At 35.6% G+C, this 72,089-nt stretch overlaps 1 protein-coding gene across 1 annotated transcript; it reads right to left on the bottom strand.

Annotated features, from left to right (window-relative positions):
• Window positions 1–57,400: 57,400 nt before the first annotated feature.
• LOC111879401 (secretory carrier-associated membrane protein 3) lies at window positions 57,401–62,084 on the bottom strand. The gene is made up of 10 exons (XM_023875860.2): window positions 61,846–62,084; window positions 61,368–61,430; window positions 60,043–60,076; window positions 59,519–59,641; window positions 59,367–59,429; window positions 59,188–59,281; window positions 58,149–58,194; window positions 58,005–58,072; window positions 57,860–57,908; window positions 57,401–57,750 (listed from the first exon to the last, which is right to left on the bottom strand). The coding sequence occupies exons 1-10, from the start codon at window positions 61,903–61,905 to the stop codon at window positions 57,622–57,624; spliced, it is 729 nt and encodes a 242-aa protein (XP_023731628.1). The 5' UTR covers window positions 61,906–62,084; the 3' UTR covers window positions 57,401–57,621.
• Window positions 62,085–72,089: the final 10,005 nt, after the last annotated feature.

Genomic DNA, 72,089 nt, shown 5'->3' with positions numbered 1-72,089 from the left:
ATCCAACACGCATACATACACACCTACACGATTTCTTTTTTTTTTCTCAAAAGATCCAGCCGCCCTCCCTTGGTGGCTCATAGTGTCGACAGGAGCACTAGAAAAGCAACAGCAGCGGCACAGCGACGACAGTCACCATTCCCAATGGTGGTGGCGGTCCACATGAAATGACCCAAGAACCAAGCTCTAAACAGCCGATTAGGAGGCTGCTATCACCGGAGCAATCTGAAATGGTGGTTCACGACCCACCGGTGACCACATTCGCCATACATGGCGTCAACCCAACAAAAGGAACGAGAGGGAAAAAGAGAAGAATCGACTGAAGGTTTCTTGGCAGCCCATTACTTGCACAACGACGGAATAACGACAGCCAGCGCCTCCGGCAGCCAGCGTCGCAATGGCGACGTTCGCCTGAAATGACAACAGCGAGCACAACGACTGAAGGTTTCTTCTCAGTCTTCGACGGACTCTCGGCGACTCACATTGTTGCCGGAAGCTCGTCTTGATGGTGGTAGTTCCATGGCGTGGCAGCGACCTCATATGACCGGAGATGAGAGAGTAGGAGGGGTGGCGGCTAGAGGCATATCCCTTGGGGTTAGGGTTTTGAGTGATTTAGGATGCATATATACATGGATTAAGGGAGGGTGACGGGAGTTGTCCCGTGTCCATGCTCCAACTTTGCCCATTTAACCATTCTAGTCCATCCCCATGATATCTTTTTCAAAATAAAACACATGCTTACCTTTTTAACCCTATCTTCTGAAATTTTTTACAATTAAAGTCTGAAATTTACCAATCAACCCCTACTCTACAAAATTCTCTTTCATAATAGATCCCTAAATTACTGATAAGCTCTTAAGCCTTCAATCTTTTCAATTTAAGTCCCGAACATACACTTTTAACCCTCGACTTCTAATATTCTTCACAAATCATCACAGGACTTACATTTATTAATTTATTTAAACAAACGGGGCGTTACACATATAGCCATAACTAGAGAAATAACCCTTAAAATGATCACCTAAGCTCCAGACTCATAAAGGACTGCATAAAGCTAGGGAATAGGGACTCTCTGGACCTCTCAAGGTCCAGATCTGAAGATATAGACAAAAGGGGACATCACATACTCTAGATCTCTTACCAAAAGAAGACAAGAAGCCCTAGATTCATGAAATCTATCACACAAACAAAGATGGACATGAATCCTTACCTCTCACAGCAACTCTGAACGAAATGATGGAAGATTTGAGTCCCACAAGACAGCCTAACACGAAATCCATCCTTCCTTTTGCTAAATGTGACATCCCCATTTCCACGGCCAGAAAAGACCGATTTTGTTTAAGCTTTATAAAAATCAGAGTATCTCTTTTAATAAAAATGTTGCGGAATTTGTTCCCAGAAAAACATGATAATCGCGTTATCAAAGCATTTCTAAAGAAATATATTTTTATTCACTTTTAAAACATTTGGGATGTCATCGTCAATACAGAAACATAAGCATAAACAGAACTTACATTCATTTACACTAGTGATCTACATCTCTTTTAAATCTCTCAGTATAATGTGACTTCATATCAATACCTATGGTATAAATAAACTTAGTGGGTCAGGTTGGGAAACCTGGTGAGTACATAGGGTTTTCAACCCACAATAATATAATTATTATATTTAAATAATCAAACAATCAACCCAATTACCCATCCCCATTATCTTCTTTATTCTTAAGGATCTACCCTAAGAATCAGCTATTTCTCATTCATTCATTCCTAAGGAAACAACATGAAGTCCATTGTTGCCAATGACACATTGGTCAAGCGCAGCTGCTAATATTATCACTTAGGCGCAGGTGCCAGAATTGGGACATTTTCTATGAGGCGATTCTGTTGGTATTGACCTTTAAACGCTACTGTCATGGTCATAAGGCTCCCTATTAGGCGCAGCTGCCGATACTGTCCTTAGAGCGCAACTGCTAGGACATTTACCGTAGATCTAAATCATTTACGAGTTGTGGCGCAGCTGCCAGTGCTCATCTATAGGGTACTAGGTCCACTGCTGCCAATGTATACCTATAGGGCACTAGGTCCGTACTACTAATGTTCCTCTATTTCAGCTTTTATCCCTCATCATTCATCTACCCATGTTTTACCCAACATATTTTGTAGATATAAAATACTTTATACAACTTACATCATTTAAAACATGTATAAAAATCTTTCATCAGCATAGACAGCAAGTATTCAGACAATATGTACACATAGCACGCAATTTATATTAAAATACTTCATATCTATGTGTAAGATGAAAGGGACTATGCACTCACCTGAAAGGTGGTAACTCAACACTCGGACAACGCTTTGATACTCTCAAAACATTTTTCCTTCGATAAAACCTAGTACCGATACCACTAGGGTTTAGTTTAACGATAACCGCGAAAAATTAATAGTCTAGCTATTATTATTATTATATAAGCGTTAATAACACTCAATATAACTCATAATAATATCCCAAATACTCATTATAAGTTCCTAATAACGTTACTATATTAAAACATAAGCTATACTAAAGATAGGGTAGGCATAGCTCGCTTACAACGGGTTTTCTCGAAAACCGAGCTTCGCTGGAGCAGCGTTCCTAAGCCGAAAGGCTCTTTTCTCAGGAATCCGAGAGCCTCAAGGCTTCCTTCAGGGTGCTAGGGGGTTTACCTAGGCTTTAGGGGGGGGGGGTTTGGGAGGCTAGAGAGAGAAACTAGAGAGAGAAAGTGAGTTTGGGAGGTGTGAAGAAGAGGCTAGACCCGACACCTCTATTTATACTGAAAATACCTAATGGACTCACCAAGTAAGGGGACCTACTCACCGAGTTGGTGCATGTGGTGGCCTTCTGGTGGTGCCACGTGTCCAATTCTGGTGGTGCCACGTCACCCCCTATCGCGTATCAGCCTTCAAACTTAGAAAAATCTTAACTCTCGCATACAAGCTCCGTTTTTGACGTTCTTTTTTTCAATGCGTAGGTAAAATCAAGATCTACAACTTTCATTTAGACTCCATCGGCTAATTCTCGACCAATATCAAATTTAACAGTAGGAGGCGTTTAGGCTGTTAAATGACCGCGAAGAATTCGTAACTCCTTCATACGGACTCCGTTTTCGTCTATCTCTTTACTATTGAGTTCCTATTAATGATATCTTCAACTCTCATTTAGGTCGCGTAAGCCAAAAACCGCTCGAACTAAAATTCAAGTTTCTGGGACGAGAAGAAGAAGCAGCGTGCTTCAAAGAAAGAACGTCAAAAACACGGTGGTTTCCGAGACTTGGTCATGACCGAGGCTCACAACACTCGGTATTCCGTCCACCCAGGTTCAGATAAGATGTATCTGGATCTTAAAAAGCTATAATGGTGGCCTAATATGAAAGCAGAGGTTGCTACCTTTGTGAGTAAATGCCTTACTTGCGTGAAGGTTAAGGTCGAGTACCAGAAGCCCTCTGGTTTACTGCAACAACCAGAGATCCCGGAATGGAAGTGGGAGCGGATCACTATGGATTTCATAACCAAGTTGCCCAAGACGACGGGTGGACTTGACACCATATGGGTCATCGTTGATAGACTGACCAAGTCTGCACACTTCCTGCCTATCAAAGAAACCGACAAGATGGAGAAACTTACGAGAACATACATTAGGGAAATTGTACGGTTGCATGGTGTACCTATTTCCATTATCTCCGATAGAGATAGTAGGTTAACTTCCAGATTTTGGCAATCCCTACAACATTCCCTAGGAACGAGGCTGGATATGAGCACAGCCTACCATCCACAGACCGACAGACAGAGTGAGAGGACCATCCAAACATTGGAAGATATGTTGCGGGCCTGTGTGATTGATTTTGGGAAGGCATGGGATACTCATTTACCTCTTGTCGAATTTTCCTATAATAACAGTTATCACACCAGCATCAAGGCTGCTCCATTCGAAGCTCTCTACGGCCGTAAGTGCAGATCCCCTCTGTGCTGGGCTGAGGTTGGTGATACCCAATTAGCGAGAGGGCAAGCTTCCGACAGTACTCTCACTGGTCCGGAAATCATTCGGGAAACGACAGAGAAAATCGTTCAAATCCGTGAACGATTGAAAGCCTCTAGAGACCGACAGAAGAGCTACGCTGATAAACGAAGAAAACCTTTGGAATTTCAGGTGGGAGACCGAGTCCTTCTCAAAGTCTCACCCTGGAAAGGCTTGATACGCTTCGGAAAGCGTGGGAAGCTTAATCCGAGGTACATAGGGCCTTTCGAGATTCTTGCCAGAGTCGGCCCCGTAGCTTACAAACTTGATCTACCCGACACACTGCATAACGTACATTCTACATTCCACGTATCTAACTTGAAAAAGTGTCTGTCTGACGAGACTCTCGTAATCCCACTCGACGAGATCGAGATCAACGAGAGCCTCAACTTCGTGGAAGAACCTGTAGAGATCATGGACCGTGAGGTCAAACAGACGAAACAAAGCCGTATCCCTATCGTGAAGGTTCGCTGGGACGCCAAGCGAGGACCGGAATTCACATGGGAACGCGAGGATCAGATGAAGTTGAAATACCCTCATCTTTTCGCTTAATTGTTTGTAACTTTTATTTGCTTAAATTCTAATTTCGGGACGAAATTCCCTCTAACAGGGGGATGATGTGACAACCTGAAATTTCCAATTGTATAAACCTCATCTATTCAATAGAAGCTAGTTCAGTTTCAGTGATTTTCAAGCTTTTCCGAACAAATTTGTGTACATTAGGGTTTATGTTTTAGATGATATCAGGAGAGTGGATACTCCTGGTATTGTGAAACTTGGGCATTTCAAGTTTCATAATGTTACAGTCCAATATCAGGAATAAGAATATTTTCTGCCAAAATATTCCAGGACTATAAATAGTTTTCTGAATTAAATTAATTCATTATTCACAATTCCAAATAGAGAAAAGCCATATTCTCTCTGACGGATCTTCGGATTTTCATCCCATATTGTGAGTTTACTTTTCTAAGTGTGTTTCAATACTTGTTAGATGCTTGTTAACAACAATAACATGTTTAGATTCCAAGATCCGGGAGTTTACCGCCCAAGATCGTTCTTGGGGAGTAAACTCCAAAATGGAACATTATGGCTTCCTAGTCCCGATTCCTTGTTAGACAACTTGTTTAGGAGATAGGGTATGATCTTTATAGGCCAAAAAGCATCCAAGAAACACAAGTTCTAGGAGTTTACGGCCAAGGAACTCCCTTAGGCCGTAAACCCCTTTTCAAGGGCTTAAGTGCCCTAAAACTTTCCCCAAATGCTTAAGGACTTTAACTACTAGTACTTGTGCTTGTTTAGAACACCAAAAGCTCATCAAAATCACAAGTTAGTAGGAGTTTACGGCCAAGAACTCCTCTTGGGCCGTAAACCCCTTTTTGTGGGACAAAAATCATTCCAAGCAACCCTTAAGCCTTTAGACAATTTACCTTGAAACCTTGGGACTAGAATGGAGAGTATAACACATAAAAACCACTCCTTGAAAGGAGTTTACGGCCAAGGAACATGTCTTGGGCCGTAAACTCCAAGTGAAGGCACCAAAGTGTGCCTCTTGTCCCCATAAGCCTTAGATAAATTCATGAAAGCAATCCTTGTTGTTTAAGTGCTTCAAATCAATTAAAATCCAAGAGTTTACGGCCGTAAACTCTAGGATGAAGGACTTTAGGCCGTAAACTCCCTTATGGAGTGTTCTAAAGCCTTAAACTACTTCATGTGTTATTCCAACAAAGCTAGGAGTGTTCTAGATGCAAAATAACACCATAAAACACCCAAAAACACCATTTGAGGAGTTCACGGCCATAAACCTATGAGTTTACGGCTGTAAACTCCAAGGTGTGGGGTTTGTTGGTTGGTGAACTCCTATACAAGGCTATTTGATGTTTCAAACCCTTTTGCCTTGTCCCGTAGCAACTTAGATGCAACCATTTGAACCTTAAACACTCATAAGAGTGTTTAAATGTTTTCTAAGTGTCTTAACTTATTTATTTAAGTTATTATATGTCTAATTAGTTATATATATGTTATTATATGATAACTAGGCTCGTGCGTGTAAACCAGTCTCCGTTTGCCACCTAACACGGTAGCCGACACTGCAATTCAAACGACTCACCACAAGTGAGTTCATACCCCTTGAATCAACCTTTGAAATGATTTTAAGTGTTTTAAATACTTTATGGGGGGGGGGAATACAAGTCAAATACTTATAGTTGTTGCTTCAATCACATGTGATTGCATTTAATCACATGTGATTAATAACTAGGAAAACAACGATTTTTACCACTGTTCAAACTGTTTTTCAAACTGCTTTACTATTGAAATGTTTTACAAACTGTTTTACTATCCAAACTTATTTATAGACTGTGATTCAACAAATGCTTCTTATACTTAAACTGTGTTATCAACTTATGCCTTCAAAATGTTTTATAGATCGACATCAAGTCGATTTTCTCTTGAAATTATATTACTGCTTCTAATGTTTTATGAAAACTTATTTATGCTTTTATATATCCAATTGCATGCCCATATATGTATAGATATATAAATAATGTTTAAAGGGCTTAGGAAGGCCATCCGCCCTATTTCCTTTTCCTCGATTTGGATGTGGTCTGGTGGGATTTCGGGTGACCATCCGAAGGTCGTTTCCATATTACTTATATATCATATATACATGTATAGACATAAAGGTACTTCCATATTCATATTCATCGGTACATCATTAGCTGGTTACCATCGGGGTAACGCAGGACAATACATATACAGATATACTAGAAACAATACATATACAGATATACTAGAAACAATACATATACAGATATACTAGAAACAATACATATACAGAAATACTAGAAACAATACATATACAGATATACTAGAAACAATACATATACAGATATACTAGAAACAATACATATACAGATATACTAGAAACAATACATATACAGATATACTAGAAACAATACATATACATAAATACGAGAAACAATACATATACAGATATTCGAGAAACAATACATATACAGATATACGAGAAACAATACATATACATGAATACTTAACAATTGTGATCCACTGTATCGGGCATGCCTTAAATGTCATGGCCCGAGTTGTAGCCAGAATTCTCTTGGAGGGAGAGCGTGAGTTTGCGTATAGATCTATACTGGATTGACTATCCTACACCTTGCTGCTAGCTACAGCCGGACCTGCAGGTCTGCGGGTGCCAAACGTCATTTCTTATTACGACCGTTCCTTATGTCGTTGATTATCAGTCGATAGCATGGTGCAATTAATCACAATAAACCTTAATATAAATCCGGTTTAAGGTAGTAGTATTTAGTACAGCAGTAGTCTTATTATACAAAGCTACAGTACTACAATGATTTACCCATTACATATTTTAGTGATAACCTCACTTAAGCATTAATGAACAAACTATATTTTAACAAATGATAGTTATATTTGGGTAATCACACACTTTTACAACAGAAAAGTTTACAAAACAGCCTAGCCTTGGTAGAAGGTTACTTTTATAGAAAATATAGGATTTTCTGAGTGATTCAAACTTTTACAAACACTTTCAAACATTTACTTACATTTTTACAACTTATACATTGAGACAGGTTCAAACGTTTTTACAAGAAACATTGACACTAAAATACTTATGAACTCACCAGCTTAATGCTGATAAACTCTTTCAAAATAACTTGTATTCTCAGGTCATCAGTAGACAGGTACCGAGGCCAGCTTTTGAGAAGATGGAGTGCATTCAAGACTCATCTCATATTATTTTGTGTTTCATTATTTTTGGTGTCTATAACTGTACAGAACACAATTGTATTAAAATTATTTATTTAATGCAATGGATGATGTTGTTTGCTTATTTACATTTACTGTGTTGTGATACTATACATGATGTCCTCCGCCCCAGAACGTTTCCGCCGTTCTTGGTTTTGGGGTGTGACAGATTGGTATCAGAGCATTGTTTATAGTGAATCAAGTATATCAACCCATAAAAGATATACTAATCTATAAACCCAAAAGGGACTAAAACACTCTGACCAAGAGTCTATACTTTAAATAATAAAATATTTAACTAAGTATACTAGTCTACATTCATACTAAAATCAGTGTCACAATGACAAGAACAAAAGTATTACGATTGTTGAATATCACAGGTGAGCTCGGGGATGTATGGTCAGTCCTGGGAATGGCATAGCCTGATCAACTATGCTGGTCCTAGGAGTGATTAGCATATGCCCTAGAATGGTTGTGATATGTTAGCAAGTCTAAAAACTTACCAACTATACCACAAGAAGATCAGTAGAACTTAGAACTTAAAATACTGTAGGAGTATTTTGTGCTACTAGTTACACGTATACTATATTCTTATACCTCTCTTCTCGCGTAGATCTAAATGGCTGGATTCCATCATGGCGACCCGTACTTTCCCAATGAAGGCAATGTCGGGTGGATCGATGAAGAGCCCGAAGATGACCATCCAATCCCTTTGGATGATCACCTCGCAGAAGGCTTTTCGGATGAATCCGACTCCGAGCCTGAAGTCAACAACCTACCGATTGTAGGTCAAGCCCCGAACAACAACCCTCGACCAGCGTTTCCAGGTCCTACTCCCATGTGGGCAAACAATCTGAATCGCTGGAGTGATGAGCAGGGTCAGCCCTTGCCATACTTTGGGGACCGAACCTTTTACAACATTAGCGATGGTGGCTCTGCTGACAGAGCTTTGCTGGTAATCGTCCGCAGAATAGCTCGTAATGTCGAGCAAGGTCGAGCAGCCATCGACCGGGTCATGGAGATTGATGCCAATTCAGGCGTCAATACAGTCCGCATCCTCCGTCTTGAAGAAGACATGGAACGGACCCGGAGAACCAACGAAACTCTGCAGCAACAGCTGGCTGCCTCACGTGCTGAAGTCTTAGAACTTCAAGCTCGTCAAAGAGCTCAGGACCGACACCTTCAAGAGGTGTTTCGCCAAGTATCCGACCTCAGGGATCGCCCGAGGAATTCCCATCGCCATTAGATGATGCCTAGTACATCTCTGTCTTTTGATTTAGGGATAGCCTTGAACTTATGTGCTCTAAGTGGCACTTGTCTGTAAAATATTCCTAACTTTCGGCACTCTAATTAGGAATCTAGGACTGTCAGTATTGTCCTTATGGTATGATGTAAGACCTACTGTTAGGTCGGTTTTCCTTGAACTTATTACATCAGTAATACCTGTACTATTGAAATCTATCTAATATGTGGGAAAATTTTGTACACTTGTGTATTCCTACTAATATTTCTTATTGTGATTTCAAACACTCATTCAAACGGTTGGGCTATGGTTATTTAGTCCATGGGTCACTCTCACTTTGCTTACAAATTGATTCTTATTATCCTTCTTGTTTTTATAAACTTATAGCTGAAGGATGCCTCCTCGCAAATCTCCCCGAAATAGGAATAATCCTGTACCTCCGCCGCCTCCACCACTTGCAGTCATCGATACTGCAGCCCTGAATGTTGCCGTAGCTGCAGCAGTGGCAACTGCCATGGCTTAGTATCACTCATCGGATGCTAGCAGAGGTGGAACCCCTGTTGAATCTATCCCAGACTCCCTGCGCGCTCGAGGGAGTGCTCTTACAAGGATTTTACAAACTGCAAGCCCAAGCCTTTCTATGGCATCGGCGGAGTCATTGCTCTCTCGCAATGGTTCGAGAAGACTGAATCGGTCTTCGAAATCTGTTCGTGCCCTGCAGCATTCAAAGTAAAATATGCCGCGTGCACCTTCGAGGATAAAGCCCTAACGTGGTGGAACGGCCACGTCAAAGCCCTAACTCTCGTCGTGGCTAACGACATGGGCTGGGCAACGATGAAGGACCTCATGACTGAGGAGTACTGCCCTAGGGGCGAAGTCCAGAAGTTAGAACATGAACTCTGGAATCTGACTATGAAGGGCACCAACGTGATCGCTTACACTGCCCGCTTTAGCGAATTGGTGGCCCTATGCCCCAACATGGTTCCCACTGAAGGGAAAAAGATTGAACGGTATGTATGGGGGCTAGTGCCTCCGTACCAGGGGAACGTCTTAGCATCCAACCCTGCTACTTTCGACAGTGCCAAGCGATTGGCACAAAGACTTATTGACCATGGAGTCAAGACCCCTGCAACTACAACCACCCTAGCCATCCTAGAACCCTCTAAACCCGCTGGCAACAAGCGGAAGTTCTGGGACGAGAAGAAGAAGCAGCGTGCTTCAAAGAAACAGCAAATCGTAGCAGTACATGCTGCGGTAGCCCCTACTGCTGTTACTGCTCCGGGGAAACAGTATGCTGGAAGTTTGCCGAAGTGCAACAAATGCAACTTCCACCACAACGGTGCCTGCCGTGAAATGCAGTGTAACAACTGCCACAGAAAAGGACACACCGTCCGATTCTGTAAGTTCCCGGCGCAACCGATCTCCCAAGTTCCTGGCTCAGGCGCGAGCCCAACTTGTTATGGATGTGGCGAACCAGGCCACTTTAAAAGGGACTGCCCTAAAGCGAGGAATACTGGAGGAGCAGGGAGGGTACTAGCAATAGGCCATGGGGAAGCAGTTGCTGACCCGACAGTGGTGACCGGTACGTTCCTCCTTGATAACTCCTATGCATGCATTCTGTTCGATAGTGGAGCAGAGCGAAGCTTCGTAAACCACAAATTTGCTCGCATGCTTAAGCAACAACCACACACACTTAATGAACAATTCACAGTAGAAATGGCCAATGGGAAGACTGAAAGTACTAATAGCATATACTTAGGTTGTCTTCTAACCTTAGATAACCATTCATTCCCAATCGACCTTATGCCGGTCTCAATAAAAAGTTTTGACGTTATTATCGGCATGGATTGGTTAAGTCTTCATCGCGCCGACATCATGTGCTACGAGAAAGCAGTCCGTTTAAACCTCCCATCTAACGAAACCCTTATAGTCTACGGCGACAAACCTGGTGCGAGTCTTTGCATTATTTCTAGTATTCAGGCACATAAATATCTGCGCAAAGAATACCACGCATTCCTTGCTCACGTCGTCGACACGAACCTAGAAGCGAAAGAACTAAAGAACCTCCCAGTAGTGAGCGACTTTCCCGACATTTTCCCAGAAGAACTACCTGGGTTACCTCCGCAACGACAAGTCGAGTTCAGAATCGATTTGGTCCCAGGAGCTACCCCAGTAGCCAAGTCGCCCTACCGTTTAGCACCAGCCGAGATGCAAGAACTCTCTGGTCAACTTAACGAACTGCTCAACAAGGGCTTTATAAGACCAAGTTTCTCACCTTGGGGAGCACCGGTCTTGTTCGTTAAGAAGAAAGACGGATCATTCCGTATGTGTATTGACTACAGGGAACTCAACAAATTGACGATAAAGAATCGTTATCCACGCATAGATGATCTATTCGACCAACTGCAAGGGGCGAGCTATTTTTCCAAGATTGATCTGAGATCCGGATATCACCAGTTACGAGTGCTAGAAGAGGATGTCCCAAAGACAGCCTTCCGAACTCGTTACGGACACTACGAGTTCGTGGTGATGCCATTCGGATTGACCAATGCGCCCGCAGTCTTCATGGATCTGATGAATAGAGTATGCCGACCTTACTTAGATCAGTTCGTCATCGTTTTCATTGACGACATCCTGATCTACTCCAGAAGCAAGAAAGAGCATAGTGATCATCTGCGACAAGTTCTAGAGACACTACGGAAAGAGAAACTTTATGCGAAGTTCTCGAAATGTGAATTTTGGATCCGCAGGGTCGAATTCTTAGGACACGTGGTGAGCGAAGATGGAATCCACGTGGACCCATCCAAAATAAAAGCCATTGAGAACTGGTCAGCACCAAAGACACCTACAGAAATTCGCCAATTTCTAGGTCTCGCTGGCTACTACCGCAGGTTCATTCAGAACTTCTCCCGAATAGCAAAGCCTCTTACGACCCTGACCCAGAAAGGTGTGGCCTTTGACTGGGAAGAGAAGCAAGAAAGAGCGTTCCGAACGCTCAAACGAGCCTTGTGCACCGCACCAATACTATCCCTTCCGGAAGGAATAGAAGACTTTGTAGTCTATTGCGATGCATCCAATCAAGGACTCGGATGTGTTCTGATGCAGCGAGGTAAGGTCATCGCCTACGCCTCGAGACAGTTGAAGACACACGAGGTTAACTACACGACCCACGATCTTGAACTAGGAGCAGTAGTGTTTGCTCTGAAGATCTGGAGACATTACCTGTATGGAACGAAGAGCACTATCTTTACCGACCACAAGAGTTTACAGCACATTCTCGATCAGAAGGAACTCAACATGAGACAACGACGGTGGGTCGAACTACTCAGTGACTACGAATGCGATATTCGTTATCATCCGGGTAAAGCCAACGTAGTAGCAGACGCCCTAAGTCGGAAAGAATACTCTGGTCGCAAAGTCAAGTCATTATCAATAACCATCCATTCACACCTGACTAAACAAATTCAGGCGGCTCAACTTGAGGCCATGAAACTTGAAAATGTGTCGAGTGAATCCCTTAGGGGAATGGACAAGAACTTCGAAGCCAAGGGTGACGGAGCTTTATATTTCATGAACCGGATCTGGACACCGAAACACGGTGGTTTCCGAGACTTGGTCATGACCGAGGCTCACAACACTCGGTATTCCGTCCACCCAGGTTCAGATAAGATGTATCTGGATCTTAAAAAGCTATAATGGTGGCCTAATATGAAAGCAGAGGTTGCTACCTTTGTGAGTAAATGCCTTACTTGCGTGAAGGTTAAGGTCGAGTACCAGAAGCCCTCTGGTTTACTGCAACAACCAGAGATCCCGGAATGGAAGTGGGAGCGGATCACTATGGATTTCATAACCAAGTTGCCCAAGACGACGGGTGGACTTGACACCATATGGGTCATCGTTGATAGACTGACCAAGTCTGCACACTTCCTGCCTATCAAAGAAACCGACAAGATGGAGAAACTTACGAGAACATACATTAGGGAAATTGTACGGTTGCATGGTGTACCTATTTCCATTATCTCCGATAGAGATAGTAGGTTAACTTCCAGATTTTGGCAATCCCTACAACATTCCCTAGGAACGAGGCTGGATATGAGCACAGCCTACCATCCACAGACCGACGGACAGAGTGAGAGGACCATCCAAACATTGGAAGATATGTTGCGGGCCTGTGTGATTGATTTTGGGAAGGCATGGGATACTCATTTACCTCTTGTCGAATTTTCCTATAATAACAGTTATCACACCAGCATCAAGGCTGCTCCATTCGAAGCTCTCTACGGCCGCAAGTGCAGATCCCCTCTGTGCTGGGCTGAGGTTGGTGATACCCAATTAGCGAGAGGGCAAGCTTCCGACAGTACTCTCACTGGTCCGGAAATCATTCGGGAAACGACAGAGAAAATCGTTCAAATCCGTGAACGATTGAAAGCCTCTAGAGACCGACAGAAGAGCTACGCCGATAAACGAAGAAAACCTTTGGAATTTCAGGTGGGAGACCGAGTCCTTCTCAAAGTCTCACCCTGGAAAGGCTTGATACGCTTCGGCAAGCGTGGGAAGCTTAATCCGAGGTACATAGGGCCTTTCGAGATTCTTGCCAGAGTCGGCCCCGTAGCTTACAAACTTGATCTACCCGACACACTGCATAACGTACATTCTACATTCCACGTATCTAACTTGAAAAAGTGTCTGTCTGACGAGACTCTCGTAATCCCACTCGACGAGATCGAGATCAACGAGAGCCTCAACTTCGTGGAAGAACCTGTAGAGATCATGGACCGTGAGGTCAAACAGACGAAACAAAGCCGTATCCCTATCGTGAAGGTTCGCTGGGACGCCAAGCGAGGACCGGAATTCACATGGGAACGCGAGGATCAGATGAAGTTGAAATACCCTCATCTTTTCGCTTAATTGTTTGTAACTTTTATTTGCTTAAATTCTAATTTCGGGACGAAATTCCCTCTAACAGGGGGATGATGTGACAACCTGAAATTTCCAATTGTATAAACCTCATCTATTCAATAGAAGCTAGTTCAGTTTCAGTGATTTTCAAGCTTTTCCGAACAAATTTGTGTACATTAGGGTTTATGTTTTAGATGATATCAGGAGAGTGGATACTCCTGGTATTGTGAAACTTGGGCATTTCAAGTTTCATAATGTTACAGTCCAATATCAGGAATAAGAATATTTTCTGCCAAAATATTCCAGGACTATAAATAGTTTTCTGAATTAAATTAATTCATTATTCACAATTCCAAATAGAGAAAAGCCATATTCTCTCTGACGGATCTTCGGATTTTCATCCCATATTGTGAGTTTACTTTTCTAAGTGTGTTTCAATACTTGTTAGATGCTTGTTAACAACAATAACATGTTTAGATTCCAAGATCCGGGAGTTTACCGCCCAAGATCGTTCTTGGGGAGTAAACTCCAAAATGGAACATTATGGCTTCCTAGTCCCGATTCCTTGTTAGAAAACTTGTTTAGGAGATAGGGTATGATCTTTATAGGCCAAAAAGCATCCAAGAAACACAAGTTCTAGGAGTTTACGGCCAAGGAACTCCCTTAGGCCGTAAACCCCTTTTCAAGGGCTTAAGTGCCCTAAAACTTTCCCCAAATGCTTAAGGACTTTAACTACTAGTACTTGTGCTTGTTTAGAACACCAAAAGCTCATCAAAATCACAAGTTAGTAGGAGTTTACGGCCAAGAACTCCTCTTGGGCCGTAAACCCCTTTTTGTGGGACAAAAATCATTCCAAGCAACCCTTAAGCCTTTAGACAATTTACCTTGAAACCTTGGGACTAGAATGGAGAGTATAACACATAAAAACCACTCCTTGAAAGGAGTTTACGGCCAAGGAACATGTCTTGGGCCGTAAACTCCAAGTGAAGGCACCAAAGTGTGCCTCTTGTCCCCATAAGCCTTAGATAAATTCATGAAAGCAATCCTTGTTGTTTAAGTGCTTCAAATCAATTAAAATCCAAGAGTTTACGGCCGTAAACTCTAGGATGAAGGACTTTAGGCCGTAAACTCCCTTATGGAGTGTTCTAAAGCCTTAAACTACTTCATGTGTTATTCCAACAAAGCTAGGAGTGTTCTAGATGCAAAATAACACCATAAAACACCCAAAAACACCATTTGAGGAGTTCACGGCCATAAACCTATGAGTTTACGGCTGTAAACTCCAAGGTGTGGGGTTTGTTGGTTGGTGAACTCCTATACAAGGCTATTTGATGTTTCAAACCCTTTTGCCTTGTCCCGTAGCAACTTAGATGCAACCATTTGAACCTTAAACACTCATAAGAGTGTTTAAATGTTTTCTAAGTGTCTTAACTTATTTATTTAAGTTATTATATGTCTAATTAGTTATATATATGTTATTATATGATAACTAGGCTCGTGCGTGTAAACCAGTCTCCGTTTGCCACCTAACACGGTAGCCGACACTGCAATTCAAACGACTCACCACAAGTGAGTTCATACCCCTTGAATCAACCTTTGAAATGATTTTAAGTGTTTTAAATACTTTATGGGGGGGGGGGGAATACAAGTCAAATACTTATAGTTGTTGCTTCAATCACATGTGATTGCATTTAATCACATGTGATTAATAACTAGGAAAACAACGATTTTTACCACTGTTCAAACTGTTTTTCAAACTGCTTTACTATTGAAATGTTTTACAAACTGTTTTACTATCCAAACTTATTTATAGACTGTGATTCAACAAATGCTTCTTATACTTAAACTGTGTTATCAACTTATGCCTTCAAAATGTTTTATAGATCGACATCAAGTCGATTTTCTCTTGAAATTATATTACTGCTTCTAATGTTTTATGAAAACTTATTTATGCTTTTATATATCCAATTGCATGCCCATATATGTATAGATATATAAATAATGTTTAAAGGGCTTAGGAAGGCCATCCGCCCTATTTCCTTTTCCTCGATTTGGATGTGGTCTGGTGGGATTTCGGGTGACCATCCGAAGGTCGTTTCCATATTACTTATATATCATATATACATGTATAGACATAAAGGTACTTCCATATTCATATTCATCAGTACATCATTAGCTGGTTACCATCGGGGTAACGCAGGACAATACATATACAGATATACTAGAAACAATACATATACAGATATACTAGAAACAATACATATACAGAAATACTAGAAACAATACATATACAGATATACTAGAAACAATACATATACAGATATACTAGAAACAATACATATACAGATATACTAGAAACAATACATATACAGATATACTAGAAACAATACATATACATAAATACGAGAAACAATACATATACAGATATTCGAGAAACAATACATATACAGATATACGAGAAACAATACATATACATGAATACTTAACAATTGTGATCCACTGTATCGGGCATGCCTTAAATGTCATGGCCCGAGTTGTAGCCAGAATTCTCTTGGAGGGAGAGCGTGAGTTTGCGTATAGATCTATACTGGATTGACTATCCTACACCTTGCTGCTAGCTACAGCCGGACCTGCACGTCTGCGGGTGCCAAACGTCATTTCTTATTATGACCGTTCCTTATGTCGTTGATTATCAGTCGATAGCATGGTGCAATTAATCACAATAAACCTTAATATAAATCCGGTTTAAGGTAGTAGTATTTAGTACAGCAGTAGTCTTATTATACAAAGCTACAGTACTACAATGATTTACCCATTACATATTTTAGTGATAACCTCACTTAAGCATTAATGAACAAACTATATTTTAACAAATGATAGTTATATTTGGGTAATCACACACTTTTACAACAGAAAAGTTTACAAAACAGCCTAGCCTTGGTAGAAGGTTACTTTTATAGAAAATATAGGATTTTCTGAGTGATTCAAACTTTTACAAACACTTTCAAACATTTACTTACATTTTTACAACTTATACATTGAGACAGGTTCAAACGTTTTTACAAGAAACATTGACACTAAAATACTTATGAACTCACCAGCTTAATGCTGATAAACTCTTTCAAAATAACTTGTATTCTCAGGTCATCAGTAGACAGGTACCGAGGCCAGCTTTTGAGAAGATGGAGTGCATTCAAGACTCATCTCATATTATTTTGTGTTTCATTATTTTTGGTGTCTATAACTGTACAGAACACAATTGTATTAAAATTATTTATTTAATGCAATGGATGATGTTGTTTGCTTATTTACATTTACTGTGTTGTGATACTATACATGACGTCCTCCGCCCCAGAACGTTTCCGCCGTTCTTGGTTTTGGGGTGTGACACTTTAGGCTCTAAAACTCTCTCGAATCGAGAAATCATATTTGATCTTGTTTGTAACTTTTTAAACCGTTATCTCAAGTATGTTGCTATTAAAAATATTAGTATGATATTGAATTTATTGTTAGTTTTTAAAACATTGGGGCAAGTATATTGTTGTTATTGGAAAGAAAATATGAATACATTGCTATTATGAGTCATAAATCCATCATTATGTTGATATAACAGTTTTGAAGTATATTGTTGTTATTGGAAAGAAAATATGAATACATTGCCATTATGAATCATAAAACGTCACTTAGCTAATATAACAGTTTTGATCCCAAATATTTTTTTCCTCGCAGATTTCGTCCCCGAGTGTAACTATCTTTTTCAATAATTGTTCGTTAATGTCACACCCCAAAACTGAGAACGGCGGAAACGTTCTGGGGCGGAGGACGTCATGTAATGTATCACAACAATGCAAAGTAGTAAACAAGCAACAACATCATCCATTGCATTAATCGTATAATTTTAATTACATTTGAGTTCTTTCATAGTATAATTCTACAAAAATGAATATTCAAAAATAAAATACGAGTCTTGATCGCTCCGTCTTCACAGAACCTGGTAGTCGTACCTGTCTATCTGTGTCCTGGGAATACAAGTTATTTTGAAAGCGAGTATCAGCAATAATGCTGGTGAATTCATGAGTATTTATGTGACTTTGATTTGTAAAGTTGTAAAGAAAGACCTATAAATGTTTGAAGGAAAGTTCGTACCAACGAGCACGTTTGTAAGTAATTGTAAACGTTTGAAAACCCTAGAAAATCCCATATTTTCTACTAGTATAAAATGTAGCCTTCTACCAAGACCCGACTGTTTTGAATGTTTGCTTCAGAAATCCAATATTTGTTTATAAGTGGGTAGTAGTTTAAAAGTCCCAAAAATGAACTACCATGATGTTTTTCATGTCTAAAATAGTAGATTTGTGTACATATATAATCACTAAGGTATATGATAACCCCGTAAATCAACGTGTTTTTAATACTCCATGTGAGTTTTATAACCATGCTAATGACCCAGACTGCCTGTAACAACGTTTTTCAGGCGTTGGAATGTTATGACATTTGTCACCCCAGACCTGCCGGTCTAACTGTAGCTAACAGTTTAGGTGCGGGATTGTCAATCTCGTATAGATCTATACACAAGTATCACGCTCCCCCTACAAGGGATTATGGAATATAATACATGACTTAATAATGCATACTCGAAAGTACGTGAAATGTCTCACAAAACATAGTATAAAACAGATTTACGTATGAAAATGTCCATTTGTTCTTGTATATGAAAATATCTCTTTGATATGGTACTTGTAGTATGTAAAATTTTATGTATATCTAGTACACTATCTGATGTAATCGTATCTCTTGTAATTGTATTGTCTTGAAATTTATATCCCTTGTAATTGTATATAATCGTATCTCTTCATATAGTATGTAATGTATTAGTATAGACTCATTAATAAACTGACTCTTGTGTAATTCATTGTACTTGGAATGGTAAGTAGTATATCCTAACTATACCTATTATAATTACTAGTATTGTGCATGTATAACCGAAGTATGCCTTTGCTACCCAAAGGTATTGAACCAACTGATGGAAACTTTTATTTATACATATGTATACATGATATATATATATATATATATATATATATATATATATATATATATACACGCGTGCATTTGACAATAAAAATAGAAAAGAAGTTTTGTAAAACCTTTGAAAAGTTTAATAAATAAGAGATGATGACTTGATGTCAGTTTATAAAACGATTTGAAAGTAGTTTGTTTGATAAGAACAATTTTAAGTATAAGAAGACTTCTGTTTGAAACACGATTCTAACAGCGTTTGAAAGGAAACATAAAGTATGTAAGACAATTTGATAAAGAGTTTTTAACATGTAAAAATGTTTGTCGTAAACTATTATAGTTTTTCCAAAAGTTTGTTTCGTTATATAATAAACCCTAGTGAAATGCTCACTTGTTATGTAAAGTGAAACTTTTGTAGTGACATAAATGAACACACATACTCAAAGTATAAATAAAGTGTTTGGTTCGTATATGTAAAACAACATATTTAATTTCAAGAGACAAGATGATATCGTGATAAGTTTCGCGTACGAAAGGTTCCATGTAGTGTTTATGAATCACATATGATTTACTTGATAAAAATGAGTATTTAGTGAAAATTTGGGTTGCACACGATAATAATCGTGTGTTTACTTGTATTCCCCCCTTAAAAGCGTATAGAAAAAGTATTGATAACACATTGAAAAATGTAGTTTATAGGGGTATGAAATCACCGAAGAAAGTGCGTGATTTGAAGAAAACGAGATTTTCCCGTGCCGCACCTCGACCAGAAAGCGACGAGATTCTCGAGAATCTCGGGGCTTCGGACCTTCGTCGGGGCTTAGATATGAAACCGGGAAGTCGGGATGTTGTCGGCACGAAAAACGAGGTGAAATTGTGAGAGAAATGAAGGATTTTAGCAAAAGCAGCCGACACCCTCGCAATCTATTTATAGGAGCTGGAGGTCCTCGGTACGCTGGGCGTACTTCGGACTTACGCGGGGCGTACCTCATACGCTGGGCGTACTCCGAGGTTACGCTGGGCGTTCGCTTGCATCACTGCTGACCGCATCCTCGGGCGAAGTGTCTGGTCGACGTGGACAATCCGGAGCCTAGTATCCGAGTACGCTGGGCGTAAATCGTTTCGGTGTGCGTGCCACGATCTTGTAAAATCCGTAACTTTCGCATACGGGCTCCGTTTTTGACGTTCTTTATATCCACGCAAAGGTGAGAAAATACTCTACAACTTTCATTTAGACTCCGTCGGCTAATTTTGAATTTATTTTTAATTATATTTTAATTAATAGGACGGGACACGATAACTTCGTTAAAAATCCATAACTCCTTCATCTGGTGTCCATTTTCGTCAGACTTTTTACTGTTGAACTCCTATTGTCGGGGTCTTCAAATTTCGTTTAGGTTGTGCCGACTAAAAATCGCTCGATCTTTATTTCGAGTTTTTAGCTGTCTACCGTTGTTATGAAACTTAGAAAATTTGTAACTTTTTCATACGAAGTCCGTTTTGGGCGTTCTTTTTATGCATGATCACGGTTTAACGTAATCTACGACTTTCATTTAGATACCTAAGGCTAAAAATCATTGTATTGAAACTTTGCGTTTTTCGCTTAATCGGTGTTGCCGGGTTTCGTCGCAAATCTTAGATTGGTCATAACTGCTTCGTTATAACCCGAATTTTTGTGTTCTTTATATGTACGAAAACCTTGATACAATTCCTACCACTTTATTTAACCCAAATAATATTTTAGGAAAGTTATATTTTGGCCTAAATTTGAGTGGTGTTACATTATGTTGTCTCGAAATGTCAGGTTGTCACATCATCCCCCTGTTAGAGGGAATTTCGTCCCGAAATTCGAGTTTAAGCAGTATTAATAATCATGCTATGGACATAAGTTTTATTTGCTACTCGTGTTCTTAAGTAATCATTCGTCTTCGCCTGGCATTCCAACGAACCTGTCACTATCGGGATACGACTTTTCTTCTTTCGTTTGACTTTGCTGGTATGATATCTTTTCCTTGTCGAATGTGTGTTGAGTGTTTATGTGGTATGTGAGAGTATTACACCTTGTACCCTACAAGTAGTGTCTGCAAATCTTTAGAGCAATTACCGCTGCTCATGATTCAAGATCACGTGTTGAATAGTTAATTTCCTGTGTCTTAGGCTGTCTTGAGGTATGGGCAGTGACTTTTCCTCTTGATTACAACCAAGCCTTCGATTGAATGTATCGCATTACACTACTAAATATTCTATCCCCTTTTGGGAGGGATAATGTTGGTGCGATGTATCAGACTTACTTTAACATTTGGAATGCTCTTTCTTGTTTATAGACAGGTCCGGTGTTCTTCCAAGTGAGAAATTTGTCCTAAAGAATCCCCTTCTGAGGAGTTTGTTAAGCTTGCTAGGAAGTTTTCGCATCTCGGTTGGAGCTAGACAATAAGGTGATTTGGCTACTAGGGTAGCCCCTGGAACTAAGTCGATTCTGAATTCGACTTGACGCTGTGTTGGTACTCTTGGTAGTCCTTCTGGAAAGGTGTCGGGAAAACCGCTTACTTCTTGGATGTTTCTGAATGTTCTTCACTTCTCGACACGTCTCGGCGATGTGTGCAAGGAATGCATGATATTCCTTTCGTAAGAATTTTTGAGCTTGCATACAAGAAATGATGAGAGGGTTCATACTTGGTTCGTGGCTGTAATTAACTAGGGCTTCGTTGTTTAGGGAGGTTAGGACGAACTGCTTTATCAAAGCACCTGATGTTGGCTCGATGTAGACTGAATCAACTCCTACTGATTATGATGTTAAAACCTTGGGGTGGATCAGCTGTCGTGAAGGTCTAAAAGATAGTATGACTACTCATGAATTAGGGAAAAGGATAGGTATTTCTAAGTTTATTCTCACGGAAGCACGATGATTCGCAGTCTTGGGCAGTCTTCGTCCTGAAGTTCATAGTAGAACTCATACCTGGTTCATCTATCACAGTCTCGGGTATACGAGTTGTATATAATTAAGGTTGAGAAGGTAGTCGAATAAATGATTCTTCTTTTAAGCTCCTGGTTCAACCGTATGGACCTTTGGATTTGAACTTGACGTACTGTACAAGTGGTAGTTCGGGGATTTCTTTGGGAAGGAAAAGAACTATAAGGTACTCTATACATGGGTACTTTGGCATTCTGGAATGACGGCTTCGATTTCAAAGAAAGGGATGTACGTATGAAGTTGCTTTAGTAAGGATCAAATTGAATCAAGTCGTATGATAATGTCGGAATCATAGAGAAACTTAAAGACATTAGATTTGAATATAAAGCGTTTATAGACAAAGCACAACCATACAACCATCAACAGAGTTACAGCACTTTAGACTACTACAAGACTATTGCTGCGAATATGGTATACTACGAAAGGCAAATATACGCAGCACGAGCATCCCTATACCGACGGGATCCCGCAAAAGATAAGACTCTGATTTGCGCTAGTTTTGGATGGTTTATAAGTCTGTTACAACGAAACGCCTAAATTACATTAACGTGGGTTCGGAGTAGGTTCTCTCGTAGCTGCGATCCTGAGAATCCTACCTTCTGCGCCAGAGTTCTTGGTTATAGGGCAATCCTTCTTGAGGTGCCCTATCTCCCCGCATTGGTGACATGACTGGCTAGTACTAGCCTTGGTGGCGGGAGTGAGGTGTTTAGCCAGTGTTATGTGGACACAAGTGCCTTCCTCATTACACCACCTTGGAAATTGCTTCCTAAAGCGTTCTGCAGGAGTTGCCATTTGATTCTAGATGTACTTCGATTGCTTTAAGTAAAGAGTAAGAGTATGTTCTCGAAAGTTTGACCTACATCCCTATGATGCAGTCCTAGTACAGTGTAGAAGTATGTTTGTAGAATGATCTTAAGACGTTTGTTGTTCAAGCCGAGGTATCGTTAGTTGGTGAATAACATGATCTTACCACTAACAGAGACTTGGAAATGTTTTCGGAGTTAAATTACTATAGTCTGATGACTTGACTAAAGCATGTTTTCGGATAGGTTCTAACGAAGGTATGATGGGGGTTTTTGAACAAAGAGCGACACGGGAGTTAGCTGACTATCAATATCATCGATGTTTAAGATGGGATAAGTTTAGGAAAATTTTATCTTGAAGAAGGTCTTACATCATATCATGAGTAGAAAGGTTTTGGCCGCATACAGGCCTAACTAATCAGTACTTACAGTACAGGATAGTTAAAAAAAAATGCTACATAGGACATACACAGGAAAACGATTCCTTTAAACAAGGAAGGGAAATAAAGCATTTCTTACTGGCGGCGATCATCCTTCTGGTGAACTCTTAGTTCAGCCAATTGATGTTCCATTATCAAGAAGGTGTCTTTCGTACATTCTCTGGCGTACTTGTATCTCTATGACTTCGGCTTGTGTTTTAGCTAATGCTTGCAGCAGGGTCTCATGGTCTCTCTCAGATCTCTCACGAGTGTTTTCAAGATGATTGGTGTAGATGGTGTGCATTCTTGCATTGGTATTTAACCTCTTTGATACAATGGAGAGTCGTCTTGCCCTGAATTTCATTTCGAGCAACTCTACGGATTAGGATTTGTAGAACTTTGTCTGCTGAGCTCCCCTTACGTTGTAGCAGCTTCGGTCTCCTTTAAACGACATAGGTTGATCTTTCTATTCACTCCATGTTTCCAGGTATTCTACCCAAGGAAGCGTCGAGCTATGAAGAGCTAGACGAGGGTTAGGATTTGAATTGGGAGTTACCGGGGGTAGGTTCTCCTCCTCAGGTTCGGAGTTATCATCATCTGAAAGGTCTTCAGTATGGTGATCATTCAAAAGGGATTGGATGATCATTCTCTGGTTCTTCTCTGAACCATCCAACATTGCCTTTGTTCGGGAAGTACGGGTCGTCGTGGGGATGGGGTCCAGCTATGTTATCTACACGGTAATTGGGGTAGAAGAATCTAACACATAAGTAGTTTATAGTAATACACAAAATACTCCTATAGTATTTTAGGTTTAAGTTCTATTGTTCTCATTGTGGTATTGTGGGTAAGTTTTTAGACTTGTTGCAACTCACAACCACACTTAGGCACATGCTAGTCAACCCTCAGATAATATAGTTGATCAGGCTATATCATCCCAGTTTTGACTATATGTCTCTAAGTCTACTTGTGCTGCCCAACAATCGTAATTCTTTTGTTCTGTCTTAGTGACACTGATTTTAGTAGATATGTATACTCAATTAAATATTTTATTATATTAAAATCAGACTCTTTATCAGAGTATTTTAATCCCTATTGTATTTATAGTTTGTATATCTTTTATGGGTTGATATACTCAATTCACTATAAACAATGCTCTGATACCAATCTGTCACACCCCAAAACCGAGAACGGCGGAAACGTTTTGGGGCGGAGGACGTCATGTAATGTATCACAACAATGCAAAGTAGTAAACAAGCAACAACATCACCCATTGCATAAATCGTATAATTTTAATTACATTTGAGTTTTTTCATAGTATAATTCTACAAAAATAAAAGACGAGTCTTGATCGCTCCGTCTTCACAGAACCTGGTAGTCGTACCTGTCTACCCGTGTCCTGGGAATACAAGTTATTTTGAAAGCGAGTATCATCAATAATGCTGGTGAATTCATGAGTATTTATGTGACTTTGATTTGTAAAGTTGTAAAGAAAGACCTATAAATGTTTGAAGGAAAGTTCGTACCAACGAGAACGTTTGTAAGTAATTGTAAACGTTTGAAAACCCTAGAAAATCCCATATTTTCTACTAGTATAAAATGTAGCCTTCTACCAAGACCCGACTGTTTTGAATGTTTGCTTCAGAAATCCAATATTTGTTTATAAGTGGGTAGTAGTTTAAAAGTCCCAAAAATGAACTACCATGATGTTTTTCATGTCTAAAATAGTAGATTTGTGTACATATATAATCACTAAGGTATATGATAACCCCGTAAATCAACGTGTTTTTAATACTCCATGTGAGTTTTATAACCATGCTAATGACCCAGACTGCCTGTAACAACGTTTTTCAGGCGTTGGAATGTTATGACATTTGTCACCCCAGACCTGCCGGTCTAACTGTAGCTAACAGTTTAGGTGCGGGATTGTCAATCTCGTATAGATCTATACACAAGTATCACGCTCCCCCTACAAGGGATTATGGAATATAATACATGACTTAATAATGCATACTCGAAAGTACGTGAAATGTCTCACAAAACATAGTATAAAACAGATTTACGTATGAAAATGTCCATTTGTTCTTGTATATGAAAATATCTCTTTGATATGGTACTTGTAGTATGTAAAATTTTATGTATATCTAGTACACTATCTGATGTAATCGTATCTCTTGTAATTGTATTGTCTTGAAATTTATATGCCTTGTAATTGTATATAATCGTATCTCTTCATATAGTATGTAATGTATTAGTATAGACTCATTAATAAACTGACTCTTGTGTAATTCATTGTACTTGGAATGGTAAGTAGTATATCCTAACTATACCTATTATAATTACTAGTATTGTGCATGTATAACCGAAGTATGCCTTTGCTACCCAAAGGTATTGAACCAACTGATGGAAACTTTTATTTATACATATGTATACATGATATATATATATATATATATATATATATACACGCGTGCATTTGACAATAAAAATATAAAAGAAGTTTTGTAAAACCTTTGAAAAGTTTAATAAATAAGAGATGATGACTTGATGTCAGTTTATAAAACGATTTGAAAGTAGTTTGTTTGATAAGAACAATTTTAAGTATAAGAAGACTTCTGTTTGAAACACGATTCTAACAGCGTTTGAAAGGAAACATAAAGTATGTAAGACAATTTGATAAAGAGTTTTTAACATGTAAAAATGTTTGTCGTAAACTATTATAGTTTTTCCAAAAGTTTGTTTCGTTATATAATAAACCCTAGTGAAATGCTCACTTGTTATGTAAAGTGAAACTTTTGTAGTGACATAAATGAACACACATACTCAAAGTATAAATAAAGTGTTTGGTTCGTATATGTAAAACAACATATTTAATTTCAAGAGACAAGATGATATCGTGATAAGTTTCGCGTACGAAAGGTTCCATGTAGTGTTTATGAATCACATATGATTTACTTGATAAAAATGAGTATTTAGTGAAAATTTGGGTTGCACACGATAATAATCGTGTGTTTACTTGTATTCCCCCCTTAAAAGCGTATAGAAAAAGTATTGGTAACACATTGAAAAATGTAGTTTATAGGGGTATGAAATCACCGAAGAAAGTGCGTGATTTGAAGAAAACGAGATTTTCCCGTGCCGCACCTCGACCAGAAAGCGACGAGATTCTCGAGAATCTCGGGGCTTCGGACCTTCGTCGGGGCTTAGATATGAAACCGGGAAGTCGGGATGTTGTCGGCACGAAAAACGAGGTGAAATTGTGAGAGAAATGAAGGATTTTAGCAAAAGCAGCCGGCACCCTCGCAATCTATTTATAGGAGCTGGAGGTCCTCGGTACGCTGGGCGTACTTCGGACTTACGCGGGGCGTACCTCATACGCTGGGCGTACTCCGAGGTTACGCTGGGCGTTCGCTTGCATCACTGCTGACCACATCCTCGGGCGAAGTGTCTGGTCAACGTGGACAATCCGGAGCCTAGTATCCGAGTACGCTGGGCGTACGAGGGTACGCTGGGCGTAAATCGTTTCGGTGTGCGTGCCACGATCTTGTAAAATCCGTAACTTTCGCATACAGGCTCCGTTTTTGACGTTCTTTATATCCACGCGAAGGTGAAAAAATACTCTACAACTTTTATTTAGACTCCGTCGGCTAATTTTGAATTTATTTTTAATTATATTTTAATTAATAGGACGGGACACGATAACTTCGTTAAAAATTCATAACTCCTTCATCTGGTGTCCATTTTCGTCAGACTTTTTACTATTGAACTCCTATTGTCGGGGTCTTCAACTTTCGTTTAGGTTGTGCCGGCTAAAAATCGCTCGATCTTTATTTCGAGTTTTTAGCTGTCTACCGCTGTTATGAAACTTAGAAAATTTGTAACTTTTTCATACGAAGTCCGTTTTGGGCGTTCTTTTTATGCATGATCACGGTTTAACGTAATCTACGACTTTCGTTTAGATACCTAAGGCTAAAAATTATTGTATTGAAACTTTGCGTTTTTCGCTTAATCGGTGTTGCCGGGTTTCGTCGCGAATCTTAGATTGGTCATAACTGCTTTGTTATAACCCGGATTTTTGTGTTCTTTATATGTACGAAAACCTTGATACAATTCCTACCACTTTATTTAACCCAAATAATATTTTAGGAAAGTTATGTTTTGGCATAAATTTGAGTGGTGTTACATTATATTGTCTCAAAATGTCGAGTTGTCACAGTTAATCCAAAAAAATATATAATTTTTGGTTAGTGTTATGAGTTTGCTAAAATATTTATGTTATTAAAAATTACATAAACAAAAATTGGTTTATACTCCAATCCATTCCATCAGAAACAAAACAAACTACTTTTTTTCATTCTAATATAATGAAGCATTTCGTTCCTTTCTCAATTCCATCATACTTTATACTACCTCATATTTTAAGAAGGAAATGAAAATGTCTAAAGCATACTTACCATATCAGGTGGATAACTGATTATTCCAAGTGGTAACTGTTGGATTAGTGTCTAAGTCCACAACTATTTTGGTATGTACTTGACCCGATTATGAGCATGGTCCTTTTGGGTTGCCTTCACCATAGCAATTTGTAGGATGAATTAAGAAGAGAAAGGTTTAATTATGATTTATTAATATATTATAAGAATAATATATTAAAGGAGAAATCATATTGTTTAATTAATATTAGTCAAGAATTAATTAAGAATTAATTCTGTGACTAAAAGAGATTAATTAAACTTAAGGGACTAGAGTTGTAATTATAAGATAATTACAATTGGGATATGGATCACCTAATAATATATAGGTTGGATGAATTCTATGGGAAGCCCATAAGGAATTCGTCCAAGGGATATGTTAAAGGAGTCCATGGGCTGCTTAGGGCCTAAGCAGTTAGATTAGGATTTCCTAATTGCAAACCCTAATAGCCTACATGTATATAAAGGATCCCTATGCCCCAAAAACATGGCTAAGTGTTCCTTTAGGCTTTCCAGCCCTTTTTGGTGCCTCCTCTCTCCTCCCTCTTCATCCAAGTTGCTTAGTGGTGTTTGTGACTCCATTAGAGGTGCAACACTTGAGGCACCAAGCTTTCTGAAGCCAATCAAAGCAAGGAATTGATTGTTACTGATATATAACAATCAAAGGTAATTACTAAACCCTTATTTCAGTTCTTATATGATACATCTAGGGTTTATAGATTTGTATATTCAATTGCATGTTCATTAGACAAACTAGATCCAAAAGCTATTAGGGTTTGCATGTACACCATAGGAATGATGTATTGCTCGAAACCCATCAGTAACTTCATGTTGCCAACTTTACAGGTCCCACAAATGAAACTGAGACTCAAAATTTGATGTAAAAAGAAAATTAAACAGTTAATGTCAGAATACATGCAAAAAAAGTAAGCAAAATGACATATACACGTTATAAAAATAAGATCATATAGTAGTCACGTTGTAACGGTCGGGATCCAGGTATTTACATTTCTTACCCTTATAATGAAATTTTAGTGCAAGATTGGTCCCTTCGTTGGCTGGGCGTACTTAAGGGTACGCTTAGCGTACTAGGGAGGGTTGATCGCGAAGGTTTGCCACATATGTTGGGCGTACCAAGGGGTACGCGGGGCATACGTGACTGGAGACCAAAACCCTAATATTCAGACTTGAGACCTATATAAACGACCTTAAGTCATTTTGTCACACCCCCAAACCAGGATGGCAGAAACGTCTGGGGTGGATGACTTTCATGAACAGTATCACAACATAATGTCTGCTATTTAGAACAACCACACCCGAATGTCTGGTAAAGCCAAAAGCACCCTCTGCTACGAATCATGGTACCCGAACCATGTTATCTCCCCTCAATCTGCTATTTAGAACTTCTAGAATTCTCCCTGTTTTGAGTATGGGTCCTCTGCTTTCAGTAGTACGGGCCCATACTACCTTCCACATCTACCCATACTTCCCTCACAGATCATCCCAGATTTCCTACGTAGCTGCTCAACCTTGTCGATCACCAATTCCCTTACACATGTCCGCTCTCCAGCGAATACTCACCTCTAAACAACGTACTCATCGAACTAAATTTACTCCCTAGGCTCTCCTAGGTTCTCACACTTTTCTGCCATCAGCTGTTGAAGAATTCCTCATGATGCCAGCCACCTACCTCCTGAATATCGTCATATTCACTTAGTAGCTAACTCCAATCATTCAAGATCTCCACAAAGCACAAAGAAAGTAGCACTCGGGCATCGAATAACCTCCACCAGCACATAAAACCACTCTACCATACAACTCCACTTGCTCTATCAACAACTCAAAAGCCATTATCGAACTCAGGCAATCCTACCTCTCGTGGGTATCTAACTACTCTCTTAGTAGATTCCTCAAATGCACATCCAGGTATCTCTCCTAGGTTACTCCACTACTCAAAGCTCTTCTCTAAAAGATTCCTGCTAGGTACTCCTACTCAGCACACACATAGAGTAATTAGCAGATAATATCAATCAAGAGCATCCCCTAGGCTAAGGCATCATGACTCAGGCAACTTTAGCTCTAAATTCTGAAATACCTAGCCTATCCTCTAGCATGTAGCTCTAATATCTCATAAGTATCTCATAATATAAACAAGTAATGGTATTTTGGGAAATCACCGTTCGGGCTCTGGGTGATTGTACACACTGCTCCATCTCGTTTTCTATTGAAAACAATTTTCTTTTTGAAAACTTTAGAGATCCTTAGTTTGAGTTCAGACATACCCGAAAGTATGTCCGAATCCCTCAAACCAAGGCTCTGATACCAACTTGTAACACTCTAAATTTTCAAACATATTTTTTTCATTTTCAAATCACATAAAACTCAATATTATATTTTCTCAAAACCACAATATATCAATGGACAAAACACAAATCAACAAAACAACTGATTATATCCCAGGATCCTCAAACATGATCTCGAACAGGTGTGTATAATCAAGACGGTGCCTTCCTGCGATCCTGAGGAGTACTTGAAACACATATCAAACAACACGGTAAGCACGAAGCTAAGTGAGTTTCCACAAATACCACACATAATTAATTAGCCTCTCATGGCTATATCTCGATAAGGACCCTATGGTCATGTGTCTCAGTGAAGACCCTACGGTCTCACAGCTCGGGTTTGGACCCTCTCGTCCGATCTAAAAAATGCACAAGATAATATACATCATAAATCATAAGGCAAAATGCATGGTATCACATTTCTCAGTGTAAGCACATAAGATCACATACACACAGAATAATATAACATCATAAGTCACAAAGACGGTATGCATGATAACACATATCACAGTATAACAAATAAGACCCTTCGGTCAATAATGTACTAAGACCCTCCGGTCAATAATGTAAATAAGACCTTCCGATCAATAACACGAATAAGACCCTCCGGTCAATGGTGTAAATGAGACCCTCTAGTCAATAACACAAATAATACCCTCCGGTCACACATAATTTACCACACATGTATGTATAATGAGAAGACTCACCTCAGATGGTGAATGCATCCTATAAATGTTGTTGTTGTACTCTCGCCTCTAACACTGAGCATAACCCACAATTAACCCCATTTGGATCTAAGACCAAACCTTCACATATTAGGTCTAAATATGGTTCACCAACCTGGCCCATAAATAACCTAAGCCCATTAGGCCCACCAAGGCCCAACACCAAATGGGTCCACAGAGGTCCAATAATGACCCAAGACCAAAAGGGTCCACAAAGATCCAATAATGGACCAACTATGGCCCAAATTTCCAAATTGGGCCCAAACCCTCATATTGGCCTTACTCTAAAGACCATCTAAATATTCTAGGCTACATGATTTTTCTTAGATGACCCATCAATAGCCCAATCACCAAAGCCCAATAGAAAGGCCCCACTTATGACCTAAGCAAGATTAGGGTTTTCACATAAAATGACGATTAGGGTTAAGTGTTTCTCACTTAACCCATTAAGGACTTAACTCCGCAAGGCCATTCATACAATGAAGTTGGACATAATTCACAATTTTAATCTAACAGTCCAACCGCGGGTCCCGGTAAATCCCAAACTAACGTTCCCAAAATTAGGGTTTTCTAAACCCTAATTAGGGTTCCCAACCCAAACAACATCCAACTAAGTCAAGATCAAGCATTTGGGCTGATTAGGGTTTAACTATGTTGAGCACCACCTACTGCCACCTCGGGTGGTGGTGGTTGATGGCGGCAGCCACCATTTCCAATGGTGGTGGTGGTGGTTCCAGACCAAAAATTGCATAAACAACTTCATATATAATACACACACACGGCCAACCCTCACAGTAGCTGGTGGCGACAACAAAAAGTGCCGCCACCTCATGGTGGTGGTGGTAGGCCTTCCTTGGTTTCCAGCCGAGCAAACCCACATACATACTCACAAATACAATCTGGACACATAAAAACCTCTAACTTAGCCACCTTGGGTGGCAAACGACGACCATAAGCATAGGAACGACAACCTAAGGCCACCGGCGACCACAGTTGACGTTCACGATGCCGTATTCATAGCAAAGAACGAAAGAGAGAGGAGGTGGGTGACGTTTCGACTTACCGGAAGCTTCCCGTTCGTTCACGCCCAACACAACGATGAATCACAACTTGTATACTCGGTCTCGGTGGTTCAATCGGCTATCCATGGCATCTCCGGCAGTAGGGTTGGTGGTGGCGCTCATCGGCGAAGTGGTGCGCGAACGGTAGAGTTTGACTGGAGTGGTAGTGGCGGCCTGCTCTCATGGTGGTGGCTGAAGGATTCCCCGACGATGGTGGCTGTGAATTGCATTAGCTTTAGGGTTGTGACAAAGAAACGAGGGGGGAAGGGTTATAGGGGTTAATCCCGTGTCTCATCCCAAACATTTTCCCATTATGCCAATATTAGTCCCTCCTTCCAAGTTCCTTTACAATTTAAATCCGGAATTTACCCCTTTAGCCCCTCTCTCCAAAAGTCCTTTCATAATAGGTCCTGAAATTACCAATCAGCCCCCCTAAGCCTTCAAATCCTTTCAATTTAAGTCCATTAATTACAAACACACCCTGACTTCTGAAATCCTTTTCAAATTAAATCCATAACTTACACTTTTAACCCCAAAATCCATAATTATATCATTTGGCTCCCCGAAACCAACACCCCGCTAAATATTATTGACTTTAGGGCTATTATTCATTTATAAATCTTTATCTATTTATTTATTTAATAAATGAGATGTTACATGTATGGTAGGGTAGCTATATTATGATGACCAATTGGGTCTAGCTGCTATGTTATGTTATGATATGATATTTATGATGGGTTTTAGCCAAAAGACATCCTATGTGCTCATGCAAACCCTAAAGCTTGGATCTAGGTTTCTCTATTGTACATGCTTTGAATCCAAGACTTAAAACCCTAATTCTAGCATACAAGTAATCATATTAGCGTAAGAAATAGGTTTAGATGTTACCTTGATTGTTATGTAGTAATAACAATCACAAATCCTTCTTCTATTGACTTTAGAAAGCTTAGAGTCACAAATGTCACTCCTCTAATGGCTCACAAACACCAAGAGCAAGAGGATGAAGAGGAGAAGAGAAGGAGCTGCCCAAAATCGTGTGGAAACCCTAGAGGATTAGTTCTCCACGTTTTTGAGGCTTAAGGGCACTATTTAAACATGTAGGCTATTAGGGTTTTAAACTAGGAAACCCTAATTTGGATGCTTAGGCCCTAAGCAACCCATGGATCCTTTCTTAAAGGCCCTTAGACGATTTCTAATGGGTTTCCCCATAGAATTCGTCCAACCTTAAATAATAAGGTAATCCATAGCCCAATTGTAATTATCTTATAATTACAATTCCAGTCCCTTAAGTTTAATTAATCTCTTTTAGCCACAAACTTAATTCTTATTAATTCTTGACTAATATTAATTAAACAATATGATTTCTCCTTTAATATATTATTCTCATAATATATTAATAAATCATATTTAATCCTTTCTCTCCATAATTCATCCTATCAAGTTGCTTTGGTGAAGGCAACCCAAAAGGACCATGCACCATCGGGTCAAGTACATACGAAAATAGTTATGGACTTAGACACTAATCCAACAGTCTCCCACTTGGATAAGTCTAATAACTATCCTGCGTATGACTTCAGATCCTGATCTGCAATCGTAGCTTTCCAAAGTCGCTGTCAACTCTGATCTTATCAGATACGCGTGTCCTTTAGATAAGGGATCATATATTCCTCCATTCTAGATATTATCATATAGACTGAGACATGGATCTAAATCATTCTCTCTGTCTATGTGCTGTTTCCCAAATTCATATTTATGAAGACTGACAACAGACTACAATTGAACACATCAATTTAGTCCCGGCTTGGCCAAGCGTTTAGGTGCCATCACTAAATCATCGAGGGGCCCACATATATCGCTTTTATCCTACTTTGGATAAAAGGAACGGATAAAGTTTGACTCAATGCTCGCTTGCACTCACTCATCAAATCACACACAACAATATGTTTTATAACACCAAGTTACTGGTGCGTTTACATATTATCAATGTGCAACCGACTCGCAAGATACAACTCACACATCTCGGTTTCAAGAATATAAGATGTTATCGTCTCACCAATCACTCGTGATGAAATCCATGAAGTGATCCAAGTGAGCGTGGGTTTAATCCAATGCTCAAACTCATATTCATAAGCACTCATGAACGTTGCAGCAAACAATTGCTTATGTCTAATACACTTTAGACAATCCACACACCAATTCACGACAGTCTTCATTCATATCTACTTCCAACATATGATCGACTGTGGCCCGTTTGAATAATTTGACTGTTCTTAACCAATTAAATTATTCAGGAAGTCAAAACATGCAAAGTGAAACACAAGAATAATACTAATCCCATATGGTCTCAAACCTTTGAGTATAAATAAAACACCTTTTATTTATCACCATATTGATTACTCATTATTTGTCGTTTCAGTTAATCAACCTTTTACTTGAATTATTACCACACTTGTCCCATGATCTTAGCATGCACACAATGTTTTCTTATGGTTCTTACTTTGTGAAATAGATCATACTCATTTCACAATTCCTAATTCCTATCACCAGTGTAAGAATATCAAATTCTTACCACTTATAGAATATGTTAGATTCTAACATTTTATGCAATGATCCTTTTATAATATCACTGCACTAAAGTCACAATGACTATTGCCAATGAATTACAAAGTCCTCGATCAGAAATTTTTACAAGACAATTCCACAGATGTGATGTCTCTCACTCAAAGTACATTCCTTTGAACATCCTTTTGCATAAAAGTTTCTAATCTTAGACATAGATTCTCAATATCTAACTCCCAATATGGAAACCTTTCCATACTTACCATATCACAACTCATTCTTAATAGAATCGTATCCATTCATAATAATGTCGATATGCTCCATTCAATATCATACTTCAACCTACTCACAAGTGACCAATCCTCGGCAAACCTTGGATTGTCCTTTGATAGTTGTTTAATTATCTTAGTCAAAACCAATTCTAGTCCTTTTTCCCTCTAAATGCGCTAGACATTTGGAAAATTTTAGAATGGTCAAATATTATAGCATTCGCAATCGATCCTATACCCGAGGCATATGGGATACGATGCATAATGTCTTACATAAAGAATTGATACTTTATCAATCTTCTGCCATAATATTTTACGTGCTACGTTCTCATAATTTGAAATATGAAGAGGAATGTCATAATCATAATCAAAATTTAAGAACGCACTATGTATCCTTTGACTAAATTTATTAAAATTTCTCAATCTAAACTTTAGATTTTTGAAACGAAGTACAATATTCTCTCCCTTAATTATAGCAAACAAATTTATACCCTTACTACTTTGCAAAGTATAACTCTTGTTTTCTATAATTAATATTGCTAAATTGCAATACTTGCCTTAATAATCATATAATCATAACATTTATGCTCCCACTATCATGATGATTATTATAAAAATAACACTTATGCTCCCACTAGCTTTGACATGTATTCAGAAAACAGCTTAACTTACAGAAAAACAATACCTATTGAATTTCTTAAGTTCATGTTTCTAATACTTAATGCTTTGATAATCCTTTATCAAGGCTTCTTAATCTCATACACCTTTATCCAAGATAGCTCATATGTGTCTTAAACAATTAAGACTAATTGCCAAAACTCACAATTCGAATCACGGAGAGGGATACCGTATCCATAATCAAATTTGAGAATGCAATTTTACAGTTGCTATCTTCTTAAAATCTCTCTTAGTGAAAGCATTTTCTCACAGTCATTTTCATGAAGGAGAAAATCTTATGACACTTAGATTTTAATGGTATATGTATTCCTATCCAAAGTTTACGACAAATTCAAACTCATATGGATCGAACTTTCTTAATCTTCATTTCTTGCCTTATGGTAACACGGTTGCCCATCATGTCTTCCAAGTAGTTAAGCAGCTCACCCTTTCCTATCAATGTATTTTTTTATTGATTAAGGTTCTTGCCTCTTATGTGTTCAAATGAGAACTCATAGGGCTCACATGCATAATTAACTTAATTGGAATTGCATAGAAACAAGATAATGTCAACACAATGGGTTGTAAACCTCAAGTCGTGTGCTAGTGATGATCGATAAGGTTTATTCTTGATTAGTTCTTGAAACTTTTCAAGATCATTAAGACTCCCACTGACTCCTTGACATATAAGATTCTCTTGTCAATGAAACATTTCTTGACAAACGAATATTCAAGAGTAAGTGCAGCTTTTATCAAGACAAAACACTTCATAAAATTTGGTCCTAGTTGGTCTTTGTCTTATCAAGACACCACAACTTTCCATATTTGATGAATGTTATAAACCTTCCTAATATTTGTCACTCAATGTCACAATCTTAACTCTAAGACTTGTTTTGGAACGAAGTATGATTGGCTTTTTGATTTAACCATTTCTTCGATTCTCGATTCCTCTTCTTAGACATACAATTGCACTAAGACTCACTTAGAGGATCAATGGAGATATGGTTATTAATCATTAAGACCTATCATAAAACTTAATAAAAGGTACTCTCCCTTCTTCTTAGAATAGAGAAACTTTTATCTTTCTGCCTACTTGATTCTTCTTATTCGTTCTGCTATTGATATAAACCTTTTCAATCAACTAAGAATTACACTTAATATCATAAGTGTAATCATATTTACTTAACCTTAGTAAATCATGACGAACATCTTTGTTACTCTTGCGGTGGAATTGATCAACACACAACCTTGTGTACTTGATCTCCTATTCCTTCACTTGACACTTTGTCAACGAATTAGTCTAATTTTCTCAAATGTGAAAATTTTTCATTCATCATACAATACTTGTTGTATGATTCCAAGTTTCTTTCCACTTGAAACTTGGTCGATGAGAAACTTTCCCTATTTGGTGAATTCTTGACATTTCCACAAATAACATAATTAAGAATCACATCCATTCGTTGTAGAAATATGCAAACATCAATTTTTCATAACGATTTCATTGCAAGGAAATAAATAAATAAATAAATAAATGAGTCAAATCAAAATTTTATTTTATTCATAAAGCAGCGGAAAATATTTTTGTCCTTACAATGCAAAATCAAATGAAAGACTATGTAATTGAATATTACTAACAACTCTATCATAACTTTCTAAGCTCAAAATCTAATCTTCGAATCCATGTGATCGAGATCCATTTCTTCATGATTAGACTCACTTTGCTCTTTCATCAAGCTTCCTCTTCTTTTCATTGATCCTGCAAAACATTCAAATGCAATCTTATAACATTATGTATCAATGAATAGGAACTTAATGGAGTTAGATAGTGGATTTTACCTGAAGCACAGCCATACTCTTTGACTCTCCCATCTTCTGGACTCTTCAGGCTCTTAGGGCAGACTCGTACCCAACACCCTTTCTCTTGGCAGCAAACGCAGGTGGGTTCTCCTAGAACATCCTCGGAAGCATGGTTGGTTGACTTTCCCAACAAATACGCTCCATTGGTTTGCCAAATCATTTCTGATTCAGCAGCAATGAGCATGTAAGTTAGGTCAATGAGGTTTTCGTCATGATCCATCATATAATACTTTCTTTTGAACTCATTATATGATTCGGGAAGTGACTGCAGAACCCAGTTCATAGCCAACTTATCCGGGAATGACGCACCCAACATTATCAACCTATCGATGTGTGATTTCATTCCTAGAACGTGGGCACACACGGGTTTACCATCTTCATGTTTCATTTCCAATAGGGCTTTAGTGACATTGAACCTTTCAATTCTTCGATCTTGTGGGTTAGGGAGAATAACGGGAGGAGGAGGAGGAAGTGAAGCATGATCTCTTGTTCCTCGATCGAATCATGGAATATCATCTTCATGTGGAATGCTTGTTCCACGGGATTTGGGAAGACCATAGTCGTCGAACTTTGACATCTACAAAACGGGAGAAAACAAATTCAAGTTAGTTGATCGATTGAGTCCTTAATAAATCACCCAAATGAGATATTAAGGCTAGGACCCAACACAGTATTCCACAACTCAGGAGAGGGATGCCGTAACCCTAATTGCAGAACATTTGAAGGTAAGTGAATGATGATTCACTAATTTCCCACCATGAAAAACGAAAAACAGATTAAGTCTTAAATGTATTGAAAACTCCTAGATTCTTTGAGACTCATTGAACCTTTTCAATGGCATGTTTAAATCTCGATATGCCCCTCTAGTTTGTGACTGGGATGCCGAGGATCACAAAGCGGGTGTGAATAACCATGCAAATCTACATGGTGCCCTCACATGTTACGGTCACGTATTCGATGTGCCGGTAAACCACACACGCTCCACCGAACTATGACAAACATTGAGACACCCTTTTCTACCTTTGCTTAGAACCATTTAGTGTGCCGGTTAACCATACACGCTCCACTAACGTCTTCGCAAGGGCACAAAGTGTAATTTCATGGGATTGCATCAATTCACTTTTGCCTAAAGTAACTAAGATTGGGAATTTTATGAAAGCATGTAGTTACTTTTATACTTCATTATACTTATAACGGAAGGTTTCTGTCCTATCCTACCCGTTCGGCTAACGACCCTCCACTAGTCAAGAGTGCGGTGGGTAAGAGTGGATACCCATTCAATCGCCATTTTATAGGCAATTTCCTTAAACACCCCTTATACACCAGCTTCGTGCACAACAAGAAAAAGACCCTTTTACGACGCGCAAACCACGACACTCATTGATCTATGTTACGCAAAAGAGAGTGACATTGAAAAAGTGTCATCTCTTCAAAAAATTTAAGGATTTAGGTCACGCATTATTGCGTGCCCTTACTTTAGTGTTATAAGAAAAAAAATAAAAACACGGAGGGCACCGTATCTTAAACGCGCGTCCTTTATGAGTGTCGCTTTATAATTTTAATGAACGCGCGTTTAGGAGATAGGTTTAGTAGATAGGGGGGAAATGAAATCCCCAAAATTTTGAAAATCCGCTTTGTTCTTTTCTACCTTTTTTCTATCTTTCATCTTCACAATCGATTCTCTCCTCTCCCTCCTCTCTGATCCGCTTCTCCCCTACTCCTGACCTTACTTGTTAATCGTCTCATCGGATCTCTGCTCTAGTGTCTCTCTGAAGATCAAGAAATTTCAAGCCCTAGTCTCCCTCTGAGGCAGAGACGAAAAGAGAAAGAAACATGAAGAATGCACCTATCGTTGTTACGACTTATGATGCTTCTCAAAGCTTTTGATAAGAACACTGACTCAGATACTTCTCAAAGCTTTTTATAAGCACCCCGTCGGCTTTGCATACCGGAAATCGACCCACATCCTCAAATTAGGGTTTTTTTTTCATCCCTCAAATTACGACCCACATCCTCCATAGATCGATCCTTATTGCTTCATTTCTCAAAAGAAATTGAACACTTTACATTAAAAGGGCAACAAAATCAACTATTTCTGGAACTTGGGTTTCGATTCCTATTGAAATTGAAGGGCTTCTGGTCACCATGATCAAAGGGTTACGGTCTCGTTTGTCAATGAATGCTCACAGGGCCACGAAAGCTAGGGTTTTTAGGCAAAGCTAGAATCGATCTTGTCTCGTTCCTTCGGAATCACGAGGACGCTGATTGCCATGGAGTATAGATGTGGTTAACAGAAGACGAGGAACCATGAGAGAAATCTGGAAATTAGGTAAAAACGATAACTAGTCTTCATTCACGCTCTTCTCCAAGCTAATCGAGTTCCATTTTTTTCTTATCTGACTCGCTTGACCATAGTAATGGTTAGTAGAGTTCCACTTTTTTCTTCTTTCTTGCTTCCACTTCATTTAGTGGTGTTTGGCACTATGGTTGATTTGTAATTTTTGCTTCTTGGATTATGAAATCGATACCTCATGGTTTAAGTTGCGGTATTCCCTATTAGTAATTAGATTGTTTTTTTGCTCATGTCAATTGATTAGTTTCAGTGAAAATATTAAGTAATCATAATCGAAATAATCCAACCCATCTAACTCTGGACTTTTCTTTTATTCATCTAACAGGGAGTTACATGAATTGTGAACCACTGTGAATTATTAGAATTGATATGTGAATCCTTCAATGGTGGATATAGGAACTCCAGCTGCTTTCCAGATCACATATTTGTCAAATATAACAAAGCTCCCAGTCCTATTGAAGCTAATAATGGCATGGAGGGTAGAGTTGGAAAGATGAAATTGAACAACATTGATTTGAACATGGTGTCCTAAGTTCGAGAAGATTTATGGCCTTGGAAATCAGTATGTGACAGCTACAAAAATGGTTCTCCAATTATGTGATCCTATTTGTGAAAAAAAAAATTTAACAAATTTTATATAAAAAACTAACTATTTTTGTATATTGACACTTGATAGAACAGTGAGGCTATGGTATACATTGACATGCCTGCAGGGCTATCTGAAGTTCTTGAGCTTGATGACAAATATGCTAGTCCAGTTCACATAGCTGCAGATCTGCTTTCTCAGGTTGCTTTTTCAGATAGCCGGTTATTCCTATAATCACTAGTATTATTTATGTAAAATGATGGTGTGATGTTATTTTAATCAAGAAATCACCAAGTAATGGTAGAGGTTAGTTTTTCTTTTTTCTATTCTATTTTTAGTTTATTTTTTTATAATATGTTTTTGACTTTTAACAACTTGAATCTTGTTGGTTTTCAATTCTCAGACGATTACTTGTTCTTATTAGTATTAGTTGTCAATTGCTAATGTGTTGAATTATTTTATGCAGCTGTCAACTGTCATGGTTGAATACGGAATGGAGCTGTCAACTGTCTTGTTTGTAGAAAAGACATCAATGCCCTTTTCATCCTCATCATCAGAAATAGCAAATTCTATATTAAAACAAATATCAAAATTAAGGATACAAACATCAAGATAATATGTAACAAATCTATATAAGCAAACTATTACATGTCTTGTTATACCAAATTAGGGTCCGTTTATGCTTTTTTTTCTTCCTTGTATTGTTATTTTTAGTAAGTTATTTACACAATCGTAATATTCCATATCATTAATGTCGTTATCATCATCATCATCATCATGAAATATCAACTACTTCAAGAAGTCAAATCCATATAGTAATTTCATTTTTTTTTCTATTTTATAAAACATCCAAAACAAAGCAACAAAAGTGAAGCAATTAATACAAATACAATTCCTGAAGAAGTAGATTGTCCTTCATTTGGATCATTGCCATATGGTGTTGTCAAGAGAAACAAGAAATTAAAAGCTTTTAAGCCTGGAAATCAAGAACCAAATGCTGGTAATACAAATATATCTTTTTTTTTTTGCAATTGTAAATGTTATATTTCTGTAATTTGAAAAATCGATTAAACTCTCTTTTTATTACAGATTCTGGAGAAAATCTAGTTGCTGCTTTTCGTTCTGATAGTTCTCTAAGCTTACTCGAATCAGTATTTTAAATGGAATTGGAATTCAAGATTCCATTCCATGATGTGTTTTGTTGTTAATTGGACAAAATTTAATTCCACCCGAATCCTTCTAATTCCATCATTCATGGAATTCACAATATCTTTCAAGTTTGGGAGGACTTCAATTCCCTTCCTTCTCTTATTTGTCAAAAGACCAAAATACCCCTACATATATGATTAAAAATATAATCTTTCAGAATTGGAATTCAAGATTCTGTTATATGACGTGTTTGGTTTCCAAATGGACAAAATTCAGTTACATCGGAATCACCATCCCTTACAGAGTTTTCATTCCTTCCATTTTTGTTAAAAGACCAAAATACCCCTGTATATAAAGATTCTAGAAATCAACTATACACGAAATTGAATTTCATTCATATTCTGTGAACCAAACATCATTAAATATGCATGTTATGATTTCCAATTATTTTTTTAATGAAAAAGTTTATTAAATTGGTTTCAGGACTCCTCACAAAGAAGTTTGTTAATTTGATACATGCTGACAAGGATGGAATTCTTGATCTAAACAAAGTTGCAGTTACATTAGAAGTATCATCTGAATCTGATATACATTCTCCTTCATTAATGGTTTATAAAGACTTATTTATAAATGTTTTCATCATTTTATTGATTTTCAGTAGTGATTAAACATTTAAACCATTGTCCTTTTATTGATTTAGCCACTAAGCTATTTTTTGTTATCAGTTTACTGAACTATTATTATTATAATAATCATAGATAAATAATAGTTTAGCGGCTTAATCAATAAAAAAGTGAAAGTACTTTGTGATTTTTTTATTTATTTCCAATTCTCAATACGAAGAAAAATGTTTTTTTAAACAGTTAAATTAAGTATAATGATTTAATCACATTACATATTTTAGTTAATGTACAAGTGTTTTTTGGTATTTGCAAAAAAAAAAAAATCAAATAAAAAAATAAATAAATGTTTCAAAAAATTGGATCATTTGGTCCTAAAATGTAACTTTATTGCATATTTAATATAAAAATCACTTTGTTGCATAAAAATTGATAAGAGGTGTATTCACCTGATTACATTAAGTAATCCTTTAATAGTGAAAAACTATTTACCAGTTGAAGTATCTGTCATGATTGAGAGTGGTGGAGTTTCATGTAGCATGTATTGTATACGATTGTGATGTTTTTATTTATTTATTTATTTTTAACTTTTTTCAGGCTCAACTAAGTGTTACACCTAGAAAAGAAGGCCGGCTAAAAGTAACTGGTGTGATTTGGAAGTTATCTGATTCAATGGTTGGATTTTACGCTTTTGAACCGGATTTAATATAAAAAAGAATTTCTAAAGGAAGAAGGAAAGCTAAATAGAATACAAATAAACTTGAATTTTTGGTTATCAAGGTTCACTCTCTCTCTCTCTCTCTCTCTCTCTCTCTTTTTAATTTATGCAAATTGAAACCACATTGCTATTTTTAATTTTTAATTTAAATTATTTTTTCTCTTTCCAGAGTCTACCCAGACTTGAGGGTATTATTAATAACCTCCCAAGTTCAAACCAACATCTTGTGAAATCCAAGCACACAAAGGTGATAGAATGAAAGTTCATTACCGGGTGAGTTAGTATATACATCTACATAGCCACATAGGATTCCGGTTGACACGTCACCTAATTAGCAACTGCACATGAAGAAGCTGGGAATTCTAGAGTGGGAATTGGGACAAGTACTGATTTATCCCCTTCTACAAATGAGTTTACTTTCTTACCCTAGTACCCTTTTACCAATGAATTTACATTATTATTCTTTTTTTTTTTTACAACTGATTTTACCTTCTTACCCTTTACGATTATCCAGGAGCTGGATGCATTTTAGATCCCATCATCTCAATCTTAACTTGGTTGACTTTGTTTATCAGTTTGTAACTTGTGGTTTGATTTGGTTTCATAATATTCATAGTTAGTTAGACTTTGTTATGGAGCTACTTTCCTAACTCGAAAGTAAACAGGTGAGTTACTTGTGTTTGTAATTGTATGATATATATATATATATATATATATATATATATATATATATATATATATATATATATATATATATACACACACACACATTTATAGGAAATAAGATGGAATAAGTGGTCGTGGTTGTGTACAAATACTGGGCATATAAAATTTTATAAAATTGTAAATGTGGTGCAAGGGTAGTTCTAAATATTTGCATATGGTTTCAGGGGTTACTCAAGGAAAATGCAAATGACAGCAAATACTGGGCATATGGAGGTGACTTTGGAGATACACCAAATGACTTAAATTTCTGCTTAAATGGTATCATATGGCCTGATCGGACTCCTCATCCTGCTCTAAATGGTGATTACTATAATTTTTTTTGCTTAGTATTTAGGTTTTTGTTTAGTTATTTCCAACAAAAATGTTTCCATGATGAATCTTTTGGTAGAAACAATGTATAAGAATTACTTCATTGAGCTAATTATGATGCGATCTCTTTGTTTATTTGTTTTTAGAGGTCAAGTATTACTATGGCATAATTAAGGTATCAATATCATCACTCATACTTATTTGTCTATATCATTTTCATGAAAATGTTTATGTTGCGTATTATATATTCATATGTCCAGTTGTGCTTTCTATATAGAAAATGTTAACCTTGGTCTTTGCGTTTTTTGTTCATAGATTACAAACACCAATTTCTTTTGAACAACAGAAGATCTAGAGTTTAATTGGGTGATTGAAGGTGATGGATGTAAACTTGATTTTAGAACTCTCAGTCTACCAACATTAGAGTTTAATTGGGTGATTGAAGGTGATGGGTGTAAACTTGATTCTGGAACTCTTAGTCTACCAACATTAGGGTTTAATTGGGTGATTGAAGGTAATGTTGGTTCTTGAAATGAGACTCAAGATATCATATTTTGGCATGGCTAGAAGCTTTGGAGGAAACGAGACTCAAGCAAAAGTAAACACACAGAGAGTTGTTGGCACATAGTAAGCTAGATGATGCAATTGTATATAACTGAGTTCATTTTTTTGTAACATTTACTCACTATTGGAATAATTATTTGTATTTGACATATTAGTGAAATGAATTATCTTTTTTATTTATGGTATTTTATATTATATTATGAGATTTTCAATGTATTATTTAATTTGAAAATTAATAAATCTATAAATAATATTTTTTTAAACATTTAAAATTATGATACGCAAAAATGTGTGTCATCTTTCTTGATACGCATTGTGTGTCATTAACACGCGCGTCATAAGGTTACGACACGCGAATGCGTGTCGTCTTCCTTTATGACAGGGCCTTCCTTGATACGCATTGAATGTCGTAAACGCATGTCGTAATTGCACATCGTAAATGCGCGTCGTCTATAGATGACGCGCAAAAGCGCGTCGTCTCTCTTTATGACAGGGCCTTCCTTGACGCGCATTTGCGCGTCGTCTGAGCCTTTTACGACGCGCAATGAGCGTCGTAAAAGGCTGTTTTTCTAGTAGTGGTGAATGAGGCCTACTAACGGTAAAACTGACTTTTACTCATACATACATACATATATATATATATATATATATATATATATATATATATATATATATATATATATAATGTTAGACCTTTAATGTTATATATAGTATAGGGTGTATTTTACACTTTTAAAATACTAGGTGGTCAAAATTAACAATTATATTTTTAATTCAATTAAATTGTAAACCAAAACTTTATGGATTTATTAAACCTCTTTTAATTATACACCTTAATTAATTAATAAAACCATAAGGGTGCATGTGATTTGAACTTTTCAAAACAATACTAGGGTTTTAGAATTTAACATTCCTAAATTAAACTTTTAATCAACTTTTAAATTCCAAAACTTGAGGGCAAGTATTTGAAACATTTCAAAACATTTGGGTTTCAACTATTTAAATTTCAAAACAAAACTATTAAGTTCAAATTTAAACTATAAAACCTAAAGGGGAAAAATTGAAACTTTTCATAACATAAGGATCAAATAACAAATAATATAAATTAAACAATTAACTTCATCATTTATCTTTATTTGACCTAATCTCAATTTCTTGCATAATAAGTTACCCAATTATTACAAATAATCAAACTTAATCATATAAGGAAGTAATTATCTAATTAATTGGTAAATATCTTTTGTTTAATCAAGGATATATCCAAAATATGATTAAAATTCGAATTTTAATGATCCATAACAGGTAAGGTAAGTATCCAAGACCAAAACATCAAGAAATCCCGAACATGCCTCTTTCTGACGCTCGAACTCGCCGAGTACCACACTGTACTCGCCGAGTACACTGTGGTACTCGCCGAGTTTATCAGGCAGGGAGGCCAAAATTCGATTTTTGCAACATATAAAGCATCAATACAATAGAAACCAATCTAGGCTCTGATACCACTGATGGGTTTTAGCCAAAAGACATCCTATGTGCTCATGCAAACCCTAAAGCTTGGATCTAGGTTTCTCTATTGTACATGCTTTGAATCCAAGACTTAAAACCCTAATTCTAGCATACAAGTAATCATATTAGCATAAGAAATAGGTTTAGATGTTACCTTGATTGTTATGTAGTAATAACAATCACAAATCCTTCTTCTATTGACTTTAGAAAGCTTAGAGTCACAAATGTCACTCCTCTAATGGCTCACAAACACCAAGAGCAAGAGGATGAAGAGGAGAAGAGAAGGAGCTGCCCAAAACCGTGTGGAAACCCTAGAGGATTAGTTCTCCACGTTTTTGAGGCTTAAGGGCACTATTTATACATGTAGGCTATTAGGGTTTTAAACTAGGAAACCCTAATTTGGATGCTTAGGCCCTAAGAAACCCATGGATCCTTTCTTAAAGGCCCTTGGACGATTTCTAATGGGTTTCCCCATAGAATTCGTCCAACCTTAAATAATAAGGTAATCCATAGCCCAATTGTAATTATCTTATAATTACAATTCCAGTCCCTTAAGTTTAATTAATCTCTTTTAGCCACAAACTTAATTCTTATTAATTCTTGACTAATATTAATTAAACAATATGATTTCTCCTTTAATATATTATTCTCATAATATATTAATAAATCATATTTAATCCTTTCTCTCCATAATTCATCCTATCAAGTTGCTTTGGTGAAGGCAACCCAAAAGGACCATGCACCATCGGGTCAAGTACATACCAAAATAGTTATGGACTTAGACACTAATCCAACAATTTATATGTAATTGCGGCTGCTGATAGTCAACCAGGGTTGCTAAAAACCCTTAGAGCGTGCCGTTAACTCACCGGGGCTGCTGATAGCCATATGGTTGTGGATAATACATAGGTGTTTATTTGTGTTGTGTTATATGTGGTATTTTGGGGAAATCACTAAGCTTTGTGTTTACAGTTATTGGTTTATATGTGGTAGGTATTTCGCAGGATCACGGGAAGAAGAATGTCTGATTCTACACACGCATTGGGGAATTTACTACGGGGACATGTTTTTATTAACTCTGATAACACAACAAGAATAGCGACCTTTAGCGGCGACACTATTACCGGTGACATGGACTTTTAGCGGCGACAATTACTAGAGTCGCTGCTAAAAGTCCCTGTCGTCGACAATAGTGTCGCCGCTAAAGGGTTATGATTCGAATCCGCATTTTCCCCCTTGGTTAGATCTCAACCGTTCGATCAAATATCTAATCCAAAGGATGGGGTACCTTATTCGCACAAACCTAATACCGGTGACATATTTGTCGCCGCTAAAAGTGAAAAATGTCACCGCTAATAGTTACTTAAAAAATGACGCGATACCCTTCCCTCTAGATTGTTGCAGCGATTGCCTTCTGTCGCCGGTAAAGCCCTAGTTGTCGCCGCTAAAAGCGTTGCCGCTAAATGGTCTCCCAGATAAAAAAAAACGCACACAGATTGCTCATTTCTTCATTCTGTTTGTTGTTGCTATACGTGCGCCTCCTCCATTTTCCACTGATTTTGTGGTCTATTAGCTGATTCAAACAACATATCTTCCCAACATGGTGTGAGATTAGGGGTCAAGGGTGGTTAGGGCTTCTTGGGACCGATTTCTAGCTCCATCTGTTGAAGAAAGGTAAGTTGAATTTTTTGTATCTCTTTATATTTGTATGTTAATTTCGATTTCTAGCTGCATTTGATGATTAAATTGCAAGAAATTGTTCAATTTCAGTGTTTTTGGTGGTGTTGTCTTTGGGTTTACGGGTGAGGCTATTTTCGGGTGAAGACCAATTTTTCCCACTATATATCCGTTGATTTCCGCCACTACAGGTTCTATTATTTCAATTTTTGTGAATTTTGTATTTGTATGTGAAAATTATGTGAAAATTGCCATATGTGAAATTTTTTATATATTTAATATTTGTATGAATATATGTGAATTTGGTGTATATATATGCCAATGTATCTGTGTTTGATGTATATGTGGTATATGAGTATTTGGTAGAAGTATATATATGATGTTATTATCTATATATATATGTGAAATTATATTTGTTTGTTATAAGTAGGATGTTATTGTGTGTGTATGTGAATGTATGTATGTATGTTTTAAATGTGGTATATGAATGTGAAAATTGTGTATTTGGTATAAATAGAATGTTATTATCTATATATGTGAAATTATGTGCATTTGGTTTAAGTAGGATGTTATTTTGTGTGTATGTGAATGTATTTGTATTTGGTGTATATGTGGTATATGTATGTGAAAGTATGTGAATTTCATGCTCTTATGTATTATGTAAAAGTATGTGGTTTTGGTATAAGTAGGATGCTATGATTGAAAAAAAATAATAAATTATTGTTATAATTGGAAAAAAAACACAAAAAAAATGTTACAAAAATGTTTAAAAACTTATATACAAATACTAGAAAGTTTCTAGTTTGTTCCCAAACAAATTTTGGTATAAAATTCTTTATTTAATATTTTATTCATTAAAAAGTATTTGATAAACATATTAAAAGAAACAAACAATTTTTTTTCATGCTCTTATGTATTATGTAAAAGTATGTGGTTTTGGTATAAGTAGGATGCTATAATTGAAAAAAAATAAAAATAAATTATTGTTATAATTGGACAAAAAAACACAAAAAAAATGTTATAAAATTGTTTAAAAACTTATATACAAATACTAGAAACTTTCTAGTTTCTTCCCAAACAATTTTTGGTATAAAATTCTTTATTTAATATTTTATTCATTAAAAAGTATTTGATAAACATATTAAAAGAAACAAACAATTTTTTTTCATGCTCTTATGTATTATGTAAAAGTATAAGTAGCATGCTATAATTGAAAAAAAAAAATAAAAATAAATTATTGTATAATTGGAAAAAAAAAAACACAAAAAAAATGTTATAAAATTGTTTAAAAACAAATTAAAAGAAACAAACAATTTTTTTCATGCACTTATGTTTATGTATAGTAAACTCTAAACCCAAAATTATGTTTCAGCAAAATCATGTCCATTGATAAAAGCTGGACTACTAATCCATATCAAAACCATCCCGAATTCCAAGCAAGACTCAAAGCTTTTATCGAGAAGTCCTGGTCACACCTTGATAGTAATGGTAAAATCAGATGTGCATGTGAAAAATGTGATAACCGTTACTTCAAGTACCCGACTGTAGTGGAACGCCATATATTTATAAATGGTTTCAGTAGGTCATACAAAATTTGGATCTATCATGGTGAATCTTTTATTCCTCCAGTCGTCTTGCCAAGTAACAAAATGGCCGATTTAATCGACGATGTGATGTGGGAGTCGAGAGAAAATGATACCAATCTTGATGAAGGAACCTCGAATACAAGGGGTAGCGATGTGGATGGTTGTAACGCCCCATTCATGGTACGTATTTAATCTATTTTATATCATTTTTATAAGAGTAACTCGACAAGTAGAAGCCCTAACTCGTCGAGTAGATGCGAGGTTTGGGCGCGGGTTTTAAGTAATCTACTTGCCGAGTCCGCGTTTGACACGACAAGTAGGCCGGTCTGGGGAAAACCCTAATATTTAGGGTTTGCACCTTATTTAAGCAACATTATGGGCTTCAAGTCCATCCTCCATCACCTCCAGAGCATTAATCTCGAAACCCTAATACCCCATAAGTGAATTTGAGCTTTCTTGGTGATTTTGAGAGTTATTGGTGCATCTTGTAGCTAGTGAAAGAGTTGGAAGGAAGAAGGATCAAGGGAGAAGGAGTAGATCCAAGACCAACATCAGTTTCTCTTCACTTTCTGGTAATCAAGCTCAACACTTGACTTGTAGTTCTATAGATCTTCTTATTGTCATTTTTATGGACTTTTGGGTCCAACAAGCTTGATCCTTGAGACTTGGACGTCCCAAGTCGATTCACCTTCAGATCTAGGACCTTGAAGGGTCATCATGGAATAAAGGTGCCATATTTAGGGCCATGAGAATCCCATGCATGCTAAAACCCCCATTCTTGGCCTTTTAAGCACCAATGATGCATGCATGCACGTAAAGTTCATAAATTTACGTGTTAGATCGACCTTAGAAGCCTAGATCTACCTTTTGGATGAGAGTTGTACATCAGAAATTGAGATATAGACTTGGACATTATGCCACTCGACGAGTTGTTCTTGGAACTCAATGATTCCGGGGCTTGAGTCCCCAATCTGTTGTGGTTCAAAGGAGCCCAGTTGAGTAATAGCAGAGATTTAGACGAGTCCAAAGGAGTGATTCGACGTATTAAGACATAACCATGATCTGGAAACCGAGGGACTCGACGAGTGTAAGAACACACTCGGCGAGTCCAAGGCAATCTCCCTACCCATAAGAATAGACTCGACGATTTGTTCATACAACTCGGCGAGTCGTAGATTGGACACGTTCATATGATGAAGGTGAGCTCGACGAGTTGTTCATACAACTCGACGAGTCAAATGAAGGTTCACTCGATGTTATTATAGAAGGAGACTCGTCGAGTTCTTGCTAAACTCAACGAGTAGAGTCGGGTTGGGGGCAGATGAAAGAGTAGGGACTCGACGAGTTGGCGGCCCAACTCGGTGAGTCAGGTCAATTGGAAGTTGACTTTGACCATGATATGACTATTTTACCCTAAGATTAGTTATCAGTTTCTGACTAAGTGTCTTTATGGAAATTATAGCCGAAGATTCGCCGGGGCAACAGACAGAGATTTCTCACCGAGAGTTGCAGCAGTCAGTCACACGAGGTGAGTTTCCTTCCAGTAGGAATGGGTCTACGGCCACAATGTCGGCCCATTTAGATGATAGTAGTTCCGGACTGTGGTCCGATGTCGGGGTGGTCCTGAGAAGTAGTTCTGTATGCTTGATGTCTTTGTGATTCAGGCATGTCTATGTGTTATGTTTTTTGGACTGCGGTCCGATGCCGGGTAAGCCCGATGCCGTATACGCGTTTATGTTATATGTTTATGATTATGTTATGCTATGTTCAATTGATTCCGGACTTCGGTCTGATGCAGTGGGCAAGGCCCTTGTTATTCCGGACTTCGGTACGATGCAGTGGGCAAGGCCCTAGTCAGTCCGGACTTCGGTCCGATGCAGTGGGCGAGGCCTTAGTTATTCCGGACTTCGGTCCGATGCAGTGGGCAAGGCCTTAGTTAGTCCGGACTTTCTATCCAATGCAGTGGGCAAGGCCCAAGTTATTCTGGACTTCGGTCCGATGCAGTGGGCAAGGCCCAGTATTCTTTGTATGTTATTGTATGGTACGTGGTAGTTTGGGGGAGCTCACTAAGCTTCGTGCTTACAGTTTCAGTTTTGGTTTCAAGTACTTCCGCCAGCAAAGGGAAGGGCTCGAGTTGATGGCATGGCACACACCATAGTTTTCCGCCTGGGATTTATTGACTCTGATATTTTCTTATTCAGTTTTTGAAACAGTGTTTGATATGAGATTTTGAGACATATGACACTTGTTTTATTTTTAATTATGGATAATTATGTTTTAGTAATGCTTTTCAAACAAAAAATTTAGGCTGTATTTTGGGATGTTTCAATGATGATTTTGCATAGTTGTTGGAAGAAGTGGAAACTAAATTGTATCCTGGTTGCATCTTTTCTTCCCTTGAGTTTCTAGAAAAGTTAATGCATATCAAGGTGAACAACAAATGGACTGATAGTTCATTTGATCAACTCCTTGAGTTGTTGCAATTAGCATTTCCCAAAGGCAACAAGGTTCCCCTTTCACATTATCTAGCCAAAAAGAAACTGAAGTCTATTGGTCTGGGGTATGAGTCGATACATGTGTGCAAAAACAATTGTTGTCTCTTTTGGAAAGAACATGATTCATTGCAAGTTTGTCGCGTTTGTAAAGAGAGCCGATGGATCGATAAAAACACCAAGGGTAAGAAAGTAGCTCATAAGGTGTTACGGTACTTTCCTGTGACCCCTAGACTACGAATTTTATGTTGTTCGAGGCACACTGCCAAAAATATGATTTGGCATAGTACCAGACGTTCAGAAGATGGTTTGATGCTTCATCATGTTGATGGGGAACATTGGCAAGATTTTGATAAAAAATACCCCGACTTCTCGAGTGAACCCCGTAACGTACACCTAGGTCTTTCAGCTGACGGTTTCAATCCATTTGCAAAGATGTGTAATCCACATAGCACATGGCCGATCATACTCACCACATACAATCTGCCACCCTGGCTTTGTATGAAAGAGTCATCATTCATGTTGACTTTGTTGATTCCCGGCCCAAAAGCTCCTGGTAAGGATATGGATGTTTTCCTTAGGCCGTTAGTGGAAGAGCTTAAACATTTGTGGAACTCAGGCGTACGTATTAAAGATGCGGCAACAAACACATTCTTCACGATGAGAGCTATGCTATTGTGGACAATAAACGACTGGACAGCTCGTAGTAGTCTATTAGGTTGGAGTGGGCAAGGGTATAGAGCATGTGCTACTTGCAATGAAGACACTCCTTCGTACCATGCAACAAACAAAGTCATATATATCGGTCATCGTCGTTTCCTAGATGCTAATAATCTGTTAAGAAAGAGGTTGGACTTTAACGAGATGGAAGAGACAAGACCCGCTCTGAGACACTTTAGTAATGACGACATACAAGAGCAACTAGGTCGTCTACTAACTTGTAAACCGGGTAAACATCCTGAGCATGGAGGCGGGGAGCCAAAGCGGCAAGATTACGAGTTGAACTGGTCGAAATGAAGTATTTTCTTCGAACTCGAGTATTGGTATTCTCTACAATCGAAACACAACATAAATCTCATGTATGTCCAGAAAAATGTGGATGAGAGTTTGTTAGGTACTCTTCTAATGAACGATAAAAGCAAAGACACATCAAATGCACGAGAGGACTTGAGAATTCTAAACATTCGGAGAAATGAATGGTTGCAAAAAAATGGTGAAAAGTTTCATAGACCCCATGCAAGATACTCTTTCACGAAATCTAGTCGACAACTCTTTTGTCAATTTATAAAAGATGTTAAGCTGCCGGATGGGTTTGGTTCTAACATCAGTAAGAAAGTGAACGATACCAATACTAACATTATTGGGTTGAAATTGCATGACCACCACATTCTTATGCAACGTTTGAGACCGATTGCAGTAAGAGGGTTGTTAGACAAAGACACATATACACCTATTGTAGACCTTTGTACGTTTTTCAAGCAACTTTGTTCTAGAACATTGAAGGTGGAAGATATGAGGAAAGCAAAAGTAGACATTATTGCAATCTTTTGCAAGTTAGAATTGATTTATCCTCTAGCTTTTTTTGACATTATGGTTCATTTACTTTTGCGTTTACCTTATGAAGCGATTGCCGGAGGCCCGGTATGTATGAGATGGATGTATCCTTTCGAAAGGTATATGGAAAAACTAAAAAACTATGTCAGAAACAAGGTGAGGCCGGAAGGTTCTATAGCTGAGGGTTATGTTGCTGAAGAAGCTTTATCATTTTGTTCGATGTACTTTCGAGATGTAAAGAATCGTCCAAAAAGAAATGAAGATGTTGTCATTGAAAAACAAAGTTTTGGATGTTTGAGTCTAAATGTCGACCGACCAACACAACTCAAATCAAAACTCTTAATTTAATGGAAATGCGTAACATGGAATGGTTTGTATTGAATAGCTGTGAAGAAGTCACACAGTATATCAAGTAACTAATCTTATCTCTAACTTTCATTCTTAATTTTTTTTTATCTTTTTAAATCTATATCTTTTGGTCATCAACATAGGAAATTCAAATCTGAACATCCTCAAAGTGATGAAAAGAGAGAATTTTGTAATTGGTTTCGTGAAAAGGTAATATACATTAATAAACAAATTTGTTTCATTGAGCTAACGAATACATAATACATATTACTTTATAATTGCTAGGTTCATCAAATGAAAATATAAAACTCTCCAGAATTCTACAAAGATTTGTGGGCTCTTGCAATGGGTCCACAAATGAATGCCTATTCTTACACCGCATGCATAGTCAATGGTGTTAGGTTTATGGTACTTAGTCGTGATACACAACGTACAACACAAAACTCTGGGGTTTTAGCGGTGGGTGAGAAAGGCAAGAAATATTATGGCCAGTTAGAAAAGATTATAGAGTTGAGGTATACACATGATTATTCAACTGTACTATTTCGTTGCAAGTGGTTTGATACTCGAACATGAGTTATTTCTAGTGATAATTTCACCAGTATCGACACACGACGCGAAGCATACAAAGATGATCAACTCATATATGCTTCACAAGCCAAACAAGTGTTCTACATTAGAGAGCTAAACAATAACCATCGGTGTGTTGTCGAGGATGTTAATCATCGAAGTATTTGGGATCTACCATCGAACGATGACTGTGTCCAAAATGTTGACAATGGGTAACACGAAAATGTAGACAATGTCGATGTATTTCAAAATATCTGTTCATCCGATGCTCCACTTTTTATCGATTTCAACATGTACTTTCAAAACATTCCTAGAGTCATTTTTGATGTAGAAAGTGCAACTGAAGTTCCTCCGCCAACTGGTAGAGTCAATGATGTTTCTGATTGCGAGAATGATTACGATGAGACCGATTCTGATTATGATACCGAAGAAGACACTGAAGGATATGAGGAAGATTCTGATTAGAATAGTTCTTATGTAATACGTGTTTGTAATATGAACTTTATTTGGATTTCTAGTTTAAATATAAATGTTTATTCCAATGTAAATGTTTATTTCTATGTAATCTGTATTTGTAATAAAAATTGTATTTGTATATCTTATAATTTTTCAGGAAATAATGACAATATGACTTTTGTTTATGTATACCATGGCTGCTGTTATGGGTCGTGGACACGGGGGTGATGGAGCTGAGGACCCACCTCTCCCAGGTGGTAGAGGTGCTGGTCATCACGAGCAGGACGGTAAGTCTTATTATGAATTTTTATTTACTATTTTTGTTCAGTTATTATAAATTAAATACCGTTTCTAATAATTTTTAATTACATTTGTAGTTGAGCAACGTGCACGAAGGAAAGTTCGAGGCAAAGCGAAAAATATAAAGCTTGAAAAAGCGATCTTACGGAACCAAGGCAAATCCATTAGCATGAAATATGATAGGGATATCACATTTGATCCCGTAGGAGAGCCGAAAGACATGTTTTCCCGAGAAGTTGGAAAAACAATGTGGCAGATGGTCCCTTTTGATAAATCAACTTGGAAAAAAGTTTCCTCCGCAATACAGGACACCGTAGTACTTACAATATTTAGCGGTAATTATTTATTTAAATATATTTTATATGGTTAACTATAATTGTTTTTACTTGGTTAACTTTTTTTTTTTGTAGAAAAAGTTTGATTTGGATCAGATGTACTAGGATGTACAAGCTAATATGTTGACAGAGAGTTTTCAAGCAGCTTTGTTAAAAGGTTATCGATAACGTAAAGTCGACGCAAAAGAATATTTTTTGACAGTCGGAGGGTATGAAGATATCCCGGGAGCATTAGCCAACCCTCCAGAGGGTATGGAAGTTGATAACGGGAAGAAAGCAGCTGAGTATTTCCAAGCAGACGAACACAAAATTGCTTCAGAAAGGAACAAAAAAATCCGTGAAATGCAAACAAATGTGAATCGTGGGGGGTCGAGCTCCTATAGCAGTACTTGCTATAAGAAGGTAACGTACGATACATGTAATTATTTATCTAAAATATAATCTAATTTCTAAAGTTAAACAGAACCTTAAGAGAGTGGAAACGTTTCGCAAAGCTCATACCGATAAGAATAGTGTATTTGTTACTGCTGAGGCGGAACAACAATATGTAAGTATTTAATTATAATTTTATCATATAATTAAATTTTTATTTATACTTAATTGTTACTCATTTTTGAGAGTTACAGAATCGGTTAGTTGAAGAGCTGTTAGAACAAACTCAAGGTGAAAGTCAGTTAACACCTGCTCAAGAAAGAGTTGTGTTTGAGAAAGTATTGGGAAAGCGACATGGCCATATTAGAGGCATTGGCCGTAAACCTTCTGCTCTCCTGCCGATTCCACAACCTTCGCAATCATCACCACAACCATCACAACCATCACAGGTAAAACAATCTACTTTGGTTTTGTGGTGATTATTTGCTAAAAAGTTTGGTAATTAGGTTTTTGTCCCAAGTGCAAAAAATAACAATGTACTTTTTTTTTGTCTTAGTTTAAAAATAGTAATCTACTTTAGCATCGTAAAATGCATATTAATTTGGTAATTTTGGTTTTGTGGTGATTATTTGCTAAAAAGTTTGGTAACTAGGTTTTTGTCCCAAGTGCAAAAAATAACAACTTACTTTTGTTTTTTTTGTCTTAGTTTAAAAATAACAATCTACTTTAGCATCGTAAAATGCATGTTGATTTGGTAATTTTGGTTTTGTGGTGATTATTTGATAAAAAGTTGGTAATTAGGTTTTTGTCCCAAGTGCAAAAAATAACAACGTACTTTTGTTTTGTTTTTTTTTTTTTTTCTGTCTTAGTTTAAAAATAACAATCTACTTTAGCATCGTAAAATGCATGTTGATTTGTCTTAGTTAACAAAGAGCATTTTGATAGTTTTTGTTTATGTTTGATAATTTAAATTATAAGTTTATATATGTTGTTATTAATTATGTAGTTGGAAAATCTTCGTGCAATGCTCAACGACCCGACATGTAGGGATGAACTTTATTCGTTTTTTCAATCCCAAAATAATCGAGGAAACGATGAGAATGAAGATGATGGTATGTAAGAATGAGTTTTATTTGCATACGTTGTCACGCTTTGCTACTTGGTAGATTGTAAAACTTTGGTTGTTTTTTGTAATTACCGGCGACACTAATACCGGTCGACATTATTACTTTTTATATTTAATCGGATGTTATGTAATTACCGGGCGACATTATTACTTTTTATATTTAATCGGATATTATGACTTTTGATATTTAATTGATTATAATCGGATGTTTGTTTTGTGATTAGTGTCGACAATATTATTTTTGATATTTAATCGAATGTTGTTATGTAATTACCGACGATATTATTATTGGCAATCAAAATCGTTAATTAAAAAAAATAAAAAAATGAAAATTGTTATCACCGGCGACCATATTACCGGCGACCATATTACCGGCGACAATGTTATTACCGGCGACTATGTTATTAGCAGCGGCATCTATCAATAGTGGCGACATCTATCAATAGTGGCAACAGGTTGATCAATAGCGACGAAGCAACAACAACGACTTATTACCAGTGACGCGTCGTCGCTATTACTATTACCAGCGACAACTTGAATAATTACCGGCGACTTTTGTCGCCGCTAATGAGCATTTTCTTTAATGCTTGTTGCTATGATCTTGTATTCCATAACTTTGATTGTGAAACTATGGTTTTTGGTAATTTAAAAATGAAAAATTTTGTCTAAAATTTGAGTTACAACAAGATATATGTTAAATCATGTTTTGATCTAAAAAACAGATAAGAACCGAAAGTTATATAAAGATTATTATTATTATTATTATTATTATTAAACGTTTTGTTCAATATGTTTTAATATTTTTATTTCGTGAAACATGTCGAGAATAATTATGAGTTATATGGAAAAACAATTTTTTTAAAGCATGTAAAAAACTACTATAATAATTCCAAGTCTAATTGAATCACTTTTAGAATTTTCTGCCAATAAACCACAAATGTAAATAATAAAGAATAATTATTCAAAATTTTGACAAAATAAGTTTTTTAAAACAAAAAGAAAACAATGTCGTTTTCTAAATAGCAATGGACCATCAACAAACCATGACCAAATACTAAAACGACCTCATTTCATTGCAAAACTATGTCTAGGTCTAGCTGAAAGTTGAAAACTAATACTGTATTTGATTATTTTTCCATAGCTCAAAGGTCGATTGATACTGTAGTTGCTTTGCCACCACTCCCTCGAAAATGCATGTAGACTTGTCGAAAAACCCATATGCTTAGAAGTACCTCAATCGCAAAGAAGCCGAATCCTATAAAACTCATAATCTACAAAATAAAAACATTTTAAGTGTCCTATTACAACTTAAAAATAAAATAAAATAAAATAAATAAAAGAAATCTAAGTTTCGCAACATTAGTGAAATTGTGAATTTACCCCAAGGGCAGGATAGTCGCTTATTAGGCTCATTGCATTCAAGAGCCCTCTGTAACAAAAACAAATCTGGAAGTAAGTTCTATTTTATTGAATAGAAAGTAAAGAGGAAACATGGATGAAACTCAAAAAAGTACGAGGAACTCACGCGAATTGTAGTCCGACAAATATTATACGAGGGCCGATTGCAGCGAAGCTAAAGAACACAATGTGATTCTATTGGACAATAAAACTAAGTCATAATATATAATTGTTAGAAAAATGTTAAGTTGAAGAGACGTAAGATGCTCACAAAGAAGTTGAAGAAAAAACAACCAAAGCTTGTACCATTATTAGTCCTGTATGTGATAAATATGTTAAAGGGAAATTTATAGATTTATGGAATACATACATTGAAAAGCATAAGGGAAATGATTCATTGATTGTTTGGAAGTTGGATCTAGGACACAATCCATCAAAATGTATATTTTGGGTTATTATCACACACGGAAAATGATTTAAAGGCCCAACAAAGTTTTCAAATCATTCAAAAAACCTCAATCATGTTTTGTTTGTTCAAAAAAACCCAACGAACTTAACATTTTATCTAAAAAGTCCAACAAAGTTCCAAACCGTTCAAACAATCTCAGTTTTGTTTTGTTCAAGTTTGTTGGGGTTTTTTTGAACAATCAAAACATGATTGGAGTTTTTTAAACGTTTTGGAAACTTTGTTGGTCTAACAAGTCATTTTCCCGATACGGTAATAAGCCACGTCATCTGTTTCTCTTATTTGACTTTCAGGAAAGTATAACTTAGTTGAGTTTTTTAGACAAAATGTTAAGTTTTTTAATGTTTTTTTGAACAAACAAAACATGATTGGGGTTTTTTGAACGGTTTGAAAACTTCGTTGGGCTCTTAAGTCATTTTCCCTATCACACATTTATCAGACATTTTTCTAACCGTTGTACCAAAAATAATATAGAACGTCTAACATATATATTTCTAACACCAATTATGTCTATTCTGAATTTCCGACTACACACTAAAAGGAACATATTCTTTTTAGAACCGCTAACATACACTCACTATTATACTAATAAATCTAATGTTTTCGTCTAAAACAACACTTAAAATCTTTCATATCAAATATTCAACAATATATGTATAAATCAAGTTTGATGTTTTGGTACAAAGTGAAGAGCATAACACTAGGTTTGGTTTATAGTGTTGATTTAGAACCGATATGATCGAGTGTTTTAAACTATGTTTGTGGGGAGTTTGACATTATATGGTTTGGAGTTTGGACTTTGCATTGAAAACTATACAAGTACTTGTATCGAAAACAAGCTTACCTAAAAGCACGATAAAGTGGACGATACCAAAAGTAAAAGGCTCCCATAGGCCCTAAGAAAAAGTAGATAATGGAGAAGAACACAAAGACTCCGGCTAAAGTAAATGTTTAAGGTGAAAAAAAAAATCAGTTATAGAGTTAAATATAAAATAGTATTCAAAATGATCATAAAACATGAACCTGCTCCACGCGCAAAAACTGCTATACTTAGAAGAACATTCCAAAAGAGCGAAATTGGCACTCCTGAAGCAACATAATATAATCTTATTGTCTTTCAATCTTATATAAACATAAAACATTATAGGAACAAAAACCAAAACTAGTAAACATACCTAATAATATTGCATATGCAACATATTGTATACGTTGAAGATGAAGTGGTATGTCGTTAGCAATATCGTGATGAACAAGGGGGTAACATGAAGGCCAATTCTTAGGTCTAATGACAGCACCAGCTAATTAACAATAAAAATGAGAAAAATATTTATAAACAAACTGTTGTAGTCACTAATTAATAGACTTGGCTTTTTAAGAGATTTCGGGAATAGATTTTTATTTATTTATATATACATCTTCTTAAAAAAAACAATAATAATAAAAAAGGTGCATGATTGTAGGCACCTTTTTATCTAGTCTACACCAGTCCACTCCATGCATGAGCATCATATGACATGTAAATTTGGTATATATTGGCATGCGACATAGCTTAACTTTTGATCATTTTTGCAATTAATACCACCAAAAGCCAACTTTGTGGATCATTTATGGTCATCTTAGGTTCCATTTTCTTTTAGTTCATCATTTAAGGGTCCATATAATTAAGATAACATATAGTGATAAGAAGTTAAGAACATACGTTTTGCTAGGGTTTCTTCTTTTCGTCTAAGAATCTGCAATCAGTTAAATAACTATTAAGAATTAGATATAATTATAGGTTTAGGTTTTTGATATTCATTTTCATATATTGATTAAAGATAATAAGGGGAAGTGTTTCTTCGCAACAATATCATATTGTATAATTTATTCTGAAAAAAACAAGATCAAGTTTTACGCATTACTCATAACATGATAGAATGCATGGTATAACAATCAAGTTTTTATTTTTCTTAGTTTATATAACTGTCATTTATACTTTTTAGCCATGTTTCGAAAACCGGACTGGACCGGCCGGCCGGTTCGACCGGTTCCGGATCCGGTTCTTAAAGGTCAAAAAACCGATATTCGTGTTAACCGGTGAAAACTAGTAAAAACTGGTCCGGTTGAACCGGTAAAACCTGTCAAAACTGGAAATTTTAAAAAATATTTATTTTTTTATTTTTTGTATTTTTTATGTAATTAAATATAATTATGACATCATCCGGTTTTTAAGACCCGGTCCGACCGGTCCGACCACTTGAACCATCGAACCAGTAAGATGACCGATTCGTTCTCCAATTCGGTTTTCAAAACCTTGCTGTTTAGACATTCAATTTTAAGAAATACCCATAACCAATGACAATAGTTGATGATACAACATGGTCTTGATGGCGTGTCATTGACATATCGATAATAGAGAGCGATGAACATATCATGTCAACAATGTTGATGACATGGCAACATTCTCCTATCATTTTTCCATGAGTTATAACATTTTAAATTTTCCATTGACACCTTTGTCTTCGGAATCCAACAGTTTTGATTCTTTTATGGATGATTTATTGTAATTCATCTAAATAACCAGGTTTATGATTGGATTTTTATTATATTAAAAATTACCATTTAATCGATGAGAAGAAAGAGAGAAGGTACGGTAATTTTTAATTTTGATGTCAATGTCACATCAACGTAAACGTATTTTTTGAAATTGAATGGATTGGAGATTGACTTAAAAATTACTATTAAATGAGAGAGCCGGTCATTTTGTCACTTGTGTTGGCACTGTCAATTCATGAGTTTGACTTGTTAAATTAAATGATAAAATTTAAAAGTTGATTATCAATTAAAAAATGATAAAAAGTCAATTCTCATACAATGGTTTTTTTTAATAGAAAAAGATTCATGCCTGTCTTTTCTTCAAAATGAAAATATATTTTTAGATTTTAATTTCAGTAACAATTATTTGTGGTTATAATAGACATGAAATTTTTGATAAATTTGTTGATTTGAAATTAAACTATTACTTTTGACCCTTAAATAAATTACCTCTTCCCTCTTGTTCAATTCAGCCTCCTTAGCTTCCAACTCCTGTCTCTTCTTCTTTAATTTCTATTTTCAAAACACATTTACAAGACTAAGCATTAAGCAACTCATGATTCATTTTGAAACAAATACACCCTTTAATTAAGTTAACAGTTTAATAAAATTGTTTTCTTATTTATCAATCATACGAGATGTTCATAAATAAAAACAAAATAAAATAATCTTGTACAGCAAAATCAATATTTTATATAAAGATCCGGTGAAGATATAAAATGTAATGAACTTTCTAAAATAATAATGACATTTATCTCATAAGTTTTAACACACAATATATATATATATATATATATATATATATATATATATATATATATATATATATATATATATATATATATATATATATATATATATATATATATATATATATATATATACTGATTACTTTTTTGTGTTTACAGAGAAAAAAAAACACAGGTACCGCAAAAGGATTGATATCATCGTCATGAATGAATGGATTTTGATCACGATGGCTGGCCATGGCTGAATTAAGCTTTGCTTGATCACTTCAATGTCACAAACACTAACTCTGTGTGTGTGTTTCAGATGAAGAATTTAGAGGAATATTTTGAACAAATCTCCAAGTATCGGAGAAGAACCAGAGTTGGTTGGAGGGTTTCTGATCAGAATCCAACGGATTTGTGTGGCGGAGGAAATTGGAGGGAAGAAGATGCTCTGGAATGCATAGGTGGATCGGATGTGTGTTTATATAGTGAGGTCGTCGTTCATGCATTGTTTTACTTTGGATTGACACCTTTGACAATTTTGTTAGATAATTAATAAACTACGGGTGATAATTAATATCATAAAATAATAATATATTTTGATTGGTTTTATGTATGTCAGTATGCGATTGTTTTTTATATATTAATCATTGTTTTAGAAACTATTTTACTTAGGTAACATCGATGTAACCTTTGTTTTAAATACAGTTACTATAAATGTTAATCCATGGATATTATTTGCACATGGCTTATACAAGGCGTAACCTCGTGTGTTTGCGCAAAAATACATTTAAGTGGTTAAAATAATTATGGAAAAAAATATAAATATGTTGAAATTTACGTTTTTAGTCATGTTTTGGGCATTAACCGAATTATCAAATAACATAAAAATCCATCAATTTATATTTTAATACTACTGTATATAGTCCCTACCTTATAAACTTTACTTTTACTTTTATAATATCCAAAATATATTATAAGTTTTTGTATAACATTAATATAATATACTTTTCTTATGTCCAAAAATACTTTTTTGGATAAAATAAGAAATAAATTGTTTTGAATAAACTATTAATAAATAATATTGAACTAATAAAGTTTGTATTACATTATTTATATTACACAAAAACATGTAAGGTTTCGTATATGAACTTTCAAATATTAAACATTGCAATTAAGAATGAAGTCATACAAAATATATCATTATATATAAATGTCATCAAAAGTTTTAAAATAAGTTGATTTGTAAATATGATATTTAATTTTAATTACATATTTTGCAAAGCGTACGTTTGACTTCATGTTGGTGCGCCGAGAATCTTCTTCCTTAATTTGTACCTAAAATTTAAGATAAATAGGAATATAAAATAGATATTACTAAGCATTAATATAAATAATTAAAAAGGGTATGTTGATCTCCTAACACCGGTTAAAGACAACATACCTCTCTAGTGGTATGGATTCTTATGTGAAATTGAAGTAGTCATTCTATGTACACTTTGTTTTCTAATTACATAAACAAATATGAGTAACCAAACATAAAAATGTTATCTTTATGTTGGAAAAATATTTTAGTTAACTAACAAATTAAATAATATAAATTTAAGAGTTAGGAGTTTCAAAACATTAATATTTTTATTAATCAATCAATTATGTAACACATGTTGAAATTTTTTACAATCATTATTAAAAAGCATTTGAAATATTAGATTTTAAATGAATTTTGGTTGAAGTGTTTTGACCTCTATTATAATATATATATATATATATATATATATATATATATATATATATATATATATATATATATATATATATATATCCCCTATTCTAATAAAACAATATCATATTGACACGTGTCATCTCCTTAGCCCTGTTCTCTCAAAGTGAATTTCCTAGAATGCCCCTATTTTTACTCATTTCCGTTCAATCGTTCTACTACTTCCTAATTTAAGTACTTCAAATTCAAATCAAATGTAATCTCCATAAATCTCTCAAATTCTATAAATCCATAAATCTCGCTAAATGATCTCTTTTCTCTATTTTCTCTCTTAAACCCATCTTCTTCCTTCTCCATCAATCGTTGCGTTGTAGGGCTCCTTCTCCTGAAAATATCTATTGACTGAATCATTATTGATTTCAAGAGTATTCGATGAGAAAATCGTTATTGATTGAGCAGGGCTCCGATCACCAATTCACTACCGGTAGAAGATTAAAAAATCAAATAATTTCTCATATATTGGTCATCTTGAACGTGACGTTAAACATTATAAAGAAGTGAGAGAATCAAATCGAAGATATGGAGGTTAACAACAGAGTTGATGGGTGTCGGTTGGGCTCAATCCAAAGATTTCAAGATTTTTAGGTAAAATTGAGTTTCAATTTGCATCCATTTGCAGGTGGTAGCTATGCTATGAGTTCTGTTGTTGATAAGCATCGGGGAATTATACTAACTAATCGCCATGTGGTTAAACCAGGTAAGCTGAGTTGCTTCTTTTCATCACCACATTTCAAATTTAGGGAAGATGTTAATGATATACATGATCTCATATTGAGAAACTTGAGAACATCATATTAGTTCTAAAAAGACTGATCTAAGTACGAGGAAACAAAAAAGCTACATTTTCAATGTTTCTAGATATATTGGAGTTATTAGAAAATTTCAAGGGATATTTAGCTGCTTTAAGGTGTTATTTTTGGCTGATTTAGTTATATCTTTTTTAGGTCATGGGTAGTAGCAAAAGCTACATTTGTAAATAGTGAAGACAGAGAGCAATTTGTCTATAGAGAGCAAATCTAGCATTTTTAGTCTCTTTTATGTTTGGATATAACAATTCAATTTGTCTTATTTTATTAAAAAAACATTAAAAAACAGAGCATGAACCTTTTAATATAGATGAAGATGTAATTTCAAAAGTTGCTTTTAATGAACACTATGGGAACCTTTCAATCAGGTAGTTTAGTAGAGTGATAATTTTTTTTAATTGGTAACTAAAAATGGATTTTTGATCTTTTTTCTAACTTTGTTTTTCCTAATTATAGTTCACTTCAATACAATTATATGTTGATCTGCAATTGGTGCTAATGGATGTGGCAAGTTGTATTATGTATGGTATGTGTAACTTGATATTTTAATTATCTATTTTTATCACTCTTTGTTGATTGTATGATGGAACTCTTAGTTTCGAGTAAATCAATCTTTTTGCTTTTATTAATTTGGGCTAAATTCAAGAAATATGAATGTGCGTTCATATATTTATGTATGGTGATATCATTAAAGCAGATGGTGATATCATTAAAGCTGGTGATGTTAAAAAAGATGGTGATATCATTAAAGCAACAATAAGAGAGATTGATACACTATCGTTTATTTTGTAAATAATGGTTAATATAGTTCTCAGTGAATGTTTGTGATGTAAAGATTTCCAAGTGTGATGAAGTAGGATAAAGTTTTGTGTATCGTTTTTGTGTCTTTTTTAATATTTAGAGATCTATGCAGAAAATTATATTGAGAGAACAAAGATTCTAGAGGAGAAAAAGGTAATTTTCTTTTATTTTTTGAAACGCTTTTGCATAAATGTAATAGGTTAATAAAGGCTTATAATCAATTTAATGTTTGTTAAATACTAATCTTGCAGGAAATTTATGCTTTGATTTGCTTTGATTCAAAGGAAAAAAAAGGTAACCAATTTATAATACTTTTATTTTCAACTAATGGGTCAGAACACACAGGGAGATTAGGACCAATGGAATTTGAAAGGTGCGCAAAGCAACAATTATTGCACACAATGGATAACCCTATGGAGATACTACCACCTTCTAAGATAGCCAAATACAAGTTCGATAATCTATATTTATTCATAATTTTGATTTTTTAAGTATTTTTTATCGTTTTGTGTTTGTATACAGTTCTTACATTACCTTAGTTTTTCTAATTTTTAATAAAACAATGTTATGTTCATTATTCATTGCCTTTTTTTGTTCTTTAAATACTATATTTCATTATACAATATCATCATTTTATCATTAATCTATACATAAGGAACAATGCTCATATCTTGAAACCATTTTAAAAAATTATAGAAGTTATGTACAAAATATCTAACTATCTTTTAAAATAACTGCTTACAAAATACTATATGATTAATATTATGATTTTCAAAGTTTAAATGTTGTATTATTTTGTCAACCGTGTAATACACGGATTATAAAAGTGACGTTTATCCAAATTACTTTGTTTATTTTATTTTCTTAAATTTAGTCACATTATTTATAATTTATTATGTTGGGTTTATATATGATTATTACATTACCACATTAGTGTTATCAATAGCGAGCATGGCGCTCGCTATAGCGTTTTGCGAGGCGAGGCGATCCATTGTCGCTATAGGGTCCATAGCGACGTAGCGAGCTGTTTGATTTTTTTTTTTTTTTTTTTTAATATGGTATAAATAGACCCGTATTAGGGTTTTTAGTTGGCTAAGTCAAAGAAGCATCAAATACTCCAATAGTCTTTGGCATAGTTTAAAAAAACAGGAGAAACTTACACCTTAAGAGAGAAAACTGTTGAATCACGTAGTTGTTGAATGTGTTGTATTCGTGAGAGAGAAGACTTGAAGACTTGAAGTCTTGAAGTCTTTAATCTAACGAGAGAGAAGACTTGAAGACTTGAGGCAGGATAGGGATTAGGCGATAGGGTTTTTAATTTAATACTTGAAGACCTGAAGTCTTTAATCCAACGTGAGTTTGGTTTATCTAAGAGGTTTGGTTTATCTAAGAGGAGACAACAAAAGCAGTAAAAGTATGGCCTAGTGGGCTACTAAACCAAAAGTATGGGCAGTAAAAATATGGTCTAGTGGGCTACTAAATGCTAAACAAAAACCACACCTTTATAGTTGTTAAAAGATTTTCTATTAAAAAAATAAATATTCCTTAAAGAGTCAAAAGCATGAGTGTGTATATTATGTTTTTTTTTAATATTCCTGGAAAAACTCTTTTGGGGTTTTTAGCTTATTTATTAGTTGTAATTGCTAATGGTTTTTAGTTTATTTATTAGTTATAATTGCTAATTAGGTGAAGGTAAAAGTAGTATTAATTTTTTAATAGGTGTTCTCAGAAAATGAAATAGCTATCGTTATTTCATCGCGATCGCTATATAGCATGTAGATAGCTTGTCGCTATGACCTCGCTATTGCCATCGATAACACTGTACCACATATAATTTGTCATATCTTAGTGTCATTTTCATGATTTATTGAGGTGGTAAGTTGCAATGGAAAAGGTGACATATTAGCCGACAAAACTTTTTTCTTCCCATGAATCATGCACCAAAAGTAAGAGTTTACTAAGAATAAATATTTTTTGACAAAACTTTTTTCTTCCCATGAATCATGCACCAAAAGTAAGAGTTTAATAAGAAGAAATATTTTTTTACAACCCAAACGCTTGTCTTGTGAGTGCGTCACAACTTCCATGTATTTAATAAGCAGAAAGCTCTAAAATGATACTATGTTGCATTATACAAACTCATGACTTTTATCAAATAGGTGGATTTACATATGTAATTAAAATACTTACCAATTACCAACTTATTAAAAAATACAATATTACAATTTATAAATTTTTCTATATTAATGATATATTATTTTATTACACAATCAGTTCTTTTAATTCTATTTAAAATTAACACTCGTGGGTTTCACGTGTTTTAACCTAGTATATATATATATATATATATATATATATATATATATATATATATATATATATATATATATATATATATATATATATATATATATATATATATAGAGAGAGAGAGAGAGAGAGAGAGAGATGGAAAGTCTACCATATGTATGAGTTTTAATTAATTATCTTTTTGAAACAGTATAATTACAAAACAAAAAAACACATATTTAAAATATTTAATTAAATATTTTTGACATCACCTTATATAACATATGATTAATATATTAACGATTCAACCACAATATACAACGACGGTATTACAAAAATACAAAAACGAAGAAAATATAAAAACGAATTATTATAACAAACTTACAAATTAAAAGCCTTAATATAATAGCATATGTCCAAAAGTGGTCATAAGACCTCAACCCAACACAAAAACCTTTAAGTTTATTTTCTTTCTTAAATTTGTATATGATTTTTATGTATGTCTTCCCAAAAAGTTGACATTTTTATAGTAAACTTTTCACTAAATGCTAATTAAACATAATATAAGTTATAAAACTTTTGAGTGTTTAATCATGATTAAGAAAACTTTTGAGTTACATTAGTTAAAAAAGAAGGTTTCAAATGAATGTGGTTCGAGGAAGTTAAAAAAAGGGGTTTCAAATACATGAGATTCAAGAAAAAATGCTAGTTTTATAAGTATGTATGATTAGACAAATTCCCGCACGTTGAACAACGATATTTAAAAATATATTGTTAAAATATTGAAAATAATATTCATTGACATCAACCCACATTCCTCATTAATAGAATTAAATATAATTAACTATTTAAAATTATTTTTAACAATTATTATTACTGATTAATTATATTTTTACTTATGCGATCATTTTCTAATTTCAATAACGATGTTCATTTAAAATACAATTTATTTATAGCTAAATGTAATTTATAATTAGATGTTATTATCATTTAAAATTGTTATTCATTAGATTTAAACCACTTATTATTAATAATAAGTTAAAAAAGACTTTTAAGAAACACTTAATATTATTATTAAAATGTGAAACATACACTAAATAATAAAGTAATAAGATAGACAATTTGCATTTCAAAAGAGACTTGCATGGATAATATGACATATCCATGTAATTTGATTTTATTATTTATAATTATTTCTTATTAATTTGAAAACCACTTGTTATTATTAATAAGTGAAAGAAACTTTTAAAAAACACTTATTGTTATAATTAAAATGTTTAACATATACTAAAATATAAAGTGGTAAGATAGACAATTTGCATTTTAAAAAGGTTTATGGATCATATGACATATCCATGATTTTTAATTAATTATTGTTTTGAAGCAATATGAACATACAAACATGTATACAATAGTTAATTAAATACTATTATATATATATATATATATATATATATATATATATATATATATATATATATATATATATATATATATCATCTTCCATAACATATGACCGATAACATGAATCTAATCTAATTTACATTAAAATTTCAACCATAACATACAATGATATTCTTAAAAGAATACTTAAATCAAGAAAATACAATTTTTTTTTTGTATATAACAAACTTACAAATTAAAAACTTCAACATAATAACATGGCTCGAAAAAATGTTCAAAGCCCTCAAACCAACACAAAAAACTTTAAACTTGTTTTCTTTGTGAATTTTGTATGTGATTTGTATTTGTGTGTCTATTCAAAAAGATTGATCTTTTTATAGTAGAGCATCCATTATTTATTTATTAAATATATTATATAAGTTATAAAACCTTTGAATTGTTAATCATTATTAAGAGACTTTTGAGTGGTATTCATTAAAATATGAGATTTCAAATGCATGAGGTGTTTGCAAATTTTTATGGGAGTTTCAAATGCATGAGGTTCAAGGAAAAATGTTAGATTTATAAGTATGTATGATATGATGCATATATATATATATATATATATATATATATATATATATATATATATATATATATATATATATATATATGTTAGTGGAAAATTTGTTGTGTTCATTTACTTGATAAATAAACGAATTTCAAAAAGGTTTTTTAAATGAACTCAAATTGATGACTTGTGTTCATATGGTAGCGTTTGGTAGGCGGGACTCGACTGGATAGCATAGAAAAAAGTCTTTTGAACTGTTGTTTGGCATACATGGAACTCGCACAAAATCAGTTATTTACCAAGTCAACTAGGACTAAATCACTCCAATTTAGTCCCATCCAAAATGGTGGAACACATGAGAACAGAAAAAAGATGACTAAAATACAATTCTCTTTCTTAACAATTGTTCACTCTCCTCCTTTCATCCTCCTTATAAACTCCGATTACCTCCACCCTCACAAAACACTGCACCAAATTTTCTTACAGTGATGTTTCGTGACCAACACCTTGATTCCAACATTAAATTCAATGTTTTTTTTTTAAAAAATGAACCATAGATACTTAGATGCAAAGCCTGTAATGATTTGAAAATATTTAATTTTTGGCTTCTTTAATTTTTTCCCGACATCACTTAGCACCGCCTTCACCATCTGAGATCTGGCGGCTGAATAGAGGTTGGGACCAATGGGTGGGTGCTTTGCACCAGAGATGTAAGTCTGGTCAAAAAGATTTGTAAGTTATTGGTGACATGCTCTATGTAACCACTTTCATGACTTAACCATTGTAGATCTTGCCAGAGACGAAGTAAGACTTACATTTGGGTGGATTTTCGTCAGAGATGAAGTAAGAATTTCATATGGATTTCTTTTTTCTGGAGATGGATGCATGGTAGAAAAATCTTAGAAAATCATAGATGACATGCTATCAATTGAAATTACACATAAAATAAACTACTGTTCTTGAGATGGTGGGGCCCTACATTTTGAAGCAATACAAACATTGATGACAATCTTGGTTTGTATATGTATATTTTAATATATATTAGATTTATAAGTTTTAAGGGACAATATAGTAATTTTAATGTATTGTTCTGTTCCGTTCTAATGTTACCAAACGTTTTAAAAAATTATATATATATATATATATATATATATATATATATATATATATATATATAGTTCTGTCTTGTTCTGTTCAATCCAGTTTCGTTCTGTTCAGTTTCATTGTTTACAAGTGCCAAACGGTACCTAAAGTCTCTTCGATCAATAGTAAACTCATAATGCTTCAATTTACATTTTGATTATCCATGTGTGCATTTATGTTTATGTTACATTTCATGAGAGAGAGAGAGGGAGAACTTTCTCATTAATCAAAACTAGAACATAGAAGATATATATACAGAGAAAGAAGATATGAATCATCCAACTAATTCTAACTCTGAAGACTAACAACTAACAAACTAACTATAAATATATGAAATTGTTAAGATCCCCTTAGATAGTTCTAACACCCCCCCCCCCCCCCCTTTTCCTCTTCAATTTGGATGGAAAAAAAGCAGACCCATATTGCGAATTGCTTTGTAATGATGATGACCCATAAATTGTTTGGTAAAAACATCAGCAAATTGCTTGGCAGTTGGAACATGTGACAACAAGATCAACCATTCTTGAAGCTTCTATTGAACAAAATGGCAATCTAACTCAATATGCTTTGTTCACTCGTGATAAACCAGGTTGTTAGCAATATAAATTGTTGCTTGGTTGTCTCATTTCAATGGGATAAGAGTTATATTTTTTGACATGTAGATCATGAAAGATACGAGTAAGAACGTAAGTTCAACATATATTCTTATCATGGACCTATACTCAAATTTAGTTGATGATAATGAGACAGTCAATTGTTTCTTTGACTTCCAAGATATAATATTACCACCAAAAAGGATGAAGAAGCCACTTACAAATCTTCTAGTAATTGGTCATGCAGCCCAATCAGAATCACAATATGTATCAACGTTAAAGTTGGATTTTCTGTAACATCTGATTATCAAGTTTGAGCATAACAACATCATATATGATCATGCAACCCTAATTGCTATGGATCTAAGTCTTTCACTAATTAAACATGCAAGTTGAATACCAAAGCAATAACCCTAGATCTAGCATATAATTTCAAAATTCATATATAAATTAGGGTTAGAAGATTACTTCACTTATTATGTAGTAATAACAATACAATCTTGAAGATCCTTGACTCTTGAAAGCTTAGTGCCTCAAATGTTGCACCTCTAATGGTTCACAAACACCCAATGCAAGAGGATGAGAGGAGAGAGGAGGAGAGAAACTAGAAAATCGGCTAGGGGTCTTCCAAGGGTTAAGTTGGCCAAAAATCCAAGAGAAACACTCCTTATATACTTATGGCTGCTAGGGTTTTCAGGTGGAAACCCTAATTTCCTGCTTAGGGCTTAAGCAACCCACGAACTCCTCTTCTAGGAGCCCTTGGACAAAAATCTATATGGCCCCCTATAGTTTTTCATCCACTCTTGTCCAAGGGGTCCAAGAGCCCAGTTTCACAACTATCAATGATTTGCAAAACAGACTCTGCATTATTAATCAGTGCCTTTAATCACAAAATTAATTTCTGATTAAATACTAATTAATAATATGATTTCTAATTAACATATTATTTTCATAATATATTAATAAATCATTCTAACCACCAATTTATTATTCCAAATAATAAATTCAACTCTCTCTCCAATAGTCATCCTGTCAAGTTACATGAGTGAAGGTAACCCAAAAGGACCATGTTACT

This window comes from Lactuca sativa, chromosome 1, assembly GCF_002870075.4.
Source record: "Lactuca sativa cultivar Salinas chromosome 1, Lsat_Salinas_v11, whole genome shotgun sequence".
Classification (NCBI taxonomy): domain Eukaryota; kingdom Viridiplantae; phylum Streptophyta; class Magnoliopsida; order Asterales; family Asteraceae; genus Lactuca; species Lactuca sativa.
This window is presented reverse-complemented; position numbering and strand designations above follow the sequence as displayed.

What these genes read in the sequence shown, in the direction of transcription:
- LOC111879401 (XM_023875860.2), bottom strand. Translation starts at nt 61,905, where the DNA reads ATGGCCAGCCATCGTGATCAAAATCCATTCATTCATGACGATGATATC. An exon ending in ATGATATCAATCCTTTTGCG is followed by an intron (nt 61,431 to 61,845) that starts GTACCTGTGTTT and finishes TTTTGAAAATAG; the next exon opens with AAATTAAAGAAGAAGAGACA. An exon ending in CCACTTTATCGTGCTTTTAG is followed by an intron (nt 58,195 to 59,187) that starts GTAAGCTTGTTT and finishes TATCACATACAG; the next exon opens with GACTAATAATGGTACAAGCT.